The following is a 70,376-nucleotide window of genomic DNA, read 5'->3' as shown; positions in this document are numbered from 1 at the left end:
CCACCTCGCTCTTCCTTTACTGGAAGCTGAAAACAGAAGATTTGACTGTCATTAAATTATTAACTTGCCTTACATTTACATTACATTGATATTGAGAGCTGAGCATTTTTACTGGAATAATTCAGATCTATGGTCAAAAAACTTCTCCCAAGACCATCCAAGTGGCTTCTACCAATAAGGTCATAAGTTGTGGCCATTTGGCTGCAGGACAGTCAAGATCTTAGGACCCAAAGTTTGAAAGCTGACGATCCAGATGGAGCAGAATTTCTCAGTCCTCATCAAAGTTAATTCTTCTGGGCTCATTTCGATAAGATTATCCATCTGAGCACCTGCTTAACAGATACAGTTTGACGACATGGAATAGAAAGCATCAGGACACCCAGATACTCACCCTTGCAGCAACAGCTGAGAAGAACAAAGCCAACAGCAGCAAGTGGTTCATGATGCTGTATCTCTCTGGAAGGAGAACGTGAGGGTCTGAGGGTCTCTATGGAGGAACGGCCAGACAGATGTACAAAGTCACAATGAATATCCAGAAACCATATGTTTATAAGGTGACATCTACCTAGAAAATAAGGCGCCTACCATATAGCGTACAGACAAATATCCCACAGACTGCTAACCAGCTATGCTAACATGGGAGACGCACACCTACGGCCGGGACCCTTACCTGGTGTGTTCTACCCAGAGCTATGCAGCCTTCTGAGGTGCGTCTCTTTTTAAAAGAGACCGGAGGTGTTGAGTAACACCTGTGCAGTTTCGTCAGGCGTCAATTATCAGCTGGGCGTGAGCCGTGCAACCGCCCTGCGTGGACACATGAGCGATTAGTCAGCCTGTGAGGGCAGGATGCCGAGGGCCGAATGGATTTCAAATAGGTGGGAATCTGGATTTTTTTTTTGGGACGTCACAATAAATCCACCTGTCTTGCACAACTGCTTATTCGGTGTGGGGGCGAGGTGATGGAGAGCCGGGAGGCCATCCCAGGGAGCAGGGGGTACTAAAGAGGGGGGTGCCAGACCATTGGTGCGAACCCACAAGCGCCCAATGCCACAAGGAAGGATTCCATTTATTTACGAAATGCTTTTATCCAAAGTGATATAAATTTATAATGCAGAGTCAGCCAGTCCCTGGGGTAACTTGGGGGGTGGGGGGGGGGGGGTCTTGCCCAGGGGTCAGTGATGACATCACTCTGCTGACCATGAAATTTGAGCCAGTAACCTTCTGTTCGCAGCCTAAGTGTTCTAACACTCAGAGCAATGTTAAGTGAAATTAAGCAAAATTAACTTAAACATACAAAGAAATTTAATTGCCGTTCAACACAAAATTATTATTGTTTGAGGTATAAAATTTTACGTAAATATGATTTTTTTTTGTATCCTCCACTGATATTCAATTCTCAGCCGACTAAATACACTCATTTGGTATAAATGTATTAAATAAATAGTAACAAGAAGTTTGAAATACTTATGTCAAAACTTTTAGCTTTGCATTAATTCAGGTGGTATATCTGGGTGTGATTATCTGTCTTTTCTCACGGGGCAACTCTTCCTGTTAAGTAACGCGGTATTTCAGCTCCTTCCGCCATCTAATCTCCTCTGCAATACCACGCCTTAAGCGATTAAAGATTGACGATAAAAACATCAACAGAAGTAGCCAAGACCTCAGTTGGGAAAGAATTGTAACATGCAGAAAACACCGTGCGTGATCTGAATAAACACACAACGTATTTCACAGACTGCTGGGATCATAGTTAGGCAAGAGTGTCCTCCAGAAATGCTCACTTATCTTTCAGGGATTTCATGGATTATTCACACGTAATGATACAAATCCTCAACGTCATATTGATGCCCATTAAAATACATGCATATGACAGCCGTGGTTGATCTGTGAGGTTCGCTTGCGTGAGTGATAACAGAATAAGCTCACGGCGATCGGCAATGGTCGATTTTAGGAAATATCACAGATTTCCTCAAAACTGACTGAGATAAGGAAAGAAGGTGGTTATTAATCCTCCCAAATTATCCCTCAGCCTCTCCCACACACTGCAATTCAGCATTTCACAATATTAAATATTTGTAAGAGGGATTAAGCATAATGCAATTAATAAGGGTTACCATTGTGACATCATAATCACCCTTTTCTCTAGTGCCTATATATATAGAGGTCTGACGTTTGTGTGTCTTCAGAGCGACATTAATCAAGCTTCGTTTCATATCGTGCTTCTGAAGAGAGGTAATAGCCGAACAGCTAACATTTGCATAGATGAATGTATGCAGTGTATGTAGCCTATAATAACTGATGCAGTACTGATGCAGCACTGAAAAGTTAAATTCGGATGAGTTGTATGTCGTTTTTATGTTTGGATGCTTTCTCTAGCCAACAGGTGAATCATGAAGAGTTTTGCTTTTCTCGTGCTCCTCATTGGGGTCTCCGTTGCATTTCCTGTAAGTATCTTGGCAAGGGACCGTGGTACATGTGCCTCATTAGACAGTTTGGTTGCTAAGCAAGGCCAGTTGACATGCGTGATTGACTTGTGATGTGTGTGCCCACTCAGCCTGAAGATCTGCATCACAATTTGGCCCGACCAAGGCACAACTCTGACTCCGATTCTGATGAGGTGGGTGCACCGTTTTGGGACATGCTTTGCTTTTTTCTTTCCGGATTTACACACGTATCCAAGCTTTCCAGTGACAGCTCCAGAAATATCTCACGACCGAGAGTTCTGAAGATAGAGGCTGAAAATTCAGGTCCAGAAAGTAAGAATTCGGACTTGGTTTTGTTTCAGACAACCAGCTGAGTCCTCTGTGACTGTGACTCTTTATACTCAACTGGTTGGTTGAAACAAAATCTTGGTCTGGATTTTAACTTTCTGGACCTGAACTTTCCACCTCTGTCTGAAGATGACCAAACACACGTTTCATTTAGGTCATGCTCTTGCCCGGAGTAACACAAAATGGCTACTGTGATCTTCCGACCTTCTTAAAGAATCGTCCCCTTTTATTTGGCCGCTTCTATGAAACCCTTTCTGTCTTCTCTTCAGATGCCTGGAAGGTTCCCTTTTCCTCCAAGAAGGGGTCCCTTTTCCCACCTGACGTCAGAGCAGCTCCTCCAGCTCCTTCTGGCTGCCTTCTCCTCAGTCTTACCTCCGCCAGCCACTACACATGCCCCACCATCTACCACACGATCTACCTCTACACCCTCAACTACCCCAACCACTAGACCTTCAACTACCCCAACTACAACCAAAAAGACTACTTAGTCAATTATACACAATCATTGAAAATGAAAAGAAGAGCCTGAGAAGAAGACCTTTCTGACTAAATGTGTCTCCTGACCCAGCGGACCTGCCTCGTCTGCCCTTCATGTCTCCACCTCCTTCTCCTATGTTCGTACGATATTCTGAGCTCTCCTCAGTCAGCTCTCTTCTCACGAATGTTTGTCACGCAGCCAGAAAAATAAACAGTTCATGTTGAAATGTGTTGTCTTGCCTTTTCATTTAAACGTGCATGTGGGGAATTCCGCTCGGCGGTAGACATGGATGCTTGCGTGTGTGGCATCCACATTCGTCTGAAGACGGTGAAAAGGATTTCGCGATGATAATAATATGAATATCCTGGTGGACTGGCAGAGGGCCTGGGGCCTGATCCAGGAGTCTGAGGCTGCGACACTGGCGATGCCCTCGAAGGGGACGCCTGCAACGGGCACAAGACAGGCACGCAGTGACATACTGTGGGCAATTTAAATAGCAACATCACCACAGTACTGTGCTTCATGATGAAGGAGTTCTTCCTGAAAGAGCCCTGTCCCATTTATCAGAAAAGCATCCACATGATTAGAATCCGGCCATAACTCAACACAGAAGTTACATTGGTGCGATGCTCTTACCTTGGCAGGTGACCTGTATGGTATTACTGATGATTATTATTATTGTTAATCATGCTAATGCATTTGATAGTGCATTGCTGAATTTATTATATGTATCTATTATGGTGAAGAACAATGAAATAACTGCTGGGGGGGCTGATGAAGATGTATTCTTCCCCACTCCATCGACTATCCATTTTTAGGACATGCATCCATTGTGTATCGTAAGTATTCACCTGGCATTTCGATGAGCCTTGAGGCAATCTTAGAAAATACAGGGCAGAAGTGAGGGTACACCTGGGACACCAGGTCAGGCCCCAGGACACCAGGCCACTGCAGGTGACCAGGCCATGCCCCAGTGCACAAGGCCACGCCCCAGGGCACCAGGCCACTGCAGGACACCAGGCCACTGCAGGTCACCAGGCCATGCCCCAGTGCACAAGGCCACGCCCCAGGGCACCAGGCCACTGCAGGACACCAGGCCACTGCAGGTCACCAGGCCATGCCCCAGTGCACAAGGCCACGCCCCAGGGCACCAGGCCACTGCAGGACACCAGGCCACTGCAGGTCACCAGGCCATGCCCCAGTGCACAAGGCCACGCCCCAGGGCACCAGGCCACTGCAGGACACCAGGCCACTGCAGGACACCAGGCCACACCCCAGGGCACCAGGCCACGCCCCAGGACACCAGGCCACTGCAGGACACCAGGCCACGCCCCAGGACACCAGGCCACTGCAGGTCACCAGGCCATGCCCCAGTGCACAAGGCCACGCCCCAGGGCACCAGGCCACTGCAGGACACCAGGCCACTGCAGGACACCAGGCCACACCCCAGGGCACCAGGCCACGCCCCAGGACACCAGGCCACTGCAGGACACCAGGCCACGCCCCAGGGCACCAGGCCACTGCAGGACACCAGGCCACTGCAGGACACCAGGCCACACCCCAGGGCACCAGGCCACGCCCCAGGACACCAGGCCACTGCAGGACACCAGGCCACGCCCCAGGACACCAGGCCACGCCCCAGGACACAAGGCCACGCCCCAGGGCACCAGGCCACTACAGGACACCCACACAGAACACATAGACACTAATTTACGGAGCTGCTTTGGAGTGGCCAGTCATCTCACTCTTTCTCTTACTTCTCCACTCCTTTGCAGTACTAATAATGTTTGGATCATGTTTACACTACTGTGTACTTGCACTTACTGTCACTTTGAAGCACCTTAATTTTTTGCAATTGATTTGTGTTTACCAATAACCAGAAGGGAAGCGTGACTGTGCATATGACAAATTCATGGTGTCACACCTGGGTAAGGAAGGAAGCAAGGATGAGCGTAGCGGGGAAGAAAAGGGGCTTTATTTGGGAAAGCTAAGCAGAAGCAGGGCAAACTCAAAGGACCACGAGGGGGCAAAAGAGGAAGAAGCACAGCACAGGGCAGGGCTGAAGCACAGCACAGGGCAGGGCTGAAGCACAGCACAGGGCAGGGCTGAAGCACAGCACAAACTCGGGGGCGCACACAGGGAGCGACATCAATGACTGGACTGGGGAGCACATGACTGGGAGAGGCAGACACGAGGGCTGAAACAAGAGGTAGGACAAAACGAGCAACAGGTGTGGCTCGTTAGTGGTTCGTTAGTGGCTCGTTAGTCGTTAAAGCCACACTAGGGCAAGAAAGAGAGGGCCAGGCAGGCAGGGCATGACACTTTGATCCTGATCCTTGATAAAATCTCACTTATTGAGCTGCTAAATCCTCATGAATGCTGCCAGTTAAAAACAAATCTGCACTGTTTAATGCAGTTGGAAGAACATTTAAGCTTGCACTATTATACTTTGATTCACCATTCAGCTTGATACTGTATCTATATTGTATATAATATTCATTTTCATATTTATTTTTGGGGCGGCATGGTGGTGCAGTGGTTAGCACTGTTGCCTCACACCTCTGGGACCCGGGTTCGAGTCTCCGCCTGGGTCACATGTGTGTGGAGTTTGCATGTTCTCCCCATGTTGTCGTGGGATTTCCTCCAGGTACTCCGGTTTCCCCCCACAGTCCAAAGACATGCTGAGGCTAATTGGACTTGCTAAATTGCCCATAGGTATGCATGTGTGTGTGAATGGTGTGTGAGTGTGCCCTGCGATGGGCTGGCCCCCCATCCTGGGTTGTTCCCTGCCTCGTGCCCATTGCTTCCGGGATAGGCTCCGGACCCCCCGCGACCCAGTAGGATAAGCGGTTTGGAAAAAGGATGGATTGATATTTATTTTTATTTTGTTTTATTTATCTTTTATACCTTTGGTGGAATGTAGATAGAGTATATAGTTTGTATAGTTCTTAAGTAGTTCTTATGTTCTTATAGTTGTAGTATACAGTTAATTGAGAATAAAGATATTCTATTCTATTCTATTCTATTCTATTCTATTCTATTCTATTGTTTTCTGTTCTGTTCTGTTGCATGATGGAGCTGGATGGGGACTGATTGGGGGAGATTAGCCAGCTTCTTTTCACATTACCTGTACACTTCTTTCACGCCCCAGTGTTACAGGTGCATGTTGCAAATGGGTTTTGAAATCCCTGCTGCCTGTTGCAGCACCGACCCTGGAAGCCTCCCATCTTGCTCAACAGTATGTTTTGTTTACTCTGCGCAGTCAAGCAAACAAAACAATGAAAAACAGCATCACAATCGAACCAAACACCGACTTTGTGGTGAAATTTTGTGACTGGCAATAACCACATGATTGCTGATTGGCTATTAATGGCCCAATCACTCCATTATAAATAGCAGTTCTATACCAGCACTCGACATCGAACTGCATCATCAGTGGTACCTTACAAGTCACCTGCCAAGGTAAGAGCATCACAGCAATGTAACTTCTGTGTGGAGTTATTGGTGGATTCTAATCGTGTGGATGCTTTTCTGATAAATGGGACAGGGCTCTTTCGGGAAGAACTCCTTCATCATGAAGTACGCTCTTGTTGTGATGTTGCTGATTGGCCTCAGCTTGGCGGTTCCCGTGAGTATCAGAGTCTGTATTCCTCCTGACCACTTAGCACGATGCCAACGGCCTTAGGAAGTGCTTCTGTGGTCATACGACAATGCTACTGAATAGAACAAAGACATTTTGCTACATGTTCTGAAATCCAGCCTCGTGTTAAAATGCATCCTCCATGGCCTCTTGAAGTAACGAGCACGACTTGTTTCCTCGGCAGGTTCCTGAGAAGGAGCATAGAGAGAGTGAGCGTTTCTCCAGTCGGAAGGTCAGTCTCCCGTCAATCCTTCTCTCAGATCTTCCGGCACGGCTCTCTGGCGTTTGCCACTAATGCCCTACAGGAGAAACTAACATGAGGTTCAGCATGGTGGTTAGAGGTGGAGGAGGGTGGCACTTAGTTTAAAACTTTTATAGTTTACCTGAAACACCGTAGCGCAGTGATTCCCAATCCAGTCTTTGGGACCCACAGCAGATCCTGTTCAGAATCCTGAAGATTATGCTTATTCTGGATTATTCTGAAACTACTCATTTGTGTAAAAGGCTTTAAAGACTCAGGTTCAGACTTTTTGTACAGATACATTTGTAAATGATAGAGTAGGGTGGTACTTGACCTGAATGACTATTTGCTTGAAGATCGTGCCTAACTGCACTGTCTAAGGTGTAAAGGGAGGCTGCTTGCGATCCCGTGAGTATCAGAGTCTGTGTTCCTCCTGAAGTGCTTCTGTGGTCATACGACAATGCTACTGAATAGAACAAAGACATTTTGCTACATGTTCTGAAATCCAGCCTTGTGTTAAAATGTATCCTCCATGGCCTCTTGACGTAACGAGCACGACTTGTTTCTTGGGCAGGTTCCACTGGAGAACCACAGGAGGAGCGAGCGTTCCTCCAGTAAGGAGGTCAGTCCCCTGTCAATCCTTCTCTCAGATCTTCCGGCACGGCTCTCTGGCGTTTGCCACTAATGCCCTACAGGAGAAACTAACATGAGGTTCAGCATGGTGGTTAGAGGTGAAGGAGGGTGGCACTTAGTTTAAAACTTTTATAGTTTACCTGAAACACCGTAGCGCAGTGATTCCCAATCCAGTCTTTGGGACCCACAGCAGATCCTGCTCAGAATCATGAAGATTATGCTTATTCTGGATTATTCTGAAACTACTCATTTGTGTAAAAGGCTTTAAAGATTGAGGTTCAGACTTTTTGCAGAGATGCATCTGTAAATGACAGAGTAGGGTGGTTCTTGACCTGAATTACTATTTGTTTGAAGATTGCGCCTAACTGCACTCTCTAAGTTGCAAAGGGAGGCTGCCTTTTTTGGTCACGTGACACGATCTTGCCTCCATCTTGCTTCCAGAGGTACGGTGGATATGGTGGATTCGGTGGATTCGGTGGATACAGTCCATTTGGCGGGTATCCACAATTCTACCCCTACATGCCACCGCCCTCCTACTCCCAGCCCTCGTCCAACTCCGCCTCGAACATCCTGCTGCCCTTCCTCCTGGCTCGCCTGTTTTCCTCCCCGGCCCCCACTCCGGCTCCAGCAGGAAAATAAGACATCGGACATGGGCGTGGTGACCACACAGACGGCGACCCAAAGTGTCACATGAGAGATCAATAAAACTCCCTGAGTTACTGAGTTACTCCTCGCCTTTGTGTTGTTTTTGTGCCACGTGCGAGAATCCGGGAGGAGCGATAAACACATGTGAACACAGCCACCTGCCGCCGGGAGACTGTGCCGTGAAGATTTTTACGGCAGAGATCTGTGCCCTTCAGCCTGAGCAACCTTACATAAATATGTCAAATTCTGTGGCTCTATATATAAAATTCAGCAATTGTACATATAAAACTCACTGGCCCTATACACAAAATTTTCCAGCCTCGATATATAAAATGTGAGAGTTCCATAAATCAAATTCAGTGTCCTGATATATAAAGTTCAACAGTCCGACATGTAAAATTCAAACCCCCTATAAATTAAATGCCATCGTGCGAGTAAAAAAAAGTATTACCCGCAGTATTTTAGTGGACGGTATCTTCTAACTAGTCTTTTGAATCTCAAATACAGTGGCACCTTGGTACATGAACTTAATTTGTTCCAGAAGGCAGGTCGAGTTGCGATCCAGTCGAGGCCCAAGTTGAATTTCCACATAAGAAATGATGTAAATGAATTTAATTCGTTCCAGACCCCAAATGATTTGCTATTTAAATGTATCTACCTAGCTAACCAAAGATAAAACCCTTAAAAATCTATATTAAGCTAATATATACGTGAAAAAACATGCACACAAAAGCAATCAATTAAATAATAAATCATGAAATAAATGACAATCCCATACTCTAAAGCGGGAGACACATACAGGCACCACCTTCAAGTCTTGCTATAATTTATTTTTTAAGCTTAACAGTTACTCTCGTATCGTCTTAATACACTATTTAATACTAATGATGTTTCATAGATAAATACCATGTAGACCTTGTACCAGCTCCAGGGGTCTGAAGCACATCTTTTACACCTGAGAACAATGTGTGAAGGAAAGACTCAATCAAGGTCAAATGTCTGTAAATGCCTCTAAAAGAGGGCTGGCCAATCTTATCCGCAAAGGGTTGGTGTGTATGCGGGTTTTTGGGGTAACCTTTAGGTCAGCTGTTCAAACCCAGGTGTGAGGACTCTTCAGCCGATCAGTCCTCTAATTAGTGACTGAATTAGGGAGTTGCAGCGAAAACCCACATGTGCACCGGCCCTTTGCGGATAAGATTGGCTACCCCTGCTCTAGGTCAATGCTTCCCAGTGCGGTCCACAGGGACCCACAGACATTCTTGCAAGGAGCTGGGAGGCAGCAAAAACTTGTACCGTCTGTGTGTCCCCTAGGACCGGGTTAGGAATCACTGATTTATGTAAAGGTGTGATCATGTGAGGTTTCAAAATATCCTACTACAGTGTGTTGCAATCACCGGGGCAGGCAGCTACTGCTTCAGGACAGGGTTAAAGATGATTAAAAACCGTTGCCGCAGATCCTGAGAGAACGGAATTCACCGTTAAGCTTTTCTCGAGTTGTCACACGTCGTGTAGCAAGGAAACTTTGCAGAAGTTGACTTTTGAGTAAGTAGATTTAATGCATCCATCTCTCCGTCCATCCGTCTGCCAATATGACTTGTACAAATGGTGCACGGTAATTTCTACAAGTAAGTCTACAGTAATTTAGCAAGATCTGAATATGACAAAACATGCCTACATAGCTAATACTAAAATGTCTGAAAAGTTGGACTAAAGAATTCCTCTGGGGGACCTTGGATCTGATGAGTTCAGTGTTCGACCATCTGCTATCTTTGCTGGCTTTCATTACAGACTTCCCCCAGTGAAGTTCAGGTTAATGGGTTTTAAATGTCAAAACTATCAAAATGATTCTGCTGAAATTGCAATCTCAGACCATCCAGCATCAATGCAATCTGCATCCACTCTGCATTGTGCCCAACGACAGTCCAGAAATTTTTAAGTTTTTCCAGAAGAATATAGACTTCTGGAAAGATCCGGTCTGACCTCATCTCAATGTATCTACTTAGGACAGTCTGAGGTCTCACACCAGATGGAGCTGAATGGAGACTGGACCTTTTTGGCAGGAAATTGGATTTTTTATGTTTATTATGTCCAACTCATTGCATCATAATGCCTTTATAATGCATTCATAGAACATTCAGTGCACCTTCATAATGCATTCATAGAACATTCATAAGCAGCATATAAGAAATGCCTTAATATTGTAAAGCACATTAACGGTTTTAATATACATTAATAACAAACATTATATGATAATTCTTGTTATTATATAATGTACAGTTGATATAAAGCATCACCAAATATTGAACAAGCACCACAAATATTTCAACTTAATTGCAATTCTGCAATTTCCTGCAAGAACAATACGTTAAGATTCGGAATCAAGGATCTTAAGCGGTTAGTGTCTGAACGCCGTGGAAGCGTGTTTGTCTGACGTGCAGGTGGCTTGGGCGCTCAGTGATGGTCCCTCCCTTGTGATGTAAAAGAAAGAATCATGAGATCAAGCAATTGCAACACCTGGAGCCTGACTGCCCAGAGCTCAGACAGGATTGCTAGACGTCTGGTATATATAACTGTCAGATCGATAAACATACGTTCATCACCTTTCACCGAGCTTGACTGGATCCTCCTTCCAAAGCGAGGTGAGAGGCTTTGAAGCGTACGTAGGGGAACTTCGCTTTGAACAGTCTGCTCTCTTATTGTCATATAATCTGCATATTTTTGTGTTGATATTTACAGTGATGATACCTGATTGGAATGCCCTACTTATAATACATGAATTTCACCTAGTCACTGACAATGACAATGACGTCTCCTGTCCCCTTACTGGTACTGATGCTGCTGGTATCTCCTCTTCTGGTAATCCAGTGATCTCAGCAAACAGATATATAACAGATATCGATGCGATATGTAGATATCTTGTGGGAATATTCTGCCACAGCTGTTTGATCTTTTCTACCGTGTTAGACTTTGTTTTTCAAAGAACACAGTTGGTCACAAAAATGATCAGCGAAATTCTTGTTGTAAGAAAGTACTAGAATCTTCTGGTAGAAGGTTAAGCACAAGCATTATGATAAATGTTAGAATGTAAACTCAAGGGGGGGGGCGCTGATATTTTAATTATGGAGGGTGACAGGCACTCTGCAGTAAAATCCCCCAATTGTCCCCTGGGGGGTGAGAAGGGGCTTGTTCTCATTTTTCTTTTTTTCTGTCTGCAGGCTGCTAGCATCCGCGAGCAGAGAGGTGACTGCACGTGGGGGGGGGGGGGACTTGATCACATGATACATGCCTATGTCACAATCTTAGCAGAATGGCTCAGTATTGCATTTGAGTGCAAATTAATGTATATTAAATACGTTGGCATTCCGGATGATTGGCTTGCAAGGTAACAAACATTTTTGCTTCCATCTTTGTTTCGGAATATGGACACCACCTTCCTCCAGATGTTTTACGAGCTGCTTCTGCAAAGGCTGCTCCTCGGGGCAAACCTGGCACTCCCAGCTCCCGTCCCCGCTCCTGTCCCAGCACCACCCACTGGCCGTTAAGCTCCCCCGGGGCCATCAGGATCCGCAGTCCATAGACGCAGTCCTTGTATTGTGTATCTTCTTGGGCGGAATAAAACCAGCATCATGTGAAACCGTGTTCCCCACCTCTGCTTACGGTAAACACCAGGATTACCCGTATCACGTACAGTATTTGCCTGCTCTGACGATGCTATTGTACATTTGGAAAGTCCACCTATAAAATGCAGTCGTTTTTTTTTTTGTCACGCTGACTGTCCAGTTTGATGCTGCTATCTGTGTTTCATGTTATGGACAAAGTCGATCTGAGCTTACTTACCATGCTGCACCGAAAACAACTCCCACCATCCTCACTTGTGCTGTCATTAAAAAAGATTTTGATTCAGCGATGTACGCATACACAATAATTGTGACAAATATCATAAATCATAATAATAACAAGAAGAAAATAATAATAATAATAATAATAATAATAATAATAATAATAATCAAGAGCGGCACGGTGGCTTATTGGGCAGCACTCTGCCCGCCTTGCCCCGCCCCGTCCTGTCGGAGTAGAGTTTACATATGATACTGCACTGTACTGTGTGCCACCACTGATCCGGACCTTTACATGCAGAATGTATTTCCCAGGCTGTGACAGGAACGAGGTTCTGTAACCATGGCGATCCGAGGCTTTTCTCAGCATGTGCCGGCCATTCAAAGCCAAGGGCTCTCAAGGGCCGTTAACGTTGGTGTGAATCACATGGCCATGTGTTTACCTGGGGAAGCGCGTTGCTGCTGTGCATTAGCCGTTTGGCCTTTGTGTTTCAGAGATCAACCTTAGGGGGTAAATCATGCATTACACAGAGAGCCCGGTAAATGACGGAGTGACTTCGCTCTCAGCAGGGCAAAACCAACCCGTCACCGGAGATAATACAGTCTGTTCACTAGTCAGTGTCTGACCTGGGTATTGCAGTTTTTCCTGGAACATGAGTGACCCCGTGTGGCTGGAAGCAGTATTTTTTGGGTAATGACGCTATTCAAAATAAGAACAAAAATACCAGATTTTAAAATAATAAATGTTCTCCACATATGGATTCCCCTGGGTCCTCTGGTTTCCTCCTGTGCTCAGGCAAACTGAAATCTTGGCGTAACCCTTAGTGCGACCTCAGTGTTACAGTGAGTATGTTCCCAGATGACAGTTTATTCAGAGTTAGATGCAATGCACCTCGTGTCCCTACAGGGGGCAGCAGTGGCACTGGTGGTTGAGGCAGATACAGTCATTCTATGTGTTCTCTCATATTAAACAGACTAAAAATATACTCCTCGTATCCCCCTTAAAACATCACACCAATCGACAAAGATGTCCACACTACATCCATGTTGTTAAATTTGTAGCTGATTTATCACTGAGAAACGATGGCCGTAGTTTATTTTATTTTAACCACCAACAAAGCAACAGGTAGCAGTGTTTAGCAAACAAAGGGCCACCTTACAACATGAAGGCAGGACAGGAAGTGATGTCACTTTAGGGGAGATTAGGCCCTCATTCCCACTAATGTTCCTACCGTCATTTATCTTTAAATCCTCCTCATTAATCAGAGGGAGTGTCATTGGCCAAAGTGCGCTATAGCTGGGAAGAGGCAGGTGAAAACCCACTGCAAACGGCGATTAAAACATCGTATCAGAACCGGAGACAGCATCTCTACTACAAAAAGGACTCGAGGTAAAGAAATCAGCCATTCAGTTTTTATTGTAATACATATGCATGATTATTCCAACAGTAGACATGATTAATACTGAACAGATTGTCCTTAGGCATGTGAGAAAAGCAAACAGCAATAGAAGGTACTCTGTGAAAATTAGATTAAATAATGACTTAAGTTGTTTTTGAAATTGTATTTTTTTGGTCAGGTCTGGCTGCAAGATGAATGGAAGAATCCTCTTATTTTTCCTTTGGATAACGTTTCTTGGAGCTGTAAGTTCTACACGTATATAAAATCATTTAAATTATGTAATATTTCACACAAAGTAATTCCTTATCATCTTTCCGTGATAGCTGTGTGGACACCATCGCCAGCGGAGTCATTCTCATAGTGATGAGGTAGAGAAATTCCATTTTCTGTAATCTCATGTACCAAAGCTATCCATTCAGTTTAAACAGCATCTCAGAGAAATTGTTACGTGTAAGCGCTCTAGAAAAATAATTTTATGTATTTGTAGTTTTGTCTACAGACGAAGTTTGGACATTTTAAGGGCTATTAAGGATTTAAACGTTAAAACCAAATGTTTTTCCTGGGTTTTTTGTTTTGGAAAATTCCATGAACAGCCCATGAGATAAACACTTGCATACTCTGTTGCAGATATCCCACTTTTTCCAGCGCCCACCACCTCCCCGTCACCCTTCAAAGCCTTTTTGGCCTCTCATCCCAGGACTGTTCCCATTCCCTAGGCCAAGGCCTTTCCCAAAGTGGACTCCGACGTCTCCAACACGAGCTCCACCTCCGGCCTCAATATCCACCACTGTGCCCGTAACCACTAAAAGGGGTGACAACTAACAGAGCATGACCTGCATTTCACTTGCTCAGACCTGAACAATCTCAACATCTTTCTATAGTAGTCATGTCTCTTGATTACAGTACGTATGACCACCCCTTAAAATCCAGAAGCAAGTTAAACATCTCTGCGTTTTGATGACCACCCCTTAAAATCCAGAAACATCTCTGCGTTTTGATGACCACCCCTTAAAATCCAGAAACATCTCTGCGTTTTGATGACCACCCCTTAAAATCCAGAAACATCTCTGCGTTTTGATATCTCGTGGTTGTCTGATTATGACAAATGTTTGAAAGTACTGAGAATTTCATGGAGGAAATAATGATGAATTCATTTACATTGGGGCAGGTATTTGGATTCAAACTGTGGTCGGACATCACATTAGGGAGATCACCCAACTACGGCAACAACCATACCAGCAAAAAAAATGTAAACTTCATAAAATAGTTCGCGGTGATATTTTGGAGTTGAATCACTGTTTCCATCCTTGAACAAAGAAAAGGTTCTTATATTAAGTGTCAGTGGAACTATTTTTGTTTCGCGTCGCTAACTCTGAAATTCGTCTGAGGTGGCCGTGGTGGGGAAGGAGGGGGGGGGGAGCAGACATAAGGACTGGGGGCAGCCAGACGCGGTTAGCTATGAGCCGTCTGTCTGTGGGAAGCTACATCTTGCAAAATTTCACAGCGGATTACAGTGCAGTGGGATAATGAGCCCTTGCCGTCTGTCTCCTGCCCACACAGCACTATTGCAGGATTAGCGGTTGTGGAAGGGGGGGCGATGGAGGCTCGGTTGGCAGGTGCGTCGTGGTCGCTGGGCTCTGGTCCAGCATGACTCAGGTGTCTGCTGAACTCACCTGTTACACCAAAAGGCGTTCGGGAGTTTCGCTAAGTCAAACCGCTACATTACCTCATCTCACAGCGAGAACTCTATTACTCCACATTCATGCCCAACGCAAGCTGCTCTGTCAGTAATAGAATGACTCATACCATCAATAGAGAAAAATCAATTTTCATACCGGAAAAAAAAGTTCAAACATTATTGCTCAAAATTCTGTGGCTTGGATACGACACCCATGACCGAATGATGTGTTTTCCCAATATGAATGCATCAGCATTTTTTTTTTTTTTGCTTAACTCAGTTCTTTGATATCCTGAACTGAAAGTCATCAGATTCTCCAACTACGCGTAATGCAAAACTTCAAACGCATCTCATAATGCGACAGGCCAGACCGTCCGCGTGTTTACCCATCAGGGGAAGTACCGGCAGGGAACGAATAAATACACAATCTGATTCGCCGGATGAAAAAGGTGGCTTCCAAAATGAAGCAATTGAATTTCTGGAATTGTATTAACCAAGTAAAATAGGAAGGACCTCCTAACCTGTGCCCCTAGTGTAAAGAAAATATTCCATTTGCTGGAACTACATTTAATAAACATGTTCTTTGCATTTCTGCCTCCTAGTGGCTAAACACAAGTACTGCACGAAAGTGTCTGACGGCAGGGCTGATGCCTTATACTGTAGCTATTGTCTACAAAAGTCTGCTTGGAACTCATTTAAAACAGCAACTTTATAAAAAATGTCAGTTAATTACCAGGCACAGGCTGCTTTGTCGTCTACAGTTCGATTAGCAGGTGGATAAATGAGCCAGGAAGCCTGGAAGTCACTCTGTTCCTGTTTCACCATGGATGGGCTGGTGTCACGGGATGCTTTGGTGTGACCTGGCTAGGTTCTGTCCAGTGCTGTTTCAGTGTATAAGTCCTGATGTGAAGCTGCAGGGTTGTCCCATCGGCAGCTGGCTGGCGGCCCAGTTTGCACTGAGCTCTTTGTCTGTCCTGATGCATAGAGCTGTTAGCTTGACCAATCAGGGCGTATCTACAAGGTGGCATCTACACAGAGCTTCAGCCACCACCCTTCCAGCTTTGACATATCCTGCAGCGCAAAGTGCTCAAGACAGACCGAGCAGCAGCACTATACAGCACGTTAAGTCAAACTGACGACATCATCGATATCACTGCATGCATTAATACCCCCAGGGCAGCTGGGGGCGCTGAGCCATTTTACCTTCTCTATAAACCTGGCTTCTGTGTCTCTCCTGATCCCCAGAAAACACAGCTGGACCCCGAAGCCTGAACCCTCCATCCAACTTTATATGTTTCTTCCTCCCTGCTGTTTTATTGAATCCATCTCCACCCTGAAATGAAGTTATGCTTCCCTGCTCCATCCTCCGTCCCACAGGCTCTTTTCCGCATCCTAGCCAGGGCAGGTCTTTGAGAATTATAAATATCTAATGTTAAATACCATACTGAATGTAACTGACCCTCCTTATTGCTTCTTTGGATTGGATTTGTTATTCTTCAGTAAATACCAAAAAGATGAATACATTTTTGGTTCCCGGACCTGGGGAACATCCCATTGAAACCGATAAGGTACCCATAGATGCTACAGGAGTGGCGCACTTGGAGTGGTCACATGGAGTGGTCACATGGAGTGGTCACACGACGAGGAGGCGTGGCTTCTGTGGTGACACAGATTGGTGGTCGTCTAACAATATGGGATAAAAACAAGAAGACAGGTCTACCTCTTGAGAAGGATCTGTTACATCATCATGTGAGTGACCTGCATCCACAACTTGGACTGAGACAATACTCAACTACTTTCACTGGAAAGCGATAATTATGGGGGGCGGGTGGATACCAGACACGTAACAAGCAGCATTATAAGCCCAGCGATGAGGTAATAGACAGGGACAGTCTTATTCCCTGAGACTCATTGTTGGCTTTGTCACTGGTTTGTTTCAGTCGTCCTATGACCCAAGCAGGCCGCCTACACGAGCTGAGGCCTGGTTCAGCCTATCAGGTCCCCTCACAGCGTGGATGAGGTCAGCTCCGGGGCCCCAATCACGACGTCACGGGTGGCGCACTGATTTCCGTAATGATCTCACATGTAAAACACCACTTCAGAAGGTGTGAGTGTTTTCCTTTCACCTGTGTGTGTGGGGGGGGGGGCATACTTAATCCAGAGTAATTACAGGTAATCAGTGGCAGTCTGTCTCTGCCTTCTTCCATTGCTGAGATGAAACGGCTCGCTCAGTAACCTGATTGGCTCCCTCGCCCTGCACTCCCAGCTTAAGTACGCCCCACACCTCCATGGAGTCCTACGGAATTTTTCTCTTTAGCTTTCTTATTGCTTGGTTCTTTCCTTCATCACCCTACAGCGTCATACCAAAAGAAAGGTCGCTGAGTAAAAATACGTCAAAAATTTCGCTGTAGAAACAACCTTGATTGTGCTTCACGTAATTCTGACAGCATCGGGCAGTGCACTTCGCATTTTTGAGATCAGAGAGCTTTCGCTGTGTTGTCTGAAACTTGAACATCGCTTCAGCTTCAGCAGACCTGTATGCTTGCCGAAGCTTTCCGAAGATGCAGGAGACTTTTGCGCTGATGTGCCTGCTGTACGCCACGGCATCAGGACTTCCTGTGAGTATTGGATCTCCATGGCTTGTTTCTTTGTTTGGTGGCAGGAACCCAGATTGAGGTTTGCCAAATTTCATAACTGCATTAATTGGGATTTGCATTTTTAGTATTTGACATGGCAAAACGTAATGTAGGTTCTGGATGGATACGTTTCCCTAAGAAAGCTGGAGGCTTTATAATTTTGCTGTGCTGTAATTGCACTCCTGTGTTTTCTTCACTTCTGGATTAAACACTACTTTCGCTCGTTTGCTTTCCCTGACCTCTGCCCAGGTGACCCAGTCGCCAAGGCAGCCCACTCCCTCCGCCGTTAACCAGAAGCCGCTCCGCACAGACCTGACGGAGCCTGGGAAGCAGGTACCGCCTCACACATGCAGTGTTTCATTAAAATGCTACTACAGTCAGCTGTGAGCTTTGGGTCATCCAAAGGCCTCAGCTCAGTACTCAGCCAGGCCCTGGACGCCATAGAACACACTCTGTGGTCTCCTCTGCCAGTCCATCTCCTCCATACCCTCACTTAGCTGCCATAGACATGCTGTTGCGCTCAGCTTCTGTGTCATTTTAGCTTATGATCCTGGTGTATGACACCACAGCACATTCTGTCACTGACAAGCTTTTAATATCCACCCAGCCTCTGTAAAACCACAGTACTGTAACAGTAATGGTAGCATCCCGGTTTTGTTTACTTACACTATTTAATTTTTCCCAGTTTCTTACCTGGGATTTGTCTTCATTTGTTTTTCTTGCTGTTGATGTATTTCCCAGGCGTTCCTGCCATATGGGTATTTCCAGTTCTTTCCGGCACTTTCTGGCAGCCAGCAGGTATGGCGTTCAGACGTGATGCTGTGGGTGATCCTGGCTCGGTTTGGCCCAAACCCGGGTTCCTGTTTAAAGATCGCATCAGACCCTGAATTATAGCAAATTATTTAGCCCTCAGGAGATCAATTTCTGTCTTTTGCGTCTGCCGTTATTTTGTTTGTTGGATGCTATTGGCAGATTAATGAGCAAGTGAAATTCCTTTTGACTTATCCTTAAGTTTTACTGAATTTCCCCTCGCGTGTGATCGGGTCGTTCGCTAGACACCATCCTCATGCCATTTTGTTCCTCCTGCCAGGCCCCCGCCTTTGGGACACCCGTGCTCGTCCCGGCTCCGTTCCCCCAGCTGCCTGCAGGAACTGCGCAGCCTGCACAAACTGCCCCATTGTTGCAGCCCGGACAAAATGTATGAAAAATGCAGGAAATGCGGAAATAGATCAAGGCATTTTCTAATGCATTTGTGGGCTTATCATTTGGACTGTGATAGGTCTTTCTCACTTGCGTATGCTGGTCCCGTAAGCTTTTTCCACTCTGCAGTTTATCCTGTCCCTCTCTCTGTTTGATGCAGATTCCTCCGACCCTCTACCTGTTTCAGCAGGCTCCGGTAAATACACCTTATCGCTATGGAAACGGCTCCTTCCCGCTTTCTTCCCTGACGTTCCCAGCCTAGCTCTCAGGCCTTCTGACTCGTCTCCTTCCCTGTTTCTTTCCCAGCAGGAAGGCGTGGGCAGCGGCAGCTCTGAGGAGCCGCAGGTATGGGCAGCAGTCGGGGGGGGGGGGGATTTCCTCAAGCCCAAGTGGTTAGCTTTGGTCTGGGGGGGGGTGGGTAACTCTCTATCTGCTCCGCACAGGGAGGAAGAGGTAGGGGCAGACTGGAGGTGTACGTGTCCAACTTTGGGCCAGCACCACCTGGAGTCCTTGGAGGCCTCCCCAATGGACTGGGGGACAGTCCTGCCTCGGGCATCCTACCCGATGGGCAAGACGGAGGACTGCCTAGCTCTGCTGTCCTGTCTGCCTATGGCGTACTTCCTTTCTCTGGAGTGCGTCCTCTTTCGGGTATACTTCCTGTTCCTCAAATCCTTCCTGCTTCTGTCCACACTGTGCCCAGTGTCCCCCCCACCGATCTGGACAACCGGCAAGCTACAGACATACCAACGGTCCACAGCCGTGCCCGACACGCCAATAGCAGCACCAATCCTGCTTTGGCAAAATCCGGAGTCCCGCCCATCCGCGTAGCCCCGCCCATTCACGTGGCCCCGCCCACAGAGCCAGCACTGCCTGACATTCCTATGCCACACCCATCACCAGCTCCATAGCTTGTTGATAAGGAAACAAGTTTTTCAGAATGTACTTAATACCCAGGGCAGGATCCATGTATCCGATTTTTATGAGATGCAAATTCAATAAAGTGATTCATTCAAACTAATCTCTCTGAGTCTTTTTTATACTGCTGTAATGATTCAGCTTAAAATGCATATATTCTCATACACATTCCATTCATTGCATTTGCATCAAACTGCTACTTTCAACCAAAGGTACCCAAAATATTGCAGAATCTTGAACGCTACTCTACTGCATACAGAAACACATAAGAAACTGCTCATCCTTAGATACTGAAAGTGTATTTTTCTGTCCTCCGTCCCATCTACGGGCCAAATTCTGCCAATCCCAGAATCCCTTTCAAGTTCTCAGTCAGCCAACCAATCAGCACATCAACATCACAGTTTGTCCAGTTCTTTCTAATTTTGTAAGCTGTGTACAGGTGTTGTCCAATCAGGGCTCCTGTATCTGATCTGACTGAGCACGCCCTGCACCAGAGTGACCTTACCGAAGGCCAACATCACATGGCGACTGACCCCAGTATTAGAATCCACCACAGAATGTATGTGAGTGATTTTCCACAAGCAAGCAGAAAGGTTCAAATGTGTTTAAAGGTATAAAGCCAATTACACGGTTTTATTAATAAAAATTAATTCTCCCTAGAGCAAGTAACACTGTGTTGGTAAGACATTTTTCCAAATGTCAAATCAAGGGTCAAATCCTCTGGGCGAATGTAGCTTTTCAATTCAACCCGTGAATTGCAGTAATTACAGTTTTCTGCCGGCATTAAAAGTTTCTGTTTGGATAAATGGCTTCAGAAAATGGTCTAAAATTAAGACGAACCTAAAAAGCAGCACTTCTGTTAACTGCCTGTATTACCTTTGAAACATTCAGTTTCATAAATAAAATGGTACAAATGATTTTTTTAAATGGGAGCAATAATTATTCTTTATTTTCCGGACCATGCTTTGCGACGCTGCGCGAGGTGTTGGGGGAGATTTTGTTAAACCCAAACACAGGCTTCTACCCGGATTCCCGACCCGTACCTTGTTCATTCTCGTTGCCGGCATGGGACTGCATGGTCTGTCCCCGTCATGCCAGCGTTGGCTTTTGGATTTCCTCGTTTGTTACCCTGGCGACATGCCAAAAAACATGCTCTGAAAATTATGAGATGTCTTCCACTGTCACTGTTTTGAACACTAAAGGCTTTAGATATTTAACAAAAAACAATGACTTACTATAACATTATTATTAACATTATTATTGCTTTTGTCATTATTATTATTATTATTATTATTATTTGATAACTTGCCACAAGTGATTATTGTATTTCTATGTGTTTGTGTGCAGGACGTGTGGCTATTAAATCTAAATAGATTTATTCATTTGTTTTGTGTTTGACTGAATCACTCATAACAAGAACAAGATGCCCTTTGATTAGTGAGAAAACGCCCTTCAGATTCGGTCCCATCGTCCCCCCTCCCTCTCCACCGCTGTCTCCCCAGAGATCGGGGACCGTGGAGATGGCCTGCAAGGCTGTTTGATGTCAGACTCAGCCCTCCATCAGGGCAAGAGCGGTACGTTTAAAACGCTTTTCATCTGACCATAATGACTAGAGCGGTGAGTCAGTTTCACACTTACCCACGACCGGACGAGAAGTACCGTCCAGTCCCAGCTTATTATATTATTCCAGCTTATTATACTACACGGGGACGTGGCACTATATCAACTAGCCAAATATCTAATTCCTCCAATGAACCGAACCAATAACTTTTAAATGATATTGTACTGGAAATTTTTGTCCTTTCTTGGAAATCATGTAAACAAACATTTATGATGTCACTTTTTTTATCGGAGATTAACATCGGGGCTAAAATACTCAGGGCAGCAGCCCCGAGAGATCGGACCTAAGGACGGCCATGCTGTACAGTATCGTATGATATTTTTAAACATCGTTTCCTTTAATGCATGTAAACGTGTTTAGATTTTTGGTAATTTTTTCATATTCCTCACACCCCCCCCCCCCCCCCAAAAAAAAAAAAAAAACCCACAGCTGTCGGCACAGTGCTGATCGCCGTAATGCTGACAAACAGGCCCCCGTCTGATCACTATGCACAGGGGCCTGGCAACAAAATACAGGACCTGGCTTCCGAGGGGCCTTTCCAGGACGTCTCCGATTTTCAGTTTCCCGTCGGACCTTAAACAGCACCTTGGGCTCCAGACCAGGGGGGGATCTTCAGAATCGCTCGCGTATGCAGTATTGCGTGGCGTGTTTTCAGAGCTGGGGTGTCATTAAGGGCGAAGCGTAACCTCACCACTGATCATTTCCCAAATCCCGAGGCGACACAGTGGAACTCCCTCGTGGGTGAAGTCAGACACTCGGTGATTGGTTACCCCCTTCTGGGCCAAGATATTTAAACCCGGGACTCGCCCTGCTCCCCACTCTACACCCTCTCCAGCGACTGTCTCCTCCATCTGGAACCAGGGAAGGTGATATACCTATCCGATCATTCCTTCAGCGCATTTCTTTATTTATAACGCCACGGGATCCGTAAAGCCTGTTATCTATACTTATGAGATTATTTCCATAGAAAAAGCGTGTTCCTCTCTAAGGACATTGAATTACCTGGTGACTGTGGTAATTAAACTGCTTGTAGAGAGAAGGTCTTTGCTCTGTGAGAAGGGCTGTCACATCATTATCAAGAAATGAACCGTAAAACTGTCTTCAGGAGATGTATCTAGCAGGCAATAGGCATATTAGATACTATTAAAATGGACCTGATGTAAGGTGCTGTCATAATTAGAAAAATCATGTAGTTCGTTCCTTTGCCTCATTATCTAGCACCCTCTTCATTTTTAATCACGTGCCTTTAATGGGTTTCGTAACCCTGGCTTTTTTCTGCAGACTGTTGGGGAATCCGTGACAATGAAGAGCGCCCTCTTGTGCCTCTGTCTGGTCAGCACGATAGGTGCCGCTCCTGTAAGTCCCGCCACTTCCCGCGCATTTACTTGCACTGCTCTCCAGGGGGCGCTGTGGAGGCTCCAGCTGCCGAATGATTCTGAAACTAGGTGTTTTTTTTTCAGATGAAGACCCTCTTTGAGTACCTTCCTCAGGCTGGAGCCCCGCAGGTACACTACCCCCTTCTGTCAGAGGTGGCAGCGTCATTATGGAACAATATCCCATATATAACAACAATCTGAGGTCTTCCCTGAAGAATATGGGTCTTAAATGTCATGATGTGTCAGCATGTGAATACAAAAGATACATTTTTAATTTGTTCTAAGGTAACCTGGGAATGACGCCTTACTGGGCTGTTTTCCTTCTGATTCCTGCAGCAAAGAAGCGGCCCCTTTGTCCCTCTGGCACAGCCGCCACCACAGCCGGGCCTCAACGCCCCAGTCAGCATTGAAATGGTACGGCCCCTACCCCCCCCCCCCCCCCCTTAGTCCTAAAGGCCTAAAGACCTGTGGTGGCTCGGGCTGTCCTGCTGTACACACGGATCTGATCCTTAATGTAATTCACATCCATGCACACGAGCAAAAAGATTCCTAATGACCTTCATCACAGACCTCATTTGCATATTCTCACAGACGACTTGTTTCACTTCACATTCAGTTCTGATTTACATTCGTTCACACAGTCACTTCTACTTCACTCTCGTTCATGCATTCAGATTGGATTCACTTTTGTTCACACATTCAGATCTGATTCACTCTCATTCATTCAGATCGGATTCACTTTCGTTCACACATTCAGATCGGATTCACTTTCATTTACACATTCAGAGGATGCGATGGGTTGTGACCCTTTTTCATTTGCAGGTGATGATGCCAAAATACTCCGGTAATGGTCCAGCTGGAGAGGTACGTGATTCAAGAGTCCACGTGAGATGCTGATAGCTCCCGGCCCAGCTGCCCTCCCCACTAATGACATATTATTCACATGCTCACAGCCCATCTCACCCCAGGCATTTCTGAAGTACAAAATGCCCAAGACGCCCGGCATGAAGAGTGTGGAGATTGTAAGTGCTCGCTGGACAGGAGCACGATAGCCTCACTGCATCTAATGCCTGTATGTGAATATATATGCTTATATGAGTTAATTAACTAAGTCCCCTTTGCTCTCCAAGTTCTACCCCATCGACTACACCCAGCAGCAACAGGTGAGCCTGAACGTCATCAGGTTAATACATAAATTACTGGGAAAAGCCATCTGTTCACATCTCTCACAGAATCAATGGCTTGTCAGCTTCCAGACGTACAGTAATGCTCTTGGTGGTTCAGGATAACGTGCTTTCAGTAACCAAGGCCTTCAACTGTGTTTCATTCCGCCGCAGATCTTCTCCAGATATGGACTGATGCCACCAATGCTTCCTCAGCAGAACCAGAACGTAAGCCATTTTCTTTCATGGTGTCTGTCTGATCTTCAGATATAAGCATTCAGAGATACTTTATTCTTATTACTCTGAAGAGTACAGATTTATTCCTGTTACTCGGAGCACTGCAGATTTATTCCTGTTACTCTGAACAGTGCATATTTACTCCTGCTACTTAAATAGTGCAGATATATTCCTGTTACTATGAGCAGTGCAGATTTATTCCTATTACTCTAAACAGTGCAGATGTATTTATATTACACTGTACAGTGCAGATTTATTACTGTTATTCTGAACAGTGCATATTCCGATTACTCTGATTGCATTTCAGCTGTTCCCGCTCTACACAATCCCACAGAATGGTCCCCAAAACCCATCTCCCCCTCAGGCCCAGGCCCAGCCCCCCCCCAAGGCCCAAGGCCAGGCCCAGGCCCAGCCCGCAGCCCAGGCTATGCAGTCAGGCACCAAGGTGACCACGTTTAACCTGTTTCCTTATTAGCGACCTGTTAAGTTGCCGGCGAAGCTGTTGACTGTTGTCTGTGGGGTCTCACATCCAGATCATATGCTGAAACTATCCTGTATGTTTCCATCTCTGTAGCTCTCAGGGGCTGCAGTAAACTAAAAGCCTTTACCGTAAGTCCTAATGTTCCTTCAGGGATCTATGAAGTGCCATCTTATCTATCGTATTTTAGAGCACAAAATACCTTCAAAGAAGCTTAATCCTACTCGCTCCTGTGCCATTCTTTTCAGGATCTGGCAGGACTCCCCCTCTGAAGGTCAGGACCCCATTGAGCTGCCTCTCCGGTCCCGCATGGTGATGGGGCAGCTCCCTGTTCTCTCTCTGCTTTTACATTTCGGGATTTTCACATGAGGGGCGAGGCAGCGCTGCTCTCTTCACAGATCGCGGATGTGCCCCCCCTGGACTGTCCCTTTACTTGCCGTTGTATTTATGTCAGCTGTGATTAAAATTTGTATTTCAAAGCAGTCGGTGTAACTCGTTATTAGAATGTGTTCCGAAAAAATGAATGAAAAGGAAGCCTGGGGGGTATCGATTTAGGGGCCAAAATGAAATCGCAGGGAGTGCGTGCAGTGGTGCTTTGTGGCTTCAGACTCCGAGCATGTAAGCAAACGTCTGCATATGCAGACAGGTCAGGAAGCATGGGGGGGGGGGGGGGGGCATAAAGTCATTAACTGCTAATATGTAAGATATAGTCTCAAAAGCTGTGAAGAGACAGTGAGCCAATAACAAAATTTGTTCTTCTGTTTACTTACTCAAAACAACATAACAGTTTTGCTTAGTGCAGACTGTCTATTTTTTCTAGTTCTGGAAGAATCTTGCATTTAATTGCTTGCAAGAACATATATAAGACAAATATACCAGTCACGGTAAATACTAAGACTAATCCCACTATTGAGCGGGTCATGTGACACAGGGGCCTGGCTGACTATCAAATGAGTCATGTGATGCGGGACTGGCTGCTCTTGAACAGGTCATGTGACACAGGGGACCGGCTGTGCGGATGAGAACGTGCAGTAGCTAGCTGTCAGAATGATGATCTGCCAGACAACACTGTCAAGAGTTTGAGGTTTGAATCTCACCTCTGCTGTGTGCGTATGGAGTTTGTGTGTTTTTCCGCCAGAAGGGGTCTGTGCATCAGTACCTGCCCTGTGATGGACTGGCATCCTGCCTGTCCGAACAACACATTTAACAACTCATGTCATTTATTTAATCTTCCCTCCATTTCCTTTCCTAGCCCCAGACAGTTCTAACGGTCCCAAAACCTCAGCCCTGTGCCTCTCTCCCTCCCCAGTCACCCGCTCTCTCTCTTTCTCCTCCCTTATCTTTCTTTTGAACCCCTAATATACTTTTCAGATGCTTTCTGAGGCAGAGGGTCCTGTTGAAGGCGGAACGGCCATTTTCTGGCACCTTCTTTGTGCCTCTCTGCGTTTGATATCCAAACATCAAACACTTGTGGCTTTAATAGAGTTTTTTTTCTCATCATTGACGCCACCTTGGGGTTTTGAGGCTGGGAAGCTGCATACCGCCATACGGGGGTCTTCCCCTCATTTTAGGGGAGCTGTCAGGGAACTTTTTCAGGACCTTGAACCCAAACTCAGACTGCAAAGGAAGCCATGAAGCCCGGTCTGCAATCTGCATGTGTGTCGAGGTGTTTTTAACATTCATACTTGACCTTTCCCACCCACATCTATCCCTATTATAGGGTACATGCAATATGTTTGCAATTTATATGCACATTTATAACTGTATGGCTAATATAATTCCAGTTACGCACTGAAATTTCACAAAATCATTTCAGTATAAAATATGCCGGCCAGTCCGGCATTTAAACAAATGCTCTTATCCAACGCAATGTACATTTTTTTGAGAGAGCAAAGTCAGCCAGTAACTGAGGGTCTAGGGCCTTGATCAACGGCCCGATGGTGAAATCACTCTACCGAACGTGGGACTTGAACCAGCGACCTTCTGGTCCTTACACACAGCCTGATATATGGTGAGCCTTTGGAGACAACAGCTCCATCTCCCAGTCTAACCTCCAATAGAGGAGTAGGGGCAGGTAGGGCTAATGCCTGAGGTGGATTATGGAATGCTTCAGAACGCTGATGAGGCAGAGATGAGGGGATGAGCCCCCCCACGCCACAGGATAATCCTTGCCATGGGTTAGGCTGCTATTGAAGGTGAAGTCACCATCCAGTAGCCTATGGGTCAGGGGCAAATAGTCCTCAGGGCTCCATGTTAAGGGCAAGAGGGGTCCCAGAACCTGCAAGGTATAGCACTGGACCAGTACCAGCGCCCCGGGTCTGTGTGGGGCAAACTTGCCACCAGCAGGCTTCATCTTACCCAAATCCCAGACGATCTGATCTGCAGACTCACAGCTTGGTTTCGCTCAGATGTAACAGTATTATTGCACCCAGACGCGTAATTCCAGGCTGCTCAGCTGCAGGCCAATTCAGCAGCCCCTTCACACCGTGTCCCGAGGCTGAGGTAAAAGCGGGGAAACGCTAACTAAAGCCGCAGCTATCGAGAGCGAGAGTGTACATGGGTCTCGCCATAAGCCTCCTCCATATTTCTGGGGGGGAGGTGGTGGTGGTGGTGGGGGGGGGGGGGGGGGGGTTGTCATATTTACCGTGCTCTAAATCCACAAATCCAGCTCACAGTCAATAGACTCCTACAGCAAAGTGAGTTCTGTGCTGCCAGTCAGATGCTTGTTGGTAGGAGTCGCACATAGTCGGTCCAGACGATCGCTTCTGGTTAGTAATGTTGGGGTCTTTCCGTACATGAGGACGCTGGAGCGTACCACTTGTCACCAGCTGGGTGAGCTCACAGAATATTTATGATTTCTCAAGGGACTGAGACAGTATCTCCGCTCATGTATGTTTTTACGTCCTGCTGATATTCTCTCTTATTGTCATAATTATCGAACTGAAACCTCACACCTACTTTATATAAGGCGTTTCTTTGCAAATCTTTGGATTAATGTGGCATAAAATGAGAAATTTCCCGAGAATAATCAATGGGATAAAATCTCAGCACGAAAGCAACCGGTCAGATTTCAGTTTATGAAACAGCATGGATGTTTGCTCATGTCTAACCCTGGAATTTTATGTTTGAATGTAACAAATTTGCACAATGAGACCAAAATGTGAAGCAAGGTGACAGATGCATTTAAATAAATCTCAAAAAGCATATTACAGAAAAATCTGTGTTTGAGGATTTCGCTCAGTAAGGATTTTTTTCTAGTTTCAAATATGAGTAATAGACAGTACATATGGTAATGTTTTACATTAACTGCACCTTCATAAAGCATCATAGAACATTCATAAGCAGCAATTAAGTACACTGTAACATCCTAACATAACATAACAGCTATAATACATATTAACAAGCATTATATTATACAGTTGTGTTTGTTTTTAAAGAATACTACAGCTGTTAACGTATGTTAGTATGTTAAAGTATACTTACATGCCTCTCATTAATGTTCTATGAATGCTTTATGAATGCATTATAAAGGTGTAGTTAATGTAAAGAGTTACTGTACATATGATAGGATAATACATGATAATAATGTCCCACCCAGGTCCCGGCCTATCTTTTTCTCCTTTTATTATTGGTCCAGGCTTAAAAAGGCCCCGCCCTACATCAGGGCTGAGGGCAAAGTAGAGCTTGTTTCACCCACATAAAGCATTGATGTGTTTTCATGTGTCAGATCTGCTGTTTGTCTTCTTCTGCATCTTCCGGAGGACGATCTGAGCTTCTCATCATGCCGATGCTGCTCAACACTCACCAAACGCACGTGGTACAACTTCCAGTAATCCCTCTGCGGAGGGAAGGAGACATGGAGGAGGAAGAATGTGACAGAAGAGAGTGAGGTTCTCCATCGCAACGGAACAGGGCCTTGACTTGCCAGTGCACTTTGATGAAGCTCTTTAAGAGTAACGTACTGTTGCACTGATCAGCGTCTGATTGGATCGTTTTCAGAGATGACTGCCAACCAATGACGGGGCTCCGTCTTAATGCGAACAACAGCAACAACAATGAAGAGTAAGTAGATAAAGTTACCCTGATTACTGTTATTAGAGTAAATATTGTAACTGTTATCTAAGCTATGTTGGTAGATCACCTATGCAAATCTAAGAGACTGCATTATGAGAAGAAAAGCTGCTTCTCTTTGGAATTAATGGCCCTTCTACGCATGTTGCAGTTCCTCTCCCTGAAATGACGGCACATCCTCATCAAGCGTTACTTTGTTAAGCGAGATGATGTGTGCTGACCATAAGTGTCCCTTTAAACGCAACAATGTCCAGAAAATGCCGGAACCCGGATCTCATCCGGAACCTGGTCCTTGTCCTTCCAGAAAAGATAAGAAGAAAAAGAAAAGGCAGAAAAATGAAAAGAAGGAGAAAAGAGAGTAAGCAGCCTTGTCTTATCGGCCGATTCGGCCCCATTGGGTCACGTGGAGCTGAATAGGAATTAAAAAAAAAAACACATTTTATCCCAGAAAAAAGAAGGAAGAACAGATGAAGGAGAAGAAGAAGGAGGACCAGGAAAAGGGGAAAGAGAAAGATAAAAAAGAAGAGTATGTGGCCTGAAGGAAATCTCTACGCCGGCTATGCGATCCACGCTCTTTTGGAAGATGACAGCTGTGCTCATATCCCCCCCAGGCCCAAGGAGCCTCTGATCATCGACCCAGGGAGCAGTAGGTACTATTACTGGCTGTTTGTGATCACCATCCCTGTGATGTACAACTGGATCATCATCATCGCCAGGTACAGCGACTCCTACGCGATCTAAACACCGCGGTCAGACTCAAACACACAAGTGACTGGCTGGTTTCACCTGGTTATTGCTATTGTTACTGGTTTGCTACCTAACTGCAATTCTTAACAAAAGTGCCTGAAAATTCTAGCTTTGCATATGTTCTTACTATTTTACTATCTTACTTACTTTTCTAAGGGTACAACAGCAATACCCTCCAAGACTTGAAGCAACAACCCATTTGGTTGCCACCCCTTAACACACCACTTCATACATGCACTTAGCCAGGGCATTGATATAACAATTGGCATCTAATCTCGTTTGCTTTTACACTTATGAGCATATGACCTGAAGGTCATTGGTTCAAATCCCAGAACAGCTGGAATCTTAACAAGTAAGAATCATTTACAGCATATATTTTGAGGTGTTTAATTAATATTGCATATGAATGAATAACCGTATAATTAAACTTTTTTAAGAGGAAGAATGTTTCACTGAATATAAAATGCAAAAAATGCAACATTTATTTTATCATTAATACCTAAATTAAAAGGAGGTTCAGATGTCCCCTCTACTTGGGGGGATATGTCCGGGGATTTTTTATCTTTCCAGCCGTCAGACTGGCTTTCATCTCCAAAGAAGCAGAAAACCTCTTGATTTACTTTTGATAAACCAGGTGCCCCCCCAGGGAAGAGAAAACAAGAGGCTGCACTTTGAAATTTAGCGAACATTATCACTGGTGAAAGAGCCCTGGCTGAGTAGCCCCTGTTCAGCCGTGTTTTTTCGCACAGGGCCTGCTTTGAAGAACTGCAGCACGGATACTTGGTCACCTGGTTTATTTGCGACTACATAGCGGACGTGGTATATCTGGGCGACATGCTCTTCAAGGCGAGGACAGGTAAGAGTCCCTTGGCGCTGCAGAGTTTGGAGGCTTGGGGACTCTGCAGTGGCATTTCGTCATCCAGGTACAACCCAATTTTTAATTTTTTTTTTTATGTTGGGTGTTTGTCCATAAACAGCCTTTCTGGAGCAAGGCTTGCTGGTGAAGGACGAAAAGAGACTCTGCGACCGGTACCTCCAGAGCTTCCAGTTCAGAATCGACGCTGCATCCATGCTGCCCACTGACATGCTTTACCTCGTGCTCGGGCTCGACTACCCAGAGATCCGCCTCAACAAACTGCTCCGCCTGAACCGCATGTTTGAGTTCTTCAAGCTGACTGAGACGAAGACGCACTACCCCAACCTCTTCCGCATCTGCAACCTCGTCATGTACATCATGATCATCTGTCACTGGAATGCCTGTATTTATTTCTCCATCTCCAAGTCCATCGGGTTCGGATCCGATAGCTGGGTGTACCCTGATCCGAACCATCCCGAGTTTGGGCAGCTGCTCCGGAAATACAGCTTCAGCCTCTATTGGTCAACGTTGACGTTGACCACCATCGGCGAGACCCCTTCCCCCGTGCTGGATTCAGAGTTCTTCTTCCATGTGACAGACTTCTTGGTCGGTGTGTTGATCTTTGCTACCATCGTGGGCAACATCGCCTCCATGATCTCCAACATGAACGCCGCCAGGGCAGAGTTCCAGCACCGGGTCGACTGCATCAAGCAGTACATGCAGGTGCGCAAGGTCAGTGTTGACCTGGAGGACCGTGTCATCAAGTGGTTCGACTACCTGTGGCGTAGCAAGAAGGCGACTGATGAGAGACACGTGCTCAGGTATCTTCCGGATAAGCTGAAGGCCGAGATTGCCATTAGCGTGCATCTGGACACGCTCAAGAAGGTCCGCATCTTCCAGGACTGCGAAGCCGGCCTCCTCATCGAGCTGGTGCTCAAGTTACGGGCGCAGGTCTTCAGTCCTGGGGACTACATCTGCCGCAAAGGTGACATCGGTCGCGAGATGTACATCATCAAGGATGGCAAGCTTGCTGTGGTCGCTGACGATGGCATCACGCAATTCGTAGTCCTCAGCGACGGGAGCTACTTCGGCGAGATCTCGATCCTGAACATCAAAGGCAGCAAGGCCGGCAACCGTCGGACCGCCAATATCCGGAGCATCGGCTACTCTGACCTCTACTGCCTGTCCAAAGACGACTTGATGGAGGCACTCACTGAATACCCGGAGGCTAAGGGCATGCTGGAAGACAAGGGCTGGCAGATCCTCATGAAGGATGGACTGATCGAGCTGGACCCAACCAAACTGAAGCCCGACACGAAGGACATCGAGGAGAAGGTGAACCGCATGTACGCCACGCTGGAGCTGATGCACGCTAAGCTGACTCGTGCCACGGGCCGCTACGGCACCACGCTGGAGGACATGTGCCGGAGAGTCCGTGAGATGGAGAGGCACACCGGGGAGGTACCCGAGGACGAGGAGGATGAGGAAGCTGGTAAGGCAGAAGAGAGGAGAGAAGGGGATGCGGAAGGAGAGCAGGAGGAGAAAAGAGAGGGATAGCGGCAGAGGGATGCAGTAACTCTCGCTCACAAGCTGACAAACAAACCACCTCAGCATTTACCGAGAAAAATAAGTAATTATGAAAAGTAAAACGACAGTGTGTACGAAATCTTAATGGCTTTGAGTTATGCCGAATACCAGGAGACAGACACACCTTTGTTATGGAGATTATTATGGGATAAGGGAGAGATTAAAGGTGTTTTCATGTAACCACGACGTAGCTCCTCCACAGGCACCAGACACGCATTAGGCTGCCTAACCCATTAGTAAATAAGATGAAATGAAGGCTGCTTTTCTGTTGCCCTCTTCCTGCTTACAGACTCACACCCTCTCGCTGATATCTATGCCCAGAACAGCAAAGCAAGGTGTTTTGTTACACCGCTTGGTTATCCAGCTCCAAGCTGATCCGTTCCTAATATATTAAAACAACAACTGAAGTGAAATATTCCGTGCACTGGCAGCCAGGATATTTGTATTATAAGTTACTATAGCACACATCTTTGTAGCTATACTCTCCCATCACAAGATGGTAGCAGATGACAGCATTTGCGGCTCCTGTTCTGGCTTCTGCCGATAGCTACACTCGCCCTGTAACGCAGAGCATCTGTGCGTAAATAAATCGTAAGGAAAGTCTCAGGTACTCCGCGATTCCCTTCCTCCGAAAAGCACATCGTCTCTCCATCCCGCATCCTACTTTCCGAACTCCTGATGCCCTCTCTCCCTCTTCCTGTACGGAACCGCGGTGCCTCGGCCTTGACATGATGTCTCACCCCATCTGTAATTCATTAAAATCCACAAATAACCTTTCAGGTCTGATTATGGACTGAGCGGAATTTGAGGACCAGCGTGATCCAGACCCACACAAACAGCCTCTATTAGCAATAAATGGTAATTGGTGATTGCCCCCCCCCCACACCACCGCTTCTGTTGTTAATGGCTTTGTACATTAATTAGCTGTCCCTCCCCCTCCCTCCTAACAAACGAACGGCAGGTAAACAAGAGTGTGTCTGTGCTGTAAGCAGGGGCCAGATTCACGTAGGCAATTGCAGACAGTGTGGTTTTTCAAAATCTCGTTTTGTCAGTAAATGAAATGAAATATCGCGCATAAAATTTTTTAATTGTATTAGGCTGCATTCCGGAAGCTTACTATGCTGAATCTCGCCAGACTGCGAGAGACACATAAACGCGAATTACTCTGAATTATTTTACAGAATACCTCCAACCTGTTGATAAATTTCTGCTTTTTCCAGTCTGAGCTTCCCCAGGGCCAATTGAGAATACATCAGTTACTGGTCCACTTAGAACCAGCCAACTAACTGGTTTATGTATTGGGTCGAATGGTGCCTACATCTCTGTCCAATTGTGGGAAGTTCTACATATTTAGTAACAAGAAAATGTCACGAATGGACATATTGCACAGGTGGCATCCTATCACGGTACCATGCTTGAATTCACTGAGCTCCTGAGAGTGACCCGTTCTATCACAAATGTTTGCAGAAGCAGTCTGCATGCCTAGGTGCTTGATCTTATACACCTGTGGTTATGGAAGTGATTAGAACACCTGAATTCAATGATTTTGAGGGGTGTCCCAATACTTTTGACAATACAGTGTATATGAAAGACTATATCAAATCATTATCATTCTTATTGAATTGTAGTATTTATACGCAGCCATTGTCATCTTTTTGTCCTGCAACAAAACTAATTCATGTCCCATTTAAACATAAAGGGTCCGATTTGAAGTCAAATTCAAATGGGATATAATCTGAATATTCTCATTCTTCAGGCTGGTGCTGGTTCCGTCCATGTAACCTCTGTAAAAGGTTTCTGTTTCCCTGAAGGCCTTAAGAGCTGATCCAAAAAGGACAGACATTGACCGCCCATGAAGGGCTTGAGGTCTATGGGTCAGAGGTCAGATTTTGGGTGCCCTTATCCCCCACATGCTACCCGACCAGGATGTATCTGTCATTCGTTTATCCACGAACGGATGGCTTCCCTGATGCGTCATGCTTTCATTGGAGAGCATCGGCAGGCAGAAAAACGGGGCCCGCAACCCACGCCTGTCGCTTATTCTCAAACCTGCTCGCCATCCTCTGGGCAGCCCCCCCATGAAGCTGACGAGTCCCCACACACATTGCCTGGGCGCTCATGCCGGCGTGGCAGAGATCAGGGGCTCGATAGCAACCCGCCCCCCCCCCCCTCCCCCCAGACCAGGGGTGATCAGCCCCGATCGGCTGTAATGTCAGCCACGAGAAAAGGTGGTTCAGGTCCATGCTGCCCTCATTTACCCACCCCCCCCCCCCACCCCGCTCTTGCAGACACAGCCTCGTTAACCATGTGCCTCGTTAATTAAATTATGTTGATTGCGAATCAGCCCGAGACCGTGAGGGATGCATCCAGAGATCCGGGCCTGGCCTCGTTTTTTAATCTGAACAAGGTGATTCTCTTCCTATGTATCCGCATGACCTGACGGCGGTCATGTGACCAGCCCCTTCCCGCATCGATGGTGGCCAATTGCCCCGGGAGGAGAAGAGAACAGACCAGCTTCTGAAGAATCGGCTCACAATGAGGATGTGAAATTGAAAAGAAAAAAAGAAAACTACGGGTTAAAACCTGCCCCCCAACCCAGCGCTGAGCTAAGAAGCGATTTGGATGTATCCCTCATATCGGGGGGCAGCACGCCGTTTCTCAAGGGTTTTTATCTCATCATCAAATGAACTTTCACAAAACAGGCAGCATCGCCGTGTGCGAGACACAGCCGGCATTCTGGTTGGCCGTGGAGGGCTGTAGAGGAGCCTGCTAAGGGCCATTTGAGAGCAGGAGGATATGAAAAACATGGCTGTATAATTTATCTCCCGATTTTAATTCAATTACTGGCAGATTCCCAAAATTCATCATCCTAACCAACCCAACTGCAACACAACAGGCCCTATTCCCCATGAAAAAAAAACCTGTGATAATTAGACTAATCTTTTTTGGCGTGAGCGTTGGCCCACAAACTAGCTAACTAAACCATCGCCTGGGTTAGTTACGTTCCATGCCAGTGCGTTTGCTGGTAGCTCAGCCCTAAAAACACGCTCAGGACGGAATGGCTGTGAAGGTACTTGTCATCAAATGTGCTGCTCTTGTGCCAAGATCACTTGATGAGACCAGTTAAGATCACAGGATTATTGTAATGAAGTTTGATGTATAGCTTTTCACATATCTTCTGTAAAAGGGAGGGCGTCTGTCAGAGGGTGCTGTAAGAGGGCATCTGTCAGGGGGCATCTGTCAGAGGGCATCTGTGAGAGGGCATCTGTCAGGGGGCATCTGTAAGAGGGCATCTCTAAGAGGGCATCTGTCAGGGGGCATCTGTAAGAGGGCATCTGTCAGGGGGCATCTGTCAGAGGGCATCTGTAAGAGGGCATCTGTCAGGGGGCATCTGTAAGAGGGCATCTGTCACGGGGCATCTGTCAGAGGGCATCTGTAAGAGGGCATCTGTCAGGGGGCATCTGTAAGAGGGCATCTGTCAGGGGGCATCTGTAAGAGGGCATCTGTCAGGGGGCATCTGTAAGAGGGCATCTGTCAGGGGGTATCTGTCAGGGGGCATCTGTCAGGAGGCATCTGTAAGAGGGCATCTGTCAGGGGGCATCTGTCAGAGGGCATCTGTAAGAGGGCATCTGTCAGGGGGCATCTGTCAGAGGGCATCTGTCAGGGGACATCTGTCAGAGGGCATCTGTAAGAGGGCATCTGTCAGGGGGTATCTGTTAGGGGGCATCTGTAAGAGGGCATCTGTAAGAGGGCATCTGTCAGGGGGCATCTGTAAGAGGGCATCTGTAAGAGGGCATCTGTCAGGGGGCATCTGTCAGGGAGTATCTGTAAGAGGGCATCTGTCAGGGGGCATCTGTAAGAGGGCATCTGTCAGGGGGCATCTGTACGAGGGCATCTGTCAGGGGGCATCTGTCAGGGGCATCTGTACGAGGGCATCTGTCAGGGGGCATCTGTAAGAGGGCATCTATCAGGGAGTATCTGTAAAATGTAATAAAATATGAAAGAATAAAAAGGTCAAAAGATGTACAGTAAACGATATTGCAACAAAAAAGATTTCAAAAATTAAATAACACAGACCACGATTCTGATATCAGATTAAGCATAATGCTTATTGAAAACGGGACTTTCCTGTATCCGTACATGAGCGCAGAGACCAAGCGAAAAGGCACATCTGCCCTTTGCAGGAAACACATACGTGGAATCAACCCCAAACAAGGGAAGAATCCATAACAGATGTCATCAAACAGCGGGAGATTTTCAAGACCATTGAGTTTAGGTAAATTATGGTTCCCTTCTCAAACGCTTTCATTAACGCCCGGGCGATGACTGAATTACATTAATAACTGCAATAAACTGGAAGGTTATTTTCTACAGACAATGTTTTTTTAACAACACAGGCAATTTTGTGAAATCATTAATTCTGATGCTGGCAACGAAATTCTAACTTTATGGTTGACTGGAAACCCTGCATGCATCATGAAAAGATGAAAACCCGTAAATTGAGGGCGATTTATATGGGTTAAAGGTCATGAGAAAGTGCACCTAACTGGACCTCGGCCGCTGGAGTGTTTTAGTATGGATGCATTTTGCATATATGGGTACTGAGCCCGGTTCTGAGTTGGTGTAAATACTGCTCCATGCATCTCCAGGGCAAAGTGAAGCAGACCACAGGGCGTCTGACCCGACTCAGGAGGTCCAGATGTTCTTCAGAATGGTAAAGCACACTGTTAGCATATTTACAGAGAACGGAGAACTCTCTCAACGGCTTTTCGGGTGAAGAGCCGATATCTGTGAATTTCGGCTTTTCACGTTAGACGAGTGTCTGTTGTGAGTGATTTACCTCATTCTTACGTTGCCTTATACAAAAGTGTCTACTAAATGAAAGTCAAGTCAGTATTTCTTTATAGGGCATTGCGAGTTCACCAAAGTGCTGTACAGTGAAAAGCATACCACACAAGAAAAATAAGATAAAATGAAAACGTGTACGATACAGAAATGGGTTAAAAAAAGTAAAAAATATAAAAAGTGAATGCACAAATATCCATCCATCCATCCATTTTCCAAACCACTTATCCTACTGGGTTGTGGGGGGGGGGGGGGGGGGGGGTCCAGAGCCTATCCCGAAATTTACCAGCAATTTAGTAAGTCCAATTAGCCTCAGCATGTTTTTGGACTGTGGGGGGAAACCGGAGTACCCGGAGGAAACCCCACGACGACATGGGGAAAACATGCAAACTCCACACACATGTGACCCAGGCAGAGGCTCGAGGGGACACACTGCACCACCATGCCGCCCCTTGTACCTTTCATGATTATGTAATTGTCAGAGTTCGCAGGGTGAGCGGGTGAGCGCATGGGCAGGCAAGCAGGCAGGAAGGAGGCAAGGAGGCAAAATACGCGGAAAACGGGGATTTATTCGGGTTACGGGTAGTACAGGACATAACACTAGAACTAACATCAATGACCAAAACCAAGGCAAGACATGGACTGAAATAGACGGGACTGGGCGAAAATAATCGGACACAGCTGGGCAAGATCAGGGAAGCTTGTGGATAAGCAGGGGGCGTGGCACACACGAGGATCGGACGAGCCGGGCGTGACAGTAATACTTGTCTTTGATATTTTCCAAGTGGTTAGATTATATCTCCTAGTTGGCCTGGTAAGTCTTTTGGTTTCATGATTAAGTTTGTTATCGGTTCCACCTGTTGGCCATTTTCCTGTGCCTAGTGATTGGTCCGCTGTCTGTTGCTCATTGTCCCGTGTCCCAGTGACTGGTCCGCTGTCTGTTCCACACCTGTCTTTTCGTTAACCCGGTTTAATCAGTGTATTTAAGTGCCTACTTTTGTTCTACTCTACTTGTGTTCAAGTAGTCATTGGGCTAAGTAGCTGTGTGTTACTGCTCCGTTTAGGCTTTGGTTGTTCCTTGGTTTTGTTTAGTTTCTTGGTAATTAATTAATTCCTTATTTTTCCCTGTTTCCCTCAAGGTCCATTTGTTTTGATATATTCTCCCCAGTATGTTTTTAGTTGTATTAAATAAACCCTTGTTGTCTCGGAGCGGAAAGTGGATCGCCCCCTGCTTTTTCCCGCCTGCATCATGCCCCGTGGCAGTGACAGTGTAAGACTCAGACCCATATTTCACACATGCGTTTCTCCCTATTTCCTCAAACCTATTTATTTGCTGTTATTGCAGAAGCAGGTAACATAGGGCAACCTATTATTTCCAAGAAGACGACTTACAAAACATATGGGAATGATTTTCTTAATCGGCTATGGCAGCTTTTATTCGGTTAATGGTTTACTGGGGTATAAAGTCCCTTTAGCCTAACAAGGTAAAACATTACTGTCATTATTTTGAAATTGTGTTGCTAAAACATAACTTCATAGAGGCACAGGTTTTACATAATGATTTATTTAATGACACAGAATATCCGGGGATTTAGGTTTGCGGCTCTTATCTGACAGGGAACCAGGGAAGCAGTGAGGTTCACCTTTCTGTCTGCAGGATGATCCAGAAGTAAATCTATTACACAGCCCCCCCCCCCCCCCCCCAAATGAGAACCTCTAATGAGCTGTAGCCTTCGCAGAAAAAAGCCTGCGAGGGACCATTACTGCTGAAAGGGGAGTTCATTCGCATTGGAGTTATGAAATCCACTTAATGGGAAGAACCCAGGACACTTTGATTCATTAATCCTCTAACCCTAAATCCCAGTCAGTTCTGCCTCCCTGTGTCGACTGTGTGAGATACCGGTATCTAATAATTCTCGTTCTCTGGCAGAACCTGCTGCACCACAACTACTCTGATCAGTGTGTACAGGAAACTTTAGAGGTGAGTACTGCCTGTACGCAACCCCAGTGCCACCACAATTCAGTCTCTAATTTCATGAGCAGTACTCGTTCCATGATGTTTGTACTCCGAGTTCCTGTAAATACTTTTATCAAAAAAAAATGTATCCTGCTTTTAATGCAATTCTAGCTTACATACATTGTTCTAAGTATAAAACTCCTTTAGGTAGAACTACTCTGGCCTTGACCTATGGGATTCAGTCTCTGTCCATCTTAAAAATGTTCATGTAGCGGACATATTCAAAAAGAGCCAAAGAAATATTTGTTTGCCTTTTTTTTGTGATTCTTTCCTGTTGTTTTATTTTCATATGTGTTTTCCTGTATTTTTATATTTTCATGTCTATTTCCCCACACTGTGTATTAACACACTGTGTCCTACTGTGAAGCACTTTGTGTAGGCCTATTGTATAACTAAAAGGCGCTATTATTGATATTATGGTTGTTAATAATAAAGACGCCCACATACTGGAACAGCGGAAGCGAGCTTGAGCACAGTGGGCAAAGAGCATAAGCAGCCTCGGGGGTACAAGGCCCTGGGTGAGAGGCTGCGACACGGAGAAATTTGTGCATGTGGTTAGTGTAGGTCAGGGGAAAATGTCGGGCAGTAACAGGGGAGATGAGAGTGCGGAGGGAAATCGTGCGATCGGAGCCGCAGAAGAGGGCTGCCTGACGGCTGTCCTTGCCGAGACGAGCTGACAGCCGCTAATTGGGATGCTGCGGTTCGTCTGCGCGCATGTGGGAGTCGGACTGACTTCAGCGCTCACGTCCGATGACGGAGCTGCGGGGACAGCAGCTCGCCGCGCGCCGCTTTGTGCTCACCAGCGCATTACTTATAATTAGACGCGGTGCGGTTGAACGGCGAGCAAATGTCCTTCTGTTGCAGGTGCCAAAATTAAAGTAGAAACAAAAGGCGGCTTTTCGGGGTGCCTTGGTCTCCTGTGAGGGCGTGGGGGGCTGCGAGATGTCGGCTAGGAGGGTGAAGCTGTCAGCCGCTGGGAAGAAGCTTGTCACTTCCCTGTGTTTTTTCCTCTGTCTCCGTCTCTTTATTGACACGATTAGGGTGGGAGTGAGCTTCATCAGCCCCTCATTTGCTGCCTAGTGGACTTAACTGCCTTAACGTTATTGGCTCTGAAGCCCAGCAAAGAGATGCAAAAACATTAACTGTAGGGTCTGACAAGGCAATGCGCGCACACGGGTCACTCGCGCGCTGCAAGGAATCAAACCCGAAAACAGGCATCATGTGGTGTATTGAATGCAGATAGGCAGGGACGCCAATGCAAGTCTCTGATCGTGTGATATATCAACCCTTCGCTTCATGCAGCCTAGTAAATGGAACAGAGAAAATGACTGAATATTTGAATAATGAAAACAACGCGATACAATCAGGCATCGGAACATTAATAAGTCGAGTCAGACTTGTCAGTAAGATCTGTTTTGGGACAATGTGTAAAACAACAATGCCCCAGAAAATTAAACTGAAATGAACTATCACTGTGTTGTTCTTCAGTGTACTATTAATAAATGTTATTGTGTTGTTTCTGGCTGCAGTGTCTAATTGCCTGGGACTAACAGCTTATTTGAATGCAGGATGCCGGTGTGGAAGCTGAATAATGCACCTTCCCTGATGAATTTGCTAAGATAATTTTTGCAACGGGTCCATAGGAACGGCACATACACCGACTCTACGAAGCAGCGTAATATTGAATTTCGGCTGTTGCACAGCGAACTTTCCTGCCGCCGAGCCTGGGCTAGGAGATGCATTGTTATGCGAGTGATTTCTTCTGAAACACCTGTGAATATGAGAGGGATGGAACCCGAACAGAATACAACTTTTAAGGGATGTTTGCGTGCCGGTGTTTTCCCATCAGTATTACACAGTATTAGTCAGTAAGGTTGCACTCTCAAATCCGACCATCATTGCCAGTGTTCATAAGTAAATTCTCGGACAATATATACTTGCACTAAGTGTAGAGGTGTACTGTATAATAAAACTGCTGGGATTATGCACCTTGCATAGCTCATTTGAGTCATAGACGCGCCAAGCAGCTTCATTTCAACCATCAGGGAGGATCGATAGACTCAGCCGTGCGCGTTAGTGCTGCGGACAGGGGCGCACATCAGACCGGCGCGTTGTTGAAGTATAACTTCAATAAACTGCGCTCGTCAGACCGTGGGCTGGGTTGGGGGCGCGTCTAGTCGGCAGCCCCCCTTCTTATGTGACTGCCTCAGTCCTCGGCCAGCCTGCGCACGGTGCGCCTCCGAGCTGCACAGCGATGCATCCGCGCAAAGAGACGCGGTCTGGGCGCGCACACCGCTCCGGGTAGCGCTGGCCACGCATCGTCACGCAAGATCTGCGGCGGCTGAGAACCTATAGATCCGGCAACTCTGCGCAATTTACCCACCATATAGATTTCGCGTTTAGAATTTTGATACTAAAGAAAAAGAAACATTAACTTTTATAATGGCATTGCCCAACAATGGATCCAACAGCAGCGCTGGCATTCCCGGCAACATCACGAACCAGTTCGTGCAGCCGCCGTGGCAAGTGGCGCTTTGGTCGGTCGCCTACAGCTCCGTGCTGGCCGTGGCCGTCTTCGGCAATTTAGTAGTGATCTGGATTATTCTGGCTCATAAGCGCATGCGAACCGTAACCAACTACTTTCTGCTGAACCTGGCGTTTTCCGACGTGGCCATGGCTGCCTTCAACACCCTCATCAACTTCATCTACGCCGCCCATGGAGAGTGGTACTTCGGCAAGGCTTACTGCAAGTTCCACAACTTCTTCCCGGTGGCTGCGGTCTTCGCCAGCATCTACTCTATGACTGCCATCGCCGTGGACAGGTAAGCGACAGCTGTCACCCAAACGCATGCAGGAAATATCACTCTTTAACGTCACTGTGTTCAGCTTCTGCATTGCACGTAATTTTTGACATGCACTGTAAAATATTTGAAGAACCGCTCTATTTGCAGAATTGAATTTCCCCGGAGACCCACAAATTCATGAGAGATGTGATTAAAGTGAGATTCGATCAAACCTTAATTAGCATAGAATTGCAGCCAGTTATTAAAGGAAATGAAATACATGGGACGTCGCTGCTGAAGCGCTTTCTGTGGGGAAAAAATGTTAAATTATTTATTGACTGGAGTTCGGGGTTGGGGGGGCGGGCGGGCGTCCCCGTGCGATCAAAGCTTAATCTAAATCTAAAACCCTCTGGGTGTTGACGACAATCACAAATTTTGATGTCTGTTTCATCTTTGCGAATTTCCTGAGAAGTTTTAGTGGCAATAACAGTGGCAAAAGCACTGTTATAGTTGTGTTTAGTTTACCATGTTTAACATGGATAGTACTATAAACGGAGGAATATGACATAAAAGGCAGGGTTGTGTGTGCTCTTTGCAGTCCACTTAAGCTAAAAACAATATCAAGTTTTAATCTACTCACAAGACGCCAACTTTATGCTCACAAAGGTGCCTGGAGACCATCTTATGACAAATAATATGTGGCTTTGTAAACTTACATTCGTAAATTAAGGGCGTCAGAGCTGGCGAAGCGCTCGTTTTACCGCGTTTCCCGCGTACGCACCAGTCACAATGGCAATAAAAATGAATTAAACGTTCATCCAGAGCAGATATTTGCTCCAGACTGACTGACTACATATATTATTAAGGACGACCGTGGTTTGGAAACGAAGTCTGCATTCATCACTGGAGGACTGCCGTGGGTTCCGAGCGTAAGATTCAGTAGACTATGCCTCACGCATCTCTAAAAACGCGGGAATCGGCTGGGAATAGAAGAGCTGTGTTTAGGAATCACAGCCGTCCCGCAGGTTTTAGTATGATATGATTAATCTATCCATTCATATCCCAACCACTTATCCAATAAAGGTTCCCAGGGAACCTGAACCTGGGAATAAGCTGTTTGGAATGCTTGTCCATTGCAGGACAAATAAGCACCAATTCACACCTCATGGACAACTAGGGGATGCTGGTCAAACTCACTGCATCTCCTTGAACTGCAGGAGGAAAGCTGTGCATTGTGGATACAATACACAAATTCCACACACACCCTGAGTGCCTTGGGGCACAGCAGACCCATAAAGGTTTTCCAGTTGATCAAGAAATCCCATCTGGTAATGTTCCAAAGTCAACATTGGAGTGCAAGGAACTCCTTTCAGTACTGGGGTCTGGAGCATACAGGTGGGTACAGAATGTCAGGATAACTGTTAAATATAGTTCTACAGAAGTTCTCGGTGGTCCCTGTATGAAGGAATTCCAGGACTAAAGCAGGCCTGCTTTGGACTTTTGGCACCAGTACTGGGGCCAATTTGTTTGAATGGCGCTAAACCTATGGAAGAATGCCCTCCAACTGTTATCAGGGCTCCAGACGGACCGGGCCGGGCCGAGCAGAACTCTCGATGCACCCTTACCTCACAGACACATTTCTTCAATCTAGCAGAGGAAATTGCACAACGTTTGGAGGATTGTGGTAAATAAGTAACTCGGGGTTCTTCCGCTGGTGCACAAACGGAGGGAGACTCTGGTCGTTGGAGTTTCCCTGGTCGAGATCCAGCAGCATAAATAAATTAAGTATGACCGTAATAAGCTGTGAAAATTGCACTTGTCAGGGACTCCTGCCGTGTAAATGTGCGGTAATGATGGCAGGCTGCCACCTGGGGACTCCTCAGCGCCATTGGTCCTCTGTAAACCGAGACCAATCAACTGCGACCGATCACGCCCCAGCCAATCAGACCCCTCCACCCTTGGACCCTGGAAGCCACTCTGGGGTTCGATGACTTATTTATGAAGGTGATTTGGCTGTGTGTTCGTTAACGTGACGGTCCCCCGGTGGCAGATCCTGTGGCTTTTGCGTTGAAACTGCTTTCATGATTCTTACTTGAAATGTTAAAGCCTTCAGTGAGCAACAAGTGCAGCATGAATGCAAATATCTTAGTAGTGTAAAGCGACCATTACTAAGAGCACACAGCAACTGGGGTGCTGTTCAAACAGCACACATCAGAATCCAAACCAAACGGGTGTGTAAGTAGAGAGAGCACAGCTGTTGCAGTTAGCGAAGGTACTAGATAAGGTGCCAGTCAAGAACAGCAGTGTATAGTTTTCTCATTTATAGGATAACAGACCCTAAAGTTTTAAGTTTTTAGTGATATAAAGGTGCACAAGTCGACATAATCTCAGACCTGCCTGTACTTATCTAAAAGGTTCTGTGAAATAAGGGGGAAAAAACACCAAAAAATAAAAATATAGCCAGTTAGGCTTATCTGTACATCCATCCATCCATCCATCCATCCATTTTCCAAAAACACTTTTCCACTGCAGGGTCAGAGTGAGTCTGGTCGCCCTACGATGCCAGCACAACCTCAGCTAGTGCTACTGAGCAGATGGTTTAGTGGGGAACGGGATCAGTAATTCATCTCCTCAGGTCCTCTGTTCTTGATCTCAGTGCAGGCAATGGAAACATCTTTAGGGGCATTAAAATAATTTGTGCGTTCCTGCTGCAGACAGACACCCCCCCAATCCCACCCCCAAGAGAGGCTTTGAGGGTCAGTTTGAGCTGAGCCATGAATCAGTTATCGTTATGGTTTTGTCAACTCCAGGCCACCGCAGAGGTGACTCTCCTCCAGAATGCCCTGTCTTCTGTTTGCATCTTTATGCTTCAAAGAGTACAATGGACAGCCAACCTGTCTCGCTGTTATTTGGTTTTAAGCCTTCGTCACTAGCTGAAATGGAGAGACACCACAGATGGAGACGCATAGAGATTGTATAGTTATCCATAATGCGCTGTTATCGGCCATGACATCAGTGGAGCCAAAGCCTGGCTGGGCCCCATTGGCATGGTTCGGTGTCCAGTGTCACCAAACAAAATTGTGTGGCAAATTCCTGTCTGCTGCGGCTCCCCACGTCAAGGGAAATGGTGACCCCCCCCCTCCCCCATGGCCCCCCCCCGCTGTCTGGCGTCAAGAGCATTAATGCGTCCTGTTCCTCCCACCGCCCTGCACGGCAAATGGTCCAGAAGCCGGAGTGTTTGATTTGAAATTAGTGACGTCTGCAAACCTGGTTACCGTTTTGTTTCACCGTGTGATGCAATTAGCAGAACCATGGCAACCACGAAGCTCTTTTCCACGATGTAAATAGATGTTCTTATGTTATTTTTTTGCCAAGATATGGATGAAGAGGCGCGGAAGCTAGACAGCAGGTTAGCACTGTCCGCCCGGACGTCTGTGTATTCAGTGTAATCCAGCAGGATTTGTGGGTATTTATGCCCTTGGAGTTCCAGGCCATTGGAAGGGGGGGGGGCATGTATTCCATGTGGCAGAGGAGACCCCCCCCCCCACCCTACCCCCAACTACTTTCGTACACAGAATACACCATCGTTATTCTCTGATGGATAACCACAGAATGAATCAGTGGGTGGGTTTCATTTCACTCTAGCAATCAATAACCAGTTGAATCCACTTCCCATTGGTCGCTTCATACACATCCTTTGGGTTACACTAGACAGTGACTGGACAATGTTCCCTCCCTATGGACCACCCAGTTAAAGTTTTTCATAAGTATCTTTTGTGAAACCGTTGGTTTAAATCATAAATTCATAATCAGTATATGTAAGGTCATTCTTTGGGCATTTATGTTGTTAGTGTTTGTTTGGAGTTACCTGTGAAGGTGTTCTTGGGTACAGGACATGCTGTGTGTCTGATGTTATGGGACCTGGCATGCAGTTTGATGGCCCCGCCCCTGGGTGTGGCGGTCCCGGTCTTCGCACAGGTACATGGCCATCATCCACCCGCTGAAACCCAGGCTGTCGGCTACAGCGACCAAGGTGGTGATCGCCTCCATCTGGGTGCTGGCCGTGGTGCTGGCCTTCCCACTCTGCTTCTACTCCACCACCAAGAAGATCCCGCGGAGAACCCTGTGCTATGTGGCCTGGCCCAGGAACTCCAAGGACCCTCTCATGTGAGCCCCGCCCTCCAGCCCTCACGGCCCCCCACCTCTCAAATCTCACATTTCATTCGCTCAACACATAGGTAGAGTCTCAACGGTATCGTCAACTTCCCCGCCTTGATTTTCCATCACTAAACTTGACATCTTTCCCTTCCCACCACCTTCTCCCCTTGCGTTGAATCAGGTATCACATCATCGTGACCGTTCTGGTGTACATGCTGCCTCTAGTGGTTATGGCCATCACTTACACCATCGTGGGGGCCACCCTATGGGGAGGTGAGATTCCCGGAGACACGTCTGACAACTACCACGGACAACTTCGGGCCAAGAGGAAGGTAAGGCCGATCACGAGAAGTCGGGCCTCTGACATGGGAGAGCTTCGCAGAGAGCTAATAGTTACTACCTGTTACTCTGTGATCGGCTAATATTCCTGTCTCAGGAATAATAATTGAACTCAGAAAGCATCTTTGACTCATTTAGCTGGTGTTCTCATTACCAATGCTACCCATGCCACGGGCTCTTGGCTGAGTCACGGCAGCCATCTTGGCTTCATTTTGTCCACCACGCTCCCTTACAGCAGTGGAGCTTAATTAAAAGGGCCCAGACTGATGGTCTTCCAGGCTGGATGACTTTGTGGAGTGAATGTCATAGATTTGGATGAGCTGTATCAAAGACGGGGAGATGCTCCTCTTTTTTGGGACCCTTAGGCAATGCCCTGCAATGCACAGTGGGCAACTCAGATCGAGATAATGCCCCAAGCCGATAAATGATAAGCAGAAGATGAGAAGCAGGGATCCCTCGGGAGAGACCGCAAGGGAGCTCAGATGGTATTTGAGTCATCAGCACACAGCGGCACTCCGTGCCGAGGTCGGCCGATGATCAAGGCGCCCCGATTGTTCGCTTTGTAAGTGGCCAATCTCACCCTGGGGAACGATCCAAATAGAGATGAAAATCTAGCCCATACGTGACCGACTGCTGCCCGGGGTAAACTAAAGAGCTTTGGGACAGCCTCATGGCTATCCTGCATGCATATCTGGCTTTGGATCGGACCCAGCAGCGAACAGATCGGAGCCAGATTTGGAAACATGCTGCCAAATCGTAACCCTTCTAAAGCAAACTGAAAGCTCGCCTGCTTCTCTCTGCAGGTGAGATCGCTCAAATATTTACATTCTCCTCACAAAACGAATTACTGCTCCAGGCCGAGACAATTCAGACCAGGAGGAAATAAGGAAATAGTCATTATCGATATACATCTTGGTAGTCTGTCATGGACTCTGAATAAAAAAATCTAAATAATGGTTATGCCAAATCGTCAGTACCTATTTATCTGTGAATTTATGTTTCCTGTTTTTTTCCTTGACGATCAGAACACTTCTCTCCCCCGAGTCTGAACCTTGCAAGAGGAAGCAAACATTGGAGAGGTCTTAGTCTGTTATTGTATCCACGATCATCACCGGCCCTGTAATTGCTCTGCCAGCCACCGGAGGCAGACTGAGTAATTACTCACAGCCTGCATAAGGCGGCAATTACTCAGGCCGTCAGGAAGGTTCATCCTGGGGATGGAGTCTGCATTCTGGGAACATATAGCTGTGTGTGCATGTTGGTGTGCAAGAGAGAGAGGGAGGGGAAACCGCAGGGGAGCGACTCAGACGACTCTCTCTCAAACGACGACGGCAATAAATCCATTTTAGCGAATACAGAGACCTGCCATCTTCCTTCACTCATGTGAGGGGGGCAGCTTTGCCTAGAAGAGTCTCTTGACCAAATTATACAGTTGAGGACCCCCCACCCCCACCTCATTATAGCTATTCATCTGAAAGTGGATTTTTTTTTTATCTTTCGGTCTCCACACAGGAAACTCGTATTTTTTTTTGCAGTTTTGCTTTCGGACCAGACTATTTCTTAAATCCTGCCACCTGTAAGCATCGGCTGCCCTGCCTCTGAGGTCGTTCCTGTCATTAAGCTCAGATGAAGCGTGAATTTGGGTTCAGCGTCTCAGACCCTGCGTTCAAATCCTCCTTGGTCGGTATTGAAACTGAGCTTAATCCGACCGCTCTTATTGTAACAGACACCCCGATATCTGAGCATTAACGTCACTGGGTTTCGTCTCCATGAGCCACATGGGGACAAACCCTCTTTACGCCCCCCCCTTAGGGATGCTCACATGCGCCCTCAAGAGGCAGCATGTAGGAAATGCAGAATTATGCATCTGTTTCTGTTATACCTTTGAGCAGGTAGCTGAATTGTGTCATCTGAGAATGTAAATTGGTAAAAACAGTAACGTTTGGCGCCGAAGTCTGGACACACCTACTAAAAATCTGTTGTTTTTCAACAAGATAATGACCCTAAGCACACCTCGAGGTTATGTAGTAACAAGGAAAGAGATGGAGTGCTGTGACAGAGGACCTGGCCCCCACAATCCCCCCACCTAGACCCAACGGAGCAGGTTTGGGACGAGGTGGATCAAAGAGTAAGAGCAAGATACCCAACTTGTGCCCAGCGCTTGTGGGAACAACTTCAGGACTGTTGGAGAAGCTTCCCAGGCGGCTACATCTAGAAGCTGGCTGAAGGAACGGCAAGAGTCCGCAGTGATGTCATCGAAGAGAAATTTCGAAGAGTCTAAAATTTGAGAAAAGTTTGACATGTTGAACACATCTTCTGGTTGTTGCAATATTTGAAATGTATTACTTCATTGCCTCAAGGTCTTATACTATAAGTTAAATAGCACAGCTAAAATAGAGACAAATGCATTAAAAGCAGGTGTGTCCAGACATTTGACTGATGCTGTAAATGGAAAACAAATACTATGAATGGTAGAGGTGACAGGTGAGCTTGTTGGTAGGATGTACCTACCAACAGCATGGACAGGGCTGACCCCTCCCGAGGTTCAGGCCGCTGATTTTGGTCTGACATGGAGATTAGAGGGATTGTTATTAAAGTGGTATAAGCTGAGCGCTAAGCTGTCACTCCAGCCAGCTTCCCGGCTGCAGACGGCTGCGTCCAGAGACACCTGGAGGCCTGATGGAGAGTCACAGATGTGCTTCTTCATTTGAAGTCATAACCTGGCCTACTGAGGCAGCGGAATTGTGAGGGGTCACTCCGCACCCCATGCTTCACTGGCAAGGCTCTCAGCAGCTGGAAAACTGCATACAGCCCCCCCCCCCCCCCCCCCACCCCACCCCCCTCCGCTCAGACACGGAAACGCCGCCCCTGTGAAACATCAAAGCCTCATCCACACATCCTCAAAAAGGGGAAACGTGTTTGAGAATATCTCCATCATTTATTTGGAATAATAAGTTTAATTACTGCGGCATAAGTGCAGAACCCTTAAAAACGACTCGCAAGACAGTCTACATGCTTTGTAAAAATGTTCACAAATTATTGAAACCACTGCAGGTACTTGTGTGCGCAGATTAGTAACGAGTGGGGATGACTGCAAAGACACCAGTTATGCATAACTGTGTGTTAAAGCATTTATTTATTTCCAGTGGTTATATTTCAATTTGTATCTGCTCTGCTTTGAATTTGTCTGCTCTGGTCAATGTTTGAGTTCTGATGTTCAGTAACTGTCTCGCGTCACTCAGGTTTACGCATCTTTTCTCCACCTAAGATCGGCGCTTTCATGACTCCAAATTCCCAGCAACAGGCAGGAGACCGGAGACAGTGTAAACACAGGCCGCTGGTGGCTTTGTTTATCTACTGCTTCTGTGTTTATTTTTAGGACCCAGGCGGCCGTCTAAACCTCTGCCCGATAGAGTTAGAGACGCAGGTATTCACAGCTACCTGCCCCTGTCAAGACCCCGTCGTAGACCCGGCGTACACCACCGGCTGCCTATTAATTGACGCCGCGTTCAGCTCGTTAAGGCCCAGCATCCATCAGCGTGCAAAGCAGTGTAGATATTTATTCCGTCGCCGTTAGCGAGCTAATGGCCGCTTGCCCCCTCTAATTACGATGAGGGTATTTAAAAAATTAATCAGCGTGTCGTGTGTCCTGCACAAAAGGCACTTAATTACGGCGCTCTTTTGATCAGAATCGCCAGTTTGTCGGCGAGTGTCGGATCGGGCAACAATTATAATGTTTCTGAGGCGATGCGCGGACAGTGCATAGCACCGCCATTAATGTATACCAGATTAATTAGATTAATTATCTAAGCATTTTAAATATTGACATGTCTTGTTAACGGTGGGAACCATCACAAAAAAGTCAAAAAAGACTAGGGTGAATGATGAGCATTCTTCTTTTCTGCCAGAGCGAATCGCAGTCCATACAAACCAGGCCCCTGGTGTTAATCCCAGGCCCGTCGGTACAGTAAATGAACCTGTGATCCGTCCCGCAGATTAAGCTCTTCTGTGTAGTTTGGTGGGGGAAGCACAGGAGATGTTTTACCGTAAGCAGCGGATTAGTATCAGGGTCCCTGAAATGAGGTATGGAGGCAGCCACGGTTTTGTGTTTGTGACCATGTGACCAGGAATGGGGTCAACACTCACCAGTGAGCAGCCCAAACTCAGTGTCATATCCTGCATTATTGCTAACATGCGGCAAGGTGGTTTCATTTCAGATGATTTATATAGCGCCTTTGCTCCAGGGCCGCTTCATAAGAGTGTGTGGCCGTCTGTTACTACATCATTTATACAAAATGGTGCATGATACAAGAAGGGAAAGAAAGACTGGCAGAAAATGGAGGAGGGGAACCAAAAACTCCTTGGGGGGGGGGGGGGGGGGGTCCAAGGTTGACTGGCTGCCCGCCCCCCAGGCAGAAAGTAGGGAAGGGACGCTGGTTTAGTAACAGTAGGGTGTAAACTAGCAGGAGAGGAGAGCTTGCCGTGTGATATATTGAGCAGAGGCCGGCTGCCATCGCTTGCCCCCTTCGCCTCACCTGTCCGGCCTCCTTTGGAGACCCCCAGGCAGCGGAGGCTCCCGCTCGTCCGTTACCTGCTGTGGTCTCGCACCCGGGTCTGTCCGGCTGCCAGGGAGCGGGAACGCTGGAGTCTGAGCGGCCTCTCCCACATTCCTGAGCAAGTCAGCTGACATTTAAAGCCAGTGCGACGTGGCCAGACATGCTGAATAATGCAGTGCCATTTTTATGCAAATGCCAAAAAGGCTGGCAATGTGCATTATATATTCCAATAAACAATATAACAAATTATGTAAAAAGATGCAACCCAAATTTCAAATATCAAATTCTTTGCTCCTCGAGTATATTTCTCCGCATTCATGTATATTTCATGGAATCGTCCTTTTATTCCCCATAATAGAAACGCTAATATATGCATGCACTTCTCTCTGTTCCTACTTGTGCATGGTTCGCATTTTCTCCCGAGGAGATCTCCACTTCATGTGGCCTTTGCGGTCGTCTTTCTGCTTTTTTTTATAAGTCAGAATCCCCCAGTCTGGTGCCTTAACTGTGTAGGGCAGCTGGCATTTGCAGTCTGGAGTGACGAGTCGCAGATCCTGTCAGAAGCGAGGCTGGGGAGGGGGTGCAGAGATTGCAGATGCCAAAATTCACGTCACGCCACTCATACCGTAAAATATCGCGCGGAGCCTTCTGCGAGTGCTATGGAATCAATTTCCGACACGGATAATGGATTAACCTTCAACCAGAAACCACATTAGACCTTATTTCCGATTCAGTTATAATTACCTTATAAATACTGAAATGTCGCATCACGGCAGGTCAGCTGTCTCTCCGCTGTATCAAGACGCTTAACCTAAGAGTGACGGTGGTCTAGGAGAGCCTGTTACAGCTATTTATCACGGATGGGTGCCATCAAGACGTCCTCTTGCATGAACTCAAAGGCAAGAGCCGCTTAGCTGGATTTGTTTTGCCCGTCTTGTCTTCCGTCTTTGAACATCTCGATCCCTGCGGTAGGAAACGTCTGGTGTGGATTTCAGGCACTAACGTGACACAAAAGGCCACCTTGCAGGTCCCCAGCATGCCGTGGAGGGCTGACAGGCCAGGGGGACCGTTGAGTTTCATCAGCCCCATTTGCAGTCCGAGGAGCCTAGATATAGAGGTGGAACTTCTGCCCAAAGTTCGACAGGCGCGATGCCCTCAGGGACGTGGAGGGAGTCTTTCTTGTGTTTAGTGTTCGGCAGAGTAACTGACGGTTTTTGCCGGTGTGGGTTGTTGGGATGACCTCTCCATCAGCCAATAATAAAGCAGCGATTCTCAGCTCCATTCCTGGGGACCCGCTGCGATTGGCTGATAATGGAACAGGTTCCCCACCCCTGTTCTAAACCTTACTGAAGATCTAAGACCCAGAATTCAAGATCTGAATCCATATGAAATTGAATGTGAATCATGGGTAATATGGGTAATAAACTCCATTGCAGCAAATGACTTGGAGTTCATCTTGACACATTGGACACACGTCCATTTAAGCCCACGATTTGTTTCTCGTGTGTCTTGCTCTCTTGCCACCCTCCCTCCCCAACCCCCGTAGGTGGTGAAGATGATGATCATTGTGGTGGTGACCTTCGCCACGTGCTGGCTGCCCTTTCACATCTACTTCATCGTCACGGGCGTAAACAGGAGACTGAACAGATGGAAGTACATCCAGCAGGTCTATCTCTCCGTGCTGTGGCTGGCCATGAGCTCCACCATGTACAACCCCATCATCTACTGCTGCCTTAACAGCAGGTAGGCACCCCCTGCTGTCACACTGTCCCACCCGTAGGGGGCGCAGTGGTTAAGCAAATGACTTTTGGGAGGTGGCGTGAAGCTTTGGGGATTGGATCCTCTGATCAAAAGGATACAGGGTGAAGTCGGGCTAAGTGCTGGATGCTTTTGTATGGTACTGTGACAGTGTTTGTCGTGTCATCGAGCTCCTAGGTGTGTTTATTTACCACCCTTTGTGTTTTGGCCCCAATACGAGCCTGGGACTTGTGCTGAACACAAACACCTGCAGAGGCAACATCCTGGCAATCCAGAGAACCATTCAGTAGCTCTGACAATTGTTTTACAGAACAGTAAACATTTAAAGCCTTGAGAGATGAGAAAGCAATGCAGACTGAAAGGACTGGGAACTGAGGAGCTGTTTGGCTGCTTCTCTGCTTTGCTCTCATGACCACCTGTCCTGGGGCTACAGTCCTCTCTGCTGCCTTTTTATGGTGCTGTTCATCTCAGGGCCATCTGTCCTGAGCAGGGTGGGCGGGGCCCTCGACTCTCTGCCAGGCACCGGTAGACCATGACCAAGATGCCAGTCCATCACAGGACACACAAGACAGGAGACACAGGGAAAACATGCAAACTTCATAGACAGGGAAGTGGCGGGATTTGAACCCATAACCCTGGGCTGCACTGACTCACCATGCCGCCCCCTCAGTAACCCTGAAAGGAAAACCGTTTATTGCTTTGTTTGTATCTGACGGTCTCTCTGAACCCCCCCAGAATAGGGTTATTAGGGGGACATTAATGGTTTCAGAGTTTGGGTTGCGGTCCATCCGTGCTCATCCCGGTCTGGTGCGGTCTGCTCTCCACAGGTTCCGGGCCGGTTTCAAGCGCGCCTTCCGCTGGTGCCCATTCGTGGAGGTGTCCAGCTATGACGAGCTGGAGCTACAGGCCACGCGACACCACCCAGCACGGCAGAACAGCACCTACACCCTCTCCCGCATGGAGTCCAGCATGGTGGTGGTTTACGACCCGGCCGACGGCGACAACCCCGGAACCGGCCGTAGCAAGCGGCCCGGCTCCCGTCACGCCAGCACCAACGGTTGCCACCGCAGCAGCGTTAAAGCCTCCCTGCGGCCCGACCTGTACAGCACCACCAGTACGTCGCCAGAGGAATTCTCCTGAGAGCCGGGGAAGAGCGCAATCCCCGAGCCGGGACACTCTCCAGAATCCTGGAATGCTTCCTCCATCGCTTTGTGGTTTGTGTGACGTCCACGCACCATTCCGTGCTCCTCGAGAACATCTTTTGGCTTTAGACCCAGGCAGGACACGAGCAGGACTTTTCTAGAAGGGACTTTTTGTTCCTCATGGTTAATGAAAAGCAGTCATTACGATGATCAGTTTTCATGGACTTTATCTATCCTGGGACTATTCAGTTTGCTTTCATCTTACTGAAATCTTCTGTATCTGTCAACGTTACGAAATGCATCAGATGTCAGGTCTAGTCTTTACCGCCTAGCAGCTACATGTTGACATGAAGGTTGTGTGTTGAGGTGGTTTTTTTCCGAGCGACACTGAGACATGATCCACCAGGAAGCCGGGAGCATTACAGAGTGTCACCAGCAGAGGGCGCACGGGAGCTGCAAAGCCACGCCTTTGGTGCGTTTGTCTTTCGGATAGCCCCCGCTAATTCAGTTAGCATTATATCAGCGTGGTATTTACAGTGTCTGACACACGGGAGGTTGCTCCTCCGCATCCATTTGGACATTCGACTCAAAGACCACCTGGGGCAGGAGACAAACCCCTGGAGCGAGAGACAAATGGTGAAGGACGCTTCCTCCGTTCAGATATCTGCGCGTGCGCTTCATGGCTTCCCGTCCGTAATCACATTGCACGATGAAGTGTTTACGCCCTGTCCAACAGTGACAACAGGCAAGACACACAAGATAAAACCAACTAAAAAATTCATTTCAAGGCTTCTGGGAGGCCCAGGTCCTTATAAACTGCAGCTACAGGATTATTTTTATCTCGTTTACCATTACAACTCCCTATGTCCATTTTTCACATCGAATTGCCTGTATTTTCTCTCTCTCTTGCGTGTGCATGTACGCAAAATCAAACCAATGAGATTATAACGTCATCTTTGGTAGTTTGAAGATTATTTCAGGCTGTAATGAAAGGACTGACTTAGAGCTTATATTAGGAATCATGAGCGTATTAAAACTAAAGTTATGAAGATGTTAGGAACAGTCATGCGACCACCGTGCATCGTCTGCAGTCGTTACATATATGCTCCGTTTATCGTGCAGGATAATCAGGTTACGGTTAGCTGGCACCTTCACTAGCTGGATTTCAGTCTGAGGTTTTGTGTAAATATTTGCAGTTTTACTGTGAGGTGTTAAACCCAAGAGTAAAAATGCTTTTCGTGGTTGATGCTTTATATAGAGATGCCTGCGGTGAAGGAGGTATCATCTAGGCCTGTTGCCTGGGGGAGTGGGTAACTGTCATAGATCCCCCCTCCCCAATTTAAAATGCCAACACACTTGGAAGAGGAGGTGAAGGGGGTGCGGAGAGAGGTTCTACGTGTGGATAATTCGTGAAGGGGGATTCCGCTACCTATACACGCGTTACCTGCAGACCGGATGTGCATGATAAACAGCCCGGAGCCCCCTCCTCTAAGGCGAGAGGTGAGGGTCCATGACGTATAATAATTTCCGTAGCGATCACGTATTCAGACACGCAGTCTATTAAATAAGCAGTGGTATTACCCAACCCCTTTAGGTGACGAGTATTAGTACTTAGAGGTCTATCGCTCACATGCCGCGTATTTTATCTTCTTTATTATTATTATCTTTATCTTCTTTTATCTATACTTAAGTTCAAAGCAGACGAACTGTGGCAAGCGATTAAAAGCACTATATTATTTTAATGTAGCTGCCAGTCTGTGCATTATTTAATCCTCGCGGGCGCAATACTTTTTTCTTACGGCTGTCTTGGACGTGGTGCAGATTTCCAGTCAAAGCAACGGTGAAAAATATTGTCGGAGTGGGCTGCAAGGGCAGCAGATGACAAGGAACAGAAACAGAAATGAGAAAGATATATCTAATGCGAAGAAGAGATTTCCAACGTGAAGAAGCATTCCAGTCTTCAAATCTATAGTTAAGTGAGCATCGAGACGCCCAAACTCCCAGTACAATCTGATATGCTGTGGTACCGGGGTTGCCAAGTGAGATGACCTCACTATCGCCAATATAACTTATATAGCTTATAAATCAAAGTACATTTGCACAGCGATTCAATTTTTAACTAAAGCAATCAGAATGAATCAAACAGTGACTGATTTCCAGCACGCGCAATATACGTACTGCCTGTGCAGCACAGTAAAGTACTTACCGACCCCTTAGGCGCCCCTCTGACCTTAATATATGTATAATCTCCGATCCTCATTGAAAACCTACGCTGGTCATAACCGACAGCTCGCACAAACTGCACCGGCGTCTGGGGGCAGCTCCATGGTAATGATTTCGGGTGCGCCGTGTCGGGGAGCGGTGTATCCACCGCTTCAGAGCTCTGAGAATTTGATAGTGTTCATTTAATTATCGGTGCTTATAGTGGCAGCTGTTTATATTATATTGTATGTAGAAGTATTGTTAATATTATATATGTGCACTTAGTTAAGAATATTGGAATGTAGCATGAACACGGAGTTCCCCATTTTCATTGAGAAAGGGGTCATTCCAAAATCATTATGTACAACGCTGTTTTAAGATTTACCGTATTTCTCTGTTTCTTTTCATTGGGTTGCATTGTGGCCTCACATTGTGTTTGTGGATTTGATTCCCATCCCTGCTTTGTTAATTCGGAGTTTACACGCCCCCCCCCCCCCCCAATATTTGCACTAGGGTGAAAGAATACCAAACGTGGGATGGTTAGTAAATTTCTGCAAGACTATTTGAAATCCCAGTAAACTTTATCTTTTTAAGGAATAAACCAGTATTTTGTATGCTGATCACACACACACACACACACACACACACACACACACACACACACACACACACACACACACACACACCAAATGCTTAACATTTTAAAACTATTAATCGCAATGACGTCACGTAGACGGACGCACTCTCTTTTCCCAGGGTTGCCTACTTCGGTCCGCTGGCTGGAGCGAGATTTTCAATTCGAGACCGGTCTGGACACGCATTTACACAGTTTTATTAGCATGTAAATAGTGTGTAGGGCTTGTGAACCACCCCAACACTTCTGATGTAGCTAATTTTAGGCTTATAATGGAATAATATAGATTGCTTGCCTGAGAGTCTGAAAGCGTGAGTATCACGTCAGACGCGTTGGTTGGTTGCTTTCGGGGGCTAGCAATTCGGTATTATTCAGCATTAGGGGCCATTTGCATTCATAATAATGAATTTCTTTTCCCCTTACAATCCGCTGCTGCGGAACATCATGAACGCAGCCGAAAGCCCGCAACCCCCTAAAATCTACCTGCAATTCTATTTTCTAAATAGAATTTAGAAAAATCCCAGCTGAAAATGCGAGACAAAGGGCAAAAATATCGTGGGGAACAGTGCAAAGCTGGATACCTGACCACCATAGTTTGCAATGGCTTTCTGAAAGTGTGTGACCTTGATGGACTAAACTGTCATCCAGACTGTCCCCTGCCTCTCAAAAAGCCTTCGGGGTCACCACGATCGTCTTCTGTACAGGCACGTGAGGAAGACACTGGGTACCAGGAAAAAATATAAATTTTGACACCCCTGAATGTCCAAATGTTGCTTTTATTATACAACTCTCCGTGGTGCATTACATGAGTTTTATAATTCAAATAAATCCCATATGAAACCAATCACACCCAACAAGTAAAAGCCCCAATTCGTGATGGATATGGAAAACAATTTGCTTCTAGTGCTTGTAAATGCGTGTTTTGTCCTTGTCGCTTTGTCTGTAAAAGCAAACAGCTGAGTTACCGTAGGTAGCGCGCACGGATGATTTGCTTGCTGTATTGTCCCGCATCTCTATGAATCAGAATAAACAATGTCAGAATCGTCTGATTTATTTTTACCTTCATCCTCGATTTCTAACGGTAGCAGTGACATATTTTTAGCTGTGATTGTTTTGCCGTTTACATGTTATTTTGATGTCAGAAATGGAACTGCTTTGTAAGTGCTAATTACCTCTGTACTCAAAAAAAAAGAATATTTAAATTCGTATCGCGCCTTTTATAATGTTACCGATGGACCCTTATTTTGAAGTGACGTGGTGCGTTTCATAACCTACCGTTTTGTGCATTTCGTTGATGACTGTTAAATGTTAGGCTTTTAACAATATGGATCTGTTAGAGTGTGTGATTCCTAACACGTATTGAATAAATGTGTTTTGTTTAGTCTGAATGGTGGTTATTCACGAAGTCATCCAAACTCAACCTCACGCCGTTTGCACTTCTGTAACCTGCCATTTTATCTTATTGATAAATCTGTGTTTGTATGCGCCTGTTTGATAGCGGGATTTGGCCACCGGGTGACCTTGGAGTCATTTTTAAACTTGCAAATAATGAATTCACTTTAAGAATATGTACGTTGTGTACACTCTGCCAAAGTTCCACTCTGGAGAGGCCTGAATCGCGCCATCTGTTCAACACTTGCTGTTTATATTTGGTTTCTGGCTTTTGTCTGTAAATGTGGGTGAGCGGCATATCTGATCTGCCACAAACAAGGGGGCCGACCTTAATAAATCATAACGGATAAACGGACAGAAGCCAGACTTAAGTGGCTGACACTGCTCTGCTCGACAAAGCGAGCACAAGGGAGATGTTTATGTCTGGGCTATCGATGGGGCTTGAGGCCCTGTTTGGGTTTTCAGAGTCGATCCTGGCCCTGAGCTCAGTCTAGGATGGCTGGGGTGCTGATCTCATCGTATTCGGACCCAAACAAACCCTCTCTAATGGACCCACTGCCAGATTGCAGCTTTTAGTGGCTAATTTGGCAGCCGTGGACTCCTTAAGCCCTGGGCCGGTTCTTGAACTGTAGCTGGTTTGTTTACTGGCTTCGTTTGTGGCGTAGCGTCCCCTAGGTCTGGCGCGGCAGCTAACGCAGAGAGCGACATTAGCGTGCCTCAAGGAGATGACAGCCTGATGGACTCCAGAGTCTGTTCCATGCAGCGGGAGACACATTTCTGCGTCAAAACACCAATATCACAAAGCCCGTGAACAGACATGGCTTTGCCAACTTCAGGAGGGGGTGACACTGACTCACCTGTGGGGGGGTATCCCGCTGACTACATCTCGGAAATGAACGGGATGACATCATGGCACAAAACAGTCACGTACATCCACTGCTGCAGGTTCCAAATCGTAACATGAATGTCTGCGTGTATTTTACATAGAAATGACTGCAGAGGAAGAGGGGATCTATAAACAACAGAGATTTAATCCAACCATCCCTAAAGGACATGAATGAGCAGATCATGACATGAATGAGAAGATGATGAATGGGAAGATTGCACAGATGATATCAAAATGTTTAAAATGAAACAGTAATAGTAACTGTGGACAAGTAATGCATAGCAGCCTGTTCATACATGTGCTGGCTGGTATGTAAATGGGAATATTTAAATATGTTATTTTAATATAATAAGGGTTAATTAAAAATTTAGGATGTTTCAGTCAAAGAAAGAGGGTAGAAAGGAATGTGCCCTTTCCTGCAGACAGTAATCCGGCCACCTGCTGAGGCTGCTGGGATTCTCCATTCCTCCGTCACACAGGTACGGTGGGGAATAAGCCAGCCACACAGAGTGTTGGGGAGAGCAGGCTTCTCCTCCAATGGCGACCCGCGGCCGTGACATCACTGTCAGGGTTTGGGCTCTGGTTGGTGCACGTATTCTGTGGCCCATGCCATCCTGCTGAACCACAGCTAAATCCCGACATGCGGTCTGCTGCCTTCCCGTTATCGCAGCCCCTCGCACCAGGCCATCCATCACACTGCGCACGTCTACCACACCGTCAGTTTGCCTCTGTCTGATTTTATCACATCCTCAGCTCATCCCTGCCCATGACCCGTGTGCGTTCCAGACCTGCGGGCAGATCGTTGTTGGATAGTGCTCCAGAGAATACAGAGGTAGCATTTAGGTGCCATGGGGGGCCCAGGCGGGCAGTTTATGTATAGCAATGCGGTCCCAATCAGCTGACCACCGCTACGCCATCCATTGGCCACATATCAGCTGACCACCGCTACGCCATCCATTGGCCGTATATCAGCTGACCACCGCTACGCCATCCATTGGCCGCATATCAGCTGACCACCGCTTCGCTATCCATTGGCCGCAGATCAGCTGACCACCGCTTCGCTATCCATTGGCCGCACATCAGCTGACCATCGCTATGATATCCATTGTAAGTTTGAAGGCCTTGATCTGAATCTTGATGATGTCCTTTTTAAAAAAGATCTTTTTGGGGGGGGGGGGGTACATTTAAAATTCATGTATGAAGAAGAATAAAAAGCAGGTAAATGCCATGGAAAGGGTAACTGTTTGAAGGGTGCAGCACGTGCTTGCTGGGTGTGGTGTTTAATTAAGCATTGACCTATTCCAGGAGACTGATTAAGAGAGATTACTGGGAGGAAACAGCCAGTGAAAGGCTCTCTTATCCATCCGTCCATCCATCCGTCTGTCCATCCATCCATCCATCCATCCATCCATCCATAATAATAATGCTGTGATGGGCTGGCCCCCCATCCTGGATTGTTCCCTGCCTCATGCCCATAGCTTCCGGGATAGGCTACGGACCCCCCGCCAAGAAGGATAAGCCATTTGGAAAATGGATGAATAATAATAATAATGATATTTCATGAAACATTTCAGATTCAGAGTCCAAATGTGTCTGTGCAGTAATTGTAGTTGTGTATACATTTTCCATCCAGCTTTTTTTTAAACACTGTTTATAGAAGCAGAAGTGCATCATGGGAGTCTTATTTTCCATACCCTGACCTCGGGAACGCCATATAGGTCGTACTGCCACATTCCCGATCCCTGTCATCCCAAACCAGCTGATCCCAGTCTTGTCTTAAGGACATAGATTTTCTTGTTCCCTCGCCGTTAATGTCTCTGGCTAAATGCCGGCTGCCGCAGCAGAGTGTAGCGAAAACTTTTCGCACGTTCGTCAAAACGCTCCCCGCAGCGACGGAATATTAAGTACGGACTGAGAGTGGATCGTTTTAATCAAGGAAGATGAGCCGTGCAAAACTTCCGAGGCATAAAATTATGTCGAAAAAAAAAATGTGATAAAAGGAGCCAGTCTTTCAGGAAGACAAGAAGCAAGTGAAGGAGAAAAAAGGAAAAAAAAAATGCCTGCATGTTCAGGTAAGTGACCTTCGGTGGGTGACAAATTACAGTTTAAACTGGAAATTTCTGGATCATTATGAAGGATCTTGCTTCGCCTTTTCTCTTCTGCCATTTGGCTCTGCAGCCCAGTGTTTACCATACGGTGTAGGCACATGGGTGACTGATCGCGTCAGACATGTTCAGGATGAAACATCACTCTATTTTATCCATGGGACCGCGATTGGGAGGGCATTAGCTGGGTAAAACCAGTGTCAGCATACAGTGGACAAGAGAAGCCCCCCCTCCCCGAAGTGTTTTTTCCACACTGCAAACATCTCAGCCTTGTGTGGGTACCACTCCTCGTACTGTAAGAGGCACACAGACACGCACATGTTTGTAATCATATCTTTGTGGGGACCTTCCATTCATATCTATAACTCTAATCCCACCAATGACACCCCTAACCCCTACCCAGCCCAACCATAAGCAACCCAACAACCCCCCTCCACGCAGTGCTGATCATCCCATGAGGTGACATAGTCAGCTGCCTGGGGCACCATCTTCTGGTGGGGTGCAGACTTAGCAAGTCGATTTCAGTTTGTCTCAGATGGGGGGCGCCGGTGGTGAAGCCTGTCTAGGACAACATGCAGGCTTTGACTGGTACTGCCCCTGCATGCAGGCACTTGGCGAGCATTCCCCCTCACCCACCCAAAGTCGAGACCCTCGGAGACAAGCAGTGGATGAAACATGAAGGGCTTTCACCTGATTCGATGTGACAGATCGTTGCTCTCAGGGGATTTTTCTCTCCCAAGGAGAGAGCGCTGATGAGTTCATCTCCTTTTTTGCATGGCAAGCAATGGCAGAGGGCACGGTGGAGACTGGCACGGTGGGGCTTTGGCGGGGGGAGGGGAAGGGATAAATGACAGGCATTGACATTCGCAGACTTACTGACGACACCACGCCAACGTACATGACCTATGACGGCCTGGAGACTCGATTAGAGTGTGGTAAGCTGGGGACCTTTCCAGAAAGAGATAATCAGGATTTTTTCATTACCCTCTAAATTTTACTCGATAAAACTCGATAAAACGATGCCTACACATGTCCATTGGGGATTGTTTATGTTTAACGTTACTTATCTGAGAATCACTGAAGTGTTTTAAATATGCAAATATGACTAATTTAGAACTCTCTGATTGGTGGCAGGGATATTTTCAGGCCAATGGCAGCCCAGCATAACCAATTTTGCTAATTAGTATTGTGTGGAAGAGCACTAGCCGTCCTCTGATGCAGCAGCCTCCAGCCTGAAGCCAGAGGCGAGGACTCAGTGAAATCGAATTAAGGAACGTGTTACTCGGGGGGACTGGATAATTAATTAGAGGGCGAGAGGAATGTTTCTGGTTATCAGAGGCTTCTATACAAGGAATACTAAGATGTTAGACAGAGCACATTGATTGCTAATATAAAGGTGTTCTTGTGTTGGGTTTTAGATGCAGAATCTCTTTTGTACAATGTTGAAATCGAAGGGAAACTGAACATTTGTGTTGAATTACAGAATGGACACTCACGATGCAAATTTGAAAGGGAGTGAAGCATGTAACGTTATATTTTCATTATGGTAGAGCCATCGTACATTACCGATAATGCACTGACTTTTCAGGATTGCCAGCATGTTGGAGCAACTGGAAGGGCACTGATACTGGTAACGGGTTCTGGTTTCTGTTTATGTGAGTCCGCTGGACAGCCTTGACACTGATGCACCGGTGGAATGTTTCCGCATCAAGGCCCCCCGAGATAATTAACACTCCCCGGCCAGACTCATCTGACTGCAAACAGTTTTAATCCAAGACTCATGAGACCCTCTGCCTTCCTCCGAGTGTCGGGTTAGCCGGTGCGAGAAATCAGAGAAAAGAATCACGCTAATGGGAAGCTAACCTGTAGCTCAAAGGGGAGCTAACCATCGGAAGCGCATCTTTTGATGATTTGAGTCGTCAATCAAGCGTGCGTTTGATGATGTGCGTTTTGCGAGTGCGTCGACTCACTAAGGGATAGATTGGCGACGGGTGCCTTCACTGAAAGCTGCTGTGATCTGAAAACCCTTTAGCAGAATATTTAAACTGTGGCGCTCTATAAAAATAAAATGCGTTACTGCGTTCCACAGATGTAAATCCGATGTTATGAAAACCATCCTCCGTCTGTCGGTCTTGCGTAGCATCCGGATTAGGAAATTCGTCACTACGATGAGGGAAAACGTTTATCTGGACACCTGCTATTTAATTTTGAACACAGACTCAAATGCAGTAATCCGGGCTTTCAGGTTCCGATTACAGGGGCAATTCCATTGTTCGGAAGCCCTCTAAATCCAGCGGTTATTTTTAAAAATAATTTCGGTGGTGAAAGGGGGGAAAGAATAAACACAAGATTAAAACTAAAACGTGCGTGGTAGGAAGGGGAAGGCAGCTTCAGTCACCCGGGTTAGCCGAAGCTGACGGTGGAGAAACAAACGGCGATCAGGCGCGTCGGAAATAGACGGACGAGGGGATTCCCCCCCCCCTTCCCAAAAAATGAACAGGAACAGATACCTATTTAATAAATACATAATTTGCTGTACTTTGGTGTTTTGCCATAACCTTACATAACTGCGCCTTTTGCTAATTTACACGTTTCTGTCATGACAGAGATGCCACGTATAAGATGAATTAAGAACGCGTTCCTTATCTTTCATTGTGAATCTGTGCGCCACTGAGGCGAATTCGCTATACACATGCAGAGCACGAGGACGAAACATACTGTACCTAACGAAGATTTTAGTCCTGTGTCAGACAAACATTTCATCAAATGGGTCAGTTATTTCATTTTAAGTTAGTTATTCCCTGTACTGCGATGGGCTGGCCCCCATCCTGGGTTGTTCCCTGCCTCGTGCCCATTGCTTCCGGGATAGGCTCCGGACCCCCCGCGACCCAGTAGGATAAGCGGTTTGGAAAATGGATCGACGGATAGTTATTCCCTGCCTTGTGTCAGTAGCCTCTGGGATAGACCCCCTGCAGCCCTGAATAGGACAATTGGTTACAGAAAAAGTATGGATGGATGTTTAGTTGTGAAACTGCACACTGAACAGTGTAAGTCTTATTATAAGTGATGAAATGTTTACTATGTCATAATATACATTGCAACTCATCCCCTTCAAGGGCAAATTTGACACCCAATGTCAAACTTTCCACACCACTCCCTACAGGGCATGTGATCATTGAGTTGTGAGACGGGGTGTTTGCACATGTACTTCTCATACACCCAGTTTACATCTCTACACCTCAGAGATGTCATTATTCACACCTTTGAGCTCCAATACAGACCAACGCTCAACTTGCGAGGATCTCAGCCTGGCTAGAGGGCGGACCTTAACCATCAGTGCGATGGCTGTCACAGACTGTCTGGAAACCGCTCCTTCAGCTCTGAGAATGTGACCTTACGGTCAGTCCTTAAACCGTACAGAGATTATTGTTCATGATTTGCTTGTAATTCAGTTGACTGGGTTCGTTTGCTACTAATCTGTTGGTCTTGATGTTACGTTAAGGATTAGCTCCAGGTCACCGCAGCCCAAACCAGATTAATTGGCTATTTTGAAAATGTATGAATGGATAGACGGACTGAATGAATTTGATTGGCAAATATCCCACTGGGAGGAAGCTGTTTCTTTGTTCTTTGAAGAGTTGCAGCCCTAACCTGCCCCCACCATCACCAACTTGGCTCTCATCACCCCCACCCTCCACAAGGTCATGCATGTTCATCCATAAGCTACTGAGGCCGGTCCTAGACTTAAAGTTTTTTTTTTGGGGGGGGGGGGGGGGGGACTCTCGCCCCAATTGAGCACCCTTCCTTATTTAGGCCTACTGCATTTGTGATAAATTCCAATTTTGAAAGGAAAAAGTTTAACTGTTTGTCCAGAGTGTGTATATCTGCATGAGAGTCTCCAATTTCTCGCCATGTGGAAGTTATGATGGATGGAAATAATCCATCAAGTTCACGACCTCGGACTTTGACGCTGTTTAACACCAGACCCAGCAGGGGTCGGCTGTCTGTTTTACATCATGGACGACTATTCAGCTGCGACGTGGAGGACAGAAAGCTCTGGAACTGCCCACCGTTTCCATAGCTCCTATCAGTGCTGGGAGGGACTCGGCCTTGGAAAGCTCTGCTGCTCTTATTGAAGGTAATCATTCCCTTTGGGGGGGGGGGGGGGGGGTCGCATTAGATGATAAAATCGACTATGAAATATGGTGCGGTAAGTCTGTTTTAATGAGCGTCCACATCCACGCAGCATTAGAAGACCACAGACCAATCAGAGTTTTAATCAAATCATTTCTCACAGACAGTGGACAGAAGATAACACGAGACCGCAGGTCCAAAACAGGGTGAAGTTATTGTCTTTGGGGTGGGGGGGGTGTAGTGGTTAGCACTCCCACCTCTGGAGCTGCTGTGGTTTTGTGTGTGTGGTGCCCCACCCTGGGTTGTTCCCCTCATTGTAACCATAAACTCCAGAACCCCCCCCCCACATCCCTGAATAGGGGAAACAGTCACAGATGACGGACGTTTCCTTTGACTCACCTTCCTCACAGAAGATTCCTCACAGAAGGTGAGCTCCACCACCGTTTATTTGTAAAACACATTTTCAATGTCAAGTGAGTCAGCAGATTAGAGCGCTGCAACATGGGAGGACGATCATGGTATGAAAAGAACTGAAACAATCAAAATAACAGCATAGAAAGGAATAAATTCAAAACTCAGTATTAAAAGTAAAAAACCAACAGACTGATTGTGATGCTAAAGTGCGTCATAAAGACAAACGACTCAAAGGATCCAATCAAACAGCCTTGTGAAAGTCAAAAAGCAGGTTAAATGGAAAAGACCATAGGGGATTAAAAGTAATCAAAACCGAGATTAAGCAACATTAAAAGCTAATGGAAAAAAAAGTCTTTAATCTAGACTTAAAAGCAATAACCGAGTGGGTGGTTCTGACAATTAGGGGTAAATTGTTGCAGAGATCCCCAGCAGTCTTTGTATGAAGTCAAGAAACGGTCAATAGCTACTGGTTCTGAACGGGAGAGAACGAGAGGGGATACAAGGGGAAAGTATCTCAGGGACATAGACTGGGGCCTGTGAACGTAAGGCTTTGTGAATTCCTGCATTTTGGATTTGATTCGAAACTTGACAGGCACCCAGTGGAGAGATTGATTCGTACTTTCTTCCCATCGTATGGAGAGGTGGTTTCCCAGCCTCCTGACGCGTGAATCTGACAGCTTTTCCTTAAAATGACACTGGTGCCTGATGACCAGACCCAGACGAGTACCTGCTGTCAGTGACCATCTCAGTGGTGGCAAAACCCAGCAGAGAGGCATAATATTTCCGGGGGAGATAATATCAGCTAAATGACCCCCCCACTCCTGCTATATCTACTATCTTATTTTCTGCCCTCCTATCCATCCATCCGTTTCCGTGGCGATCATTTCCGTGGCGTTTCCACAGCTGTGTGGGTTTTGTGACCTTCTCCTGACCGCCCCCTACTGGCCAGATGAGGCAGGCAGATGTGCCACAGCATTCAATTCGGTGGTGATGAGTGACACCCCCCCTCCCCCAGATCCAGGTGGAACGTTCTGCAATCATAATCATTACTGTCATGCTGGGGCGTCTCTCAGAAAGGCTGCGATTCCAGGACACTGACGAGCCCCAGACTGACGATGGAGTTCCTCAGACAGGGACTGCTCAATTACGCACACCGTGAGGCTTACCCATAATCCTCTGGGAGCAAAACAGCAGGGTTTTTTTCTTTTTTTGAGTTTTCAAATATTGCTATCACGAAAGAGAAGCATGTAAAACAGTAACACAACAACATATTTTAGGATGCCAGTCTATTGCAGGATACACAAACAAACCGACACTTAGGCTGCACACAGAGTGGAGGCGGGATTCAAACCCCTCACTCTTAAGGAGTACAGTGACGGTGTGAGACACAGAGGCCCCTTCATACTGCAACATACCGCCAGCAAAATGTAAATCCGGCTGCTGCCATTTCAAACGTTTCATCAGCATTTTAATGTCAGCTCAACTACTGCTTCCCTTTTCAAAGCACCAAGGATTTATGGGAAGCAGAAGATTTTTGGGAAACTGTTGAGGGCTGTATTGATCGTCTATTTTATTAGCTTAAGAGAGACGTCCTTTTGAGTTGAAGTTGACAGATGTCAGAAATACACTCAGCAGGTGTTTCTTGAAGATCATGACCGTTTACCATGTGCTTTACTCTACACTACTCCATACTCAACCACGTGCTTTACTCTACACTACTCCATACTCAACCATGTCCTTTACTCTACGCTACTCCATACTCAACCATGTGCTTTACGCTACACTACTCCATACTCAACCATGTGCTTTACGCTACACTACTCCATACTCAACCATGTGCTTCACTCTACACTACTCCATACTCAACCACGTGCTTTACTCTACACTACTCCATACTCAACCATGTCCTTTACTCTACACTACACCATACTCAACCATGTGCTTTACGCTACACTACTCCATACTCAACCATGTGCTTTACGCTACACTACTCCATACTCAACCATGTGCTTCACTCTACACTACTCCATACTCAACCATGTGCTTCACTCTACACTACTCCATACTCAATAAGCAAAAACAGGCCTGAAATCTCCATCTGTCCTTTTTTGCAAAACAAAGATCAAATTCTGTTCCAGGTGTATTTAATACGATTTCTCTGGGATGTGCAGGAAATAGTCTGCTGAGGAACAAAGTTAAGTTAATTTAATTTGTTGGTGGAATTTTCCCTTAAAGAAATTGAATCACATCAGCAGCACACCTCAGTCAGTTGGAATGAGGGGGGGGGGGGGGGGGGGGCTGACGTATGTATGTCTGGTTCCCATGGAGCCTTTCCATCATGTCTGCTCATTTTTCACTGGTCCCTGCAAATGCTGCAGGGTGGCTGGGATTTGTACTTGCTATGTACTTACTATTTGTACTAAGTTTTGGAGATAACAACCTCCCATACAGCCATATGCCGTCCTGAAACAAACACTTATTAAAGCCCGTTATGCATGGGAAAATGAACCTCCCAGCATTTCCTGAAAGACAGCCTTACCCACAATTCAGCTGGAATCTGGAACACTGCTGAAAAGCAAGGCACTAGTTGGTGAGATTTCAGAAAATGATTTTTTATTATCTCAAAACATTGATCCTACACAGTCCAAAGAATAGAAATATGAAAGGGGGGGGTTGATAAAAGCATCATGGATTATGCTGGATCAAACCCGCCGCTCGCTGGACAGTCTCATTACTGCTCGGGCATGCTCTTATGAGGACACGGACAAAGGGCGGGGCCATGCTTCTGTGATTCCCACTGCAAAAGTAAAGGGGGAAATTAAATCCTATTATCTGCCAAGTTTAGCCGTGTACAAGCCTTTCTGGTTTGACATGGCATTTGTGCCAAGCTTGCCGAATGATCGTTTGACCCCTTTGTTGCATCGTTAAGGTGAGAGCGTGCTGTTGTTCGTCTGTGGGAATCGTCTGGCCCGCTGGGGACCGGTGAGGCGAATTCACTACCACGCTTTCCGGCCTGAGACAGACCAAGGTACTAAAAACTGGTGTCTATCAGGCCTTGCTCCAGAGTGACATTCTGCCAACACTGCCCCCCTTACTGTGTTGGGATGCTGAGTGGGCTTCCGAGAGAGCAACACGGCTGTGGGTAAAAATGGAGTCGCCCCCCCCCCCCCCCCTTCCCCCCATCTTCCTCAGGGTGTGTCTTGCCCAGCAAAGGAGACGAACTGGGAAAATAACTGTCTTTATCTCTTACTCTCCCGGCCGGCCAGACATCGTTTCTGAGAGCGGCGGATCCAACCTCTGACCCAGCTGCTCTTTAAAGTGCATGACTCACCCCCCCTCAACCCCCCACCCCTTGACCGTGCCGTGACTCTAACCTGCTGGCAGGATGGTTCAGAAAGTCAGGAACGCAGCGAGGGGGCAATGGACATCCGAGATATGGACTTATAGAAGTAACAGCAAACCCCCTCATCTCGAAAACAGTGACCCCCCCCCACCCCGATAAAATGTTTATAGGCTGTGGCTGGCACCCTCATTCAGACAAGTCCCACACCAGTGCCACCCCCCGGCCAACTTTATCACCCTGGTAACGCCACTAGTGCACCCCCCTCCCCAGTTACAGCCTCTGTTAATCAGGTACCACAGTTTCACAATTATTCACATCCAACATTTCCATAGAACGTTATGAGCACGACAACTTAGTGAAATATAACAGCCCATGAAAAGATTCAGAGATCACAGAGAAATGTTCAGTTTCACTCATTTCTCAATTTATTGGAGTCAATCTGTGTAAAATATACATTATTTTTGTAAAGTCCAGCCTGGCTCTTCCCTGCTTCTCATTAATGAAGGGCTTCTTCCTTGCTTTATCGGTCTTCAGTCCCGCTTCTAGGAGCCTGATATAAATTGTCCTGGCAGTGCACCTGCTTTTTTTTGAAGGCCCGGCCGGAAAAGTTGATGGACATCTCTGGCATTATATAGTCGCTTCTGCCCTCTAACTGGCTGGATTTTGGTTACTGCCAGTGTCTCCTGCTTCACCTTGTTCTTCTGTACTGCTGACTTAGAAACTGGGAGCCTGGAATCAACCTGTCTCACAGTGTTGCCTTCTGCCAGCAGAACCAGGATTAAACCAAGATTTAAAAAAGTAGATATGATCCCACTTTACAATAAGTCTACCCATATAAAGGGTTTATGAATGGTTTAGAATCTGGTTATTAATTAGGTTGTAACACTTTGTGTAGACAATTAGTAGACAATTTTAAACAAGTCATAAAACAGTTTTGTTTTCATTAATGAGTTACTACCATTTACAAGTGGCAAAAGGAGCCTTTTTGTAATGTGGTACCATAGATTTTTAAAAAATATAGAATGGCATCTTAATTTTTTCAGGGCTGTGTATGAAAAGGTGCATTAGATTATGGACAAAATAATCCACCGAAAATCTGGCTCACGGCCACAGCTATTCTGAGACTTTGTTTTTCCCTTTGGCCTTCTGGAACAAGCAGTAAATAAACAGGCAGGCGTACATGCAGCAGTCCCCAGCCAATAAGAGCAGGTGTTACAGGCCCCGCCCACCTCTAGGAATGCCTTTGGCCGGATCTTCCACAGCTATAGTCAGCTTTAAAGAAATGACCTTTTTGCTTGTGGGGCTTTCGCATGTTTCACTCGGTTAACCTCATGTAAGTGAGTGAGTTTGCCGGGGGCTTTTCTGTGCCTCGGTTATTTGTTCCGAAGAACACTTCTGAAAATGCCTCCCCCCCCCCCCCCCCCCCCCAAACTTTTTCAATTTGCAAGGACTCCAAAAT

At 46.5% G+C, this 70,376-nt stretch overlaps 5 protein-coding genes and 2 long non-coding RNA genes across 7 annotated transcripts in view; 6 read left to right on the top strand and 1 right to left on the bottom strand.

Moving 5' to 3' along the window:
- Positions 1-724, bottom strand: part of LOC125720479 (uncharacterized) — a 4,097-nt gene extending 3,373 nt beyond the window's left edge. Inside the window, exons 1-3 of the mRNA XM_048995947.1 lie at positions 671-724; positions 392-487; positions 1-26 (exon numbers count right to left, since the gene is read on the bottom strand). The exon at positions 1-26 is cut by the window's left edge and continues 169 nt beyond it. Of these exons, the coding sequence (XP_048851904.1) occupies positions 1-26; positions 392-442 (77 nt within the window). The 5' untranslated portion in view covers positions 443-487; positions 671-724. The remainder of the gene's footprint in view (positions 27-391; positions 488-670) is intronic.
- A 1,462-nt stretch (positions 725-2,186) lies between these two features.
- Positions 2,187-3,460, top strand: LOC125720628 (uncharacterized). The gene is made up of 4 exons (XR_007385524.1): positions 2,187-2,232; positions 2,377-2,444; positions 2,555-2,617; positions 3,041-3,460. It is a non-coding gene; the product is annotated as an uncharacterized LOC125720628 (long non-coding RNA).
- Positions 3,461-6,674: 3,214 nt separating this feature from the next.
- si:dkey-22i16.7 (uncharacterized) lies at positions 6,675-8,490 on the top strand. The gene is made up of 5 exons (XM_048996279.1): positions 6,675-6,711; positions 6,797-6,877; positions 7,074-7,121; positions 7,705-7,752; positions 8,205-8,490. The coding sequence occupies exons 2-5, from the start codon at positions 6,824-6,826 to the stop codon at positions 8,400-8,402; spliced, it is 348 nt and encodes a 115-aa protein (XP_048852236.1). The 5' UTR covers positions 6,675-6,711; positions 6,797-6,823; the 3' UTR covers positions 8,403-8,490.
- A 5,008-nt stretch (positions 8,491-13,498) lies between these two features.
- Positions 13,499-13,977, top strand: LOC125720743 (uncharacterized). Its single transcript, XR_007385557.1, has 3 exons — positions 13,499-13,634; positions 13,823-13,886; positions 13,968-13,977. It is a non-coding gene; the product is annotated as an uncharacterized LOC125720743 (long non-coding RNA).
- A 9,019-nt stretch (positions 13,978-22,996) lies between these two features.
- On the top strand, positions 22,997-25,401 carry scpp5 (secretory calcium-binding phosphoprotein 5). The gene is made up of 10 exons (XM_048995481.1): positions 22,997-23,050; positions 23,155-23,199; positions 23,407-23,484; positions 23,893-23,934; positions 24,024-24,092; positions 24,201-24,233; positions 24,408-24,461; positions 24,778-24,915; positions 25,045-25,079; positions 25,197-25,401. Exons 1-9 carry the CDS (start codon positions 22,997-22,999, stop codon positions 25,066-25,068), a joined length of 537 nt encoding a protein of 178 aa, XP_048851438.1. The 3' UTR covers positions 25,069-25,079; positions 25,197-25,401.
- A 3,562-nt stretch (positions 25,402-28,963) lies between these two features.
- Positions 28,964-32,179, top strand: cnga1a (cyclic nucleotide gated channel subunit alpha 1a). The gene is made up of 6 exons (XM_048995480.1): positions 28,964-29,010; positions 29,324-29,377; positions 29,468-29,545; positions 29,631-29,735; positions 30,516-30,622; positions 30,744-32,179. The coding sequence occupies exons 1-6, from the start codon at positions 28,964-28,966 to the stop codon at positions 32,177-32,179; spliced, it is 1,827 nt and encodes a 608-aa protein (XP_048851437.1).
- Positions 32,180-40,061: 7,882 nt separating this feature from the next.
- Positions 40,062-55,549, top strand: tacr3a (tachykinin receptor 3a). The gene is made up of 5 exons (XM_048996654.1): positions 40,062-41,893; positions 45,833-46,021; positions 46,194-46,344; positions 52,454-52,650; positions 53,493-55,549. Exons 1-5 carry the CDS (start codon positions 41,514-41,516, stop codon positions 53,803-53,805), a joined length of 1,230 nt encoding a protein of 409 aa, XP_048852611.1. The 5' UTR covers positions 40,062-41,513; the 3' UTR covers positions 53,806-55,549.
- The last annotated feature ends 14,827 nt before the right edge of the window (positions 55,550-70,376 follow it).

Source organism: Brienomyrus brachyistius, chromosome 25, assembly GCF_023856365.1.
Source record: "Brienomyrus brachyistius isolate T26 chromosome 25, BBRACH_0.4, whole genome shotgun sequence".
Lineage (NCBI taxonomy): Eukaryota > Metazoa > Chordata > Actinopteri > Osteoglossiformes > Mormyridae > Brienomyrus > Brienomyrus brachyistius.
Note: the sequence above shows the minus strand (reverse complement) of the source record. Positions and strands in the feature narration are given on the sequence as shown.

Bases quoted from the DNA above. Each gene is read 5' to 3' on its own strand.
- si:dkey-22i16.7 (XM_048996279.1), top strand. From the start codon at position 6,824: ATGAAGTACGCTCTTGTTGTGATGTTGCTGATTGGCCTCAGCTTGGCG. The intron at 7,122-7,704 runs GTCAGTCTCCCG...TTTCTTGGGCAG, and splicing joins AGCGTTTCTCCAGTCGGAAG to GTTCCACTGGAGAACCACAG. The intron at 7,753-8,204 runs GTCAGTCCCCTG...TCTTGCTTCCAG, and splicing joins AGCGTTCCTCCAGTAAGGAG to AGGTACGGTGGATATGGTGG.
- scpp5 (XM_048995481.1), top strand. From the start codon at position 22,997: ATGAAGAGCGCCCTCTTGTGCCTCTGTCTGGTCAGCACGATAGGTGCC. The intron at 23,051-23,154 runs GTAAGTCCCGCC...TTTTTTTTTCAG, and splicing joins GCACGATAGGTGCCGCTCCT to ATGAAGACCCTCTTTGAGTA. The intron at 24,462-24,777 runs GTAAGCCATTTT...ATTGCATTTCAG, and splicing joins TTCCTCAGCAGAACCAGAAC to CTGTTCCCGCTCTACACAAT.
- cnga1a (XM_048995480.1), top strand. From the start codon at position 28,964: ATGACGGGGCTCCGTCTTAATGCGAACAACAGCAACAACAATGAAGA. The intron at 29,011-29,323 runs GTAAGTAGATAA...TTGTCCTTCCAG, and splicing joins AACAGCAACAACAATGAAGA to AAAAGATAAGAAGAAAAAGA. The intron at 29,736-30,515 runs GTACAGCGACTC...TTTTTCGCACAG, and splicing joins TGGATCATCATCATCGCCAG to GGCCTGCTTTGAAGAACTGC.
- tacr3a (XM_048996654.1), top strand. From the start codon at position 41,514: ATGGCATTGCCCAACAATGGATCCAACAGCAGCGCTGGCATTCCCGGC. The intron at 46,022-46,193 runs GTGAGCCCCGCC...GCGTTGAATCAG, and splicing joins AACTCCAAGGACCCTCTCAT to GTATCACATCATCGTGACCG. The intron at 52,651-53,492 runs GTAGGCACCCCC...TGCTCTCCACAG, and splicing joins TACTGCTGCCTTAACAGCAG to GTTCCGGGCCGGTTTCAAGC.